The sequence below is a fragment of the Thermobia domestica genome, chromosome 14 (assembly GCF_964235325.1).
Source record: "Thermobia domestica chromosome 14, izTheDome1.hap1.1, whole genome shotgun sequence".
Lineage (NCBI taxonomy): Eukaryota > Metazoa > Arthropoda > Insecta > Zygentoma > Lepismatidae > Thermobia > Thermobia domestica.
Window position 1 is genome coordinate 89,000,047 of NC_137467.1, and position 72,089 is coordinate 89,072,135.

The 72,089-nt window shown below is 36.8% G+C and overlaps 1 protein-coding gene across 1 annotated transcript; it reads right to left on the reverse strand.

Annotated features, from left to right (window-relative positions):
• Nucleotides 1-40,780: 40,780 nt before the first annotated feature.
• LOC145669905 (ionotropic receptor 21a-like) lies at nt 40,781-51,727 on the reverse strand. Its single transcript, XM_081738253.1, has 2 exons — nt 49,970-51,727; nt 40,781-41,095 (listed from the first exon to the last, which is right to left on the reverse strand). The coding sequence occupies exons 1-2, from the start codon at nt 51,725-51,727 to the stop codon at nt 40,781-40,783; spliced, it is 2,073 nt and encodes a 690-aa protein (XP_081594379.1).
• Between the last annotated feature and the right edge of the window lie 20,362 nt (nt 51,728-72,089).

Here is a 72,089-nt window from a genome sequence, read left to right on the forward strand (position 1 = left end):
GTGAGACGGTTGTTGACCAAATTCGAAGAAACGGGAACTGTGGATAGACTCCGTAGTGGACGGCCAAGGACAGCCACGGACGAAGAAACAGCTACTGCCGTGCTGGCCTCCTTCTCGAAGTCGCCGCAGCGAAGCACACGTCGTTTAGCAATGCAGTGTGCGTGAGTCACAGTTCAGTGCACAGAGTGCTCCAAAGGTATAAGTGGCATCCATATAAAATGCAATTGCAGCAACATTTGTAGGAGGACGATCCCGATCGTCGCGTTCAGTTTTGCGAGTGGGCTATTGAGCAATTGAGGGTAAATCCGCAGTTCGCTATGCAGATACTTTTTTTCGGATGAAGCCCATTTCTACGTAAATGGTGAGGTCAATAGGCAAAACATGCGCTATTGGTCCCGTGACAACCCCGCTTGGACAGATCCCTCGAAAATGACCGGTGCAGGGAAAACTATGGTATGGGCAGGCATATGGGGAACAAAGATCGTCGGTCCGTTTTTCATTCCAGGAACGTTAAATGCAGACCGATACCTCGCGTTGTTGCAGGAAAACATAATGCCGGCTCTGATGTCCGAAGATGGTACCTTCCCCAGGTTCTTCCAACAAGATGGTACACCTCCCCATTATGGCATCCAGGTGCGTCAGTTCCTGAATGAACAATTCCCTGGGACGTGGATTGGTCGACATGGACCAGTGGAATGGCCTGCCCGATCACCCGACTTAACCCCCCTTGACTTCTACCTGTGGGGACCTGTGAAGGCTATGGTGTATGCTGTGAAAGTTCGTGATGTTCGCCATCTGGAACAACGTATCATGGCTGCCTGTGAACAAATATCCTCAGAAACCTTAATACGTGTCCATAGTAATTGGGAGAAGCGTCTGAACACGTGCGTTGCCCAGCACGGACAACATGTTGAGCACATTATGTAATACGAAAGTCACACTTGCAATTGTGGATAACTGTTTACCGCATAAAGATAAATGCATTTTGACTTCAGATTCGGTTTTCTTGTGAAATTCTAGCCTATGGTCATGTATCACATGACCCACGTAGCGTTTGTAACAAAAAAAAGTTAAATTCAAGATGGCGACCGTCCGCGTACCCTACGCCAGAAAGTGTCCCCCTAACCCTCAAGTTCACCTACCATATCAAATTTGCTGAAAGTACATCCATTCGGATTTTAATAGTTGTGGTAAGGGACTTTTGAGACACCCTATATATATATATATATATATATATATATATATATATATATGTGTGTGTGTGTGTGTGTGTGTGTGTGTGTGAGCTTTTGTGAATTTCTTCGCGTTTGTATGGTTAGCATATACGCCTTGAGCACGGGAGACCATGGTTCGATTTCCGCTGGGAGCTCATGTAGTTGTTATACCACTTTAAACTGTAGCGGAAACAAACGTAATAGTTTCGCAACTAAAGCTTATAATGTATTACTAAACACGTATTTACTTACTTTGTAGTTCCTTAATTAGCTACTATAATGAAAATTTTGCCTACCCATACTCCTTTATCGTGAAACTTCAGATTTTTGTGGCACTACAAAAACTTGCAAGTCACTGAAATCACAATGCCTACTGATTCTCAGCCCCCAAACTTTGTAGGATTACTTTCTAATATCAGCGCCTTTTCTTAATCGGAGTAAGTAATGTGCCCAGCACAACACTTGGCTGTTTATGCTTCATAGAGACGCTAGAGACTGGGGTGCCGGATTAGGTATAGGGGGCTGGTATTGGTAACTTTCCTCTCTCTCTCTACACACACACACACACACACACACACACACACACACACACACACACACACATATATATATATATATATATATATATATATATATATATATATATATATATATATATATATATATATATATATATTATTTCTCCAACATATTTAAATTAGAAAAATGTTTCAGAAACATTTCTGATAAAATTCATTTTAGATATAACAAGGAATATGTACTTTTATTGTAACAGAAGCATATATTATGAGAATAATGTAAAAGTATTTCTTTGATATATAATAAAATACTATTAGCTAAAAGCACAAACTATATTTCATAAACATCAAACTATATTCATTTTTAATAATCTGTTTTAACTTTTTTTAATTAAACATTAGATAAAATATTCTGAAAATAATTCTAAAATATTGTATGAAAATATTTTATTTAACCCTAGGAAGTCCAAGCTCGTTTGTATTTCTTGAAAAAATCCCGTCGTAAATCTTGATGAAAATATTGAGAATTTTATTTATTGTGTATTATTACTTCTTTGATAAATCCAATCCACATCATTAATGTGCATTTTTATTTAGTAACTTGTAAGTTAAAAATTATTTCAAAGTAGTGGGCTCATCGAACCCCCTCCTTGGACTTCCATGTGACATAATTTCTACAAGTATATTTCCTGAAAAACTCCGTCGTAAGTCTTGATTAAAATATTGAGAATTTTATTTGTTGTCTATTATTACTTCTTTGTTAAATCCACATCATTAATGTGCGGTATTATTTAGTAACTTGAAAATTAAAATTTTTTTTTTAAGTAGTGGGCTCATCGAACCCTCTCCTTGGACTTCCATGTGACATATTTTCTACAAGTATATTTCCTGAACTTAGATTTTTTCGTTTGTATTTAACAAGGATTGTGTTTTTATGTTGGGAAACAACATATCAGCCACGAGTAAGTTCTGAATGCTTATTCTATATTCATTTCTTGTTAGATGGCATTATGTGAGTTATAGTATATTATACTGTGGGTTCGAGGAGCCCCCCATCCCCCTTGGACCTACTTGAGACAAAAAAAAATTCTTGAACTTTCTAGGGTTAATTTACAGTAGAAGGTAACAAAAACATTTCCATACAAAATTAATAGGTGTTTTAAAAATATTTCTGGAAAATATTTCTCATATTACGAACGAATTTATTTTTAAAATATTCGAAACATTTTTAAAATTATATTTCGTACGTTTTCTCGTAACAACAGAAAAAATTGCGAGTAACACGTTGGAAAACATTGGTAAAATCTATGGAATATATTTCCTATTCTGTTTTTTATATCATGTATGTAAAACATTTTCAGTATTACTTTGAAAACATTTTCTCTCTCAACATTGAAAACATATTGCATTACATTCAACACAATAGTAGAATTTGTGAAAATTTTCCTTAGATTATTTTCCTTCTAACGTTCTAAAAATATACTTATTGTACTTCATAAAATGTTTTCCAAACATTTTCTAAAAATATTTCCGGTAAGTATTTGGGATATTTCTCAGATATAACAAGAAATATATTTTCTCCAGTAACGGAAGAGTATATTCTGAAAGCAATGTAAAAATATTTCTATAATATATCAGAAAATGTTGTTCACTAAAAACACAAAATATTTTCGAAAACATAACGGAAAACATTTTCTATTCATTTTTAATATGTTTACTTTTCCCTGTTTTAGAGTTTTATATTCAAAATCCGATAAAATATTCTGGAAATAAGACTAAAATATTGTACGAAAATATTCCATTTAAGTTATAACAGAAGGTTACCAAAATACTTTTGTTAAAATTAAGTAAACCTTTTTAAAACATTTCTGAAAAATATTTCTTATATTACGAAAGAATTTATTTTTAAAATATTCTAAACGTTTTAAAAAATATATATTCAATATGTTTTCTTGTAAAAATAGAAAATATTGCAAATAACCTATTAGAAAACATTTTTCAAATATATGGAATATATTTCCTTTCATTGTTTCCCATATCATATATTGAAAACATTTTTATTATCATTTCGAAAATATTTTCCTTCTCAATAGTGAAAACATATTAGATTACATCCAATAAAATATTTCTAATATATTTTGTGAATATTTTCCTGGATATACTTTCCGGCTAGCATTCTCAAAATGTACTTTCGGTAATTTCTAAAATGTTTTCTAAACATTTTTGGGAAAATATTTTCCTGAAATATTCGGAATACATTAGGGAAACCAGCATGGAAATCTCCAGAGAAGGAAAACCTTTTGGAAACCAAGGAAAATATTTTCTTTTGGTTGAGAAAATATTCCTTGCTGTGTGGGATGGGTAGCGTGAGATGTTGGAAATGTACCGTATTACTGACACTTTTGAAAATGTGACAAGTATTTGTTAAATGGTGCTGACTGGGTAGAATTGTACTAACTTTTTAACAAAAGGGGCTGAAAATGCCAGCGTGGTACCAACGGGCCGATGAATGACGAAAAGGGCTGAATTTGGTACGATTGTACCAAGTCTGGTAACACTGGTTCCTAGATTTATTCTTGAGTTGTCACTTGTTTGTCGTACATCATATAAGACAAGTAAATCTGGATTTATTTTTATACCATTTACGTTAACCATATTCACGCCGGATATAAGCAAATACAATTCCTTCTTCTTTTTTGTTGCAGAAGAAGCTATTTGTAAAAATTATTTTCAGAGGAAAGTAAATTCTATGATTATTTATGAATGAATTGGTGAAATAATTATAAACATTTTGATCACTTTGTACAAAGCAATATATTTTGTGAATGCAATTGATAACATAACGTAAAAATAACCATTCAACTTGAGGAATATTCTAAGGAAAATAAATACGCTGTTCTAGTGACATCTAGGTACAATTATAACTTACATTGTCATAATTTATTATCTTGCTGAATAAATTTGCCAGCAACAATGTACATTTGAGAAGCGAAGACAATTTTAATTTATTATTTTTAATTGTTTGCATCGCCTAATCTTTTACAAATTTGATATGTTTCATAAAAATTGGAGATTTTGTACAAAACTCTCGAGGAACATTTCTTTAATCGAGGGGGGTGCAGAGGTGTCACTTGAGAAACAGGGCGTAAATATCTCCCTCAGTCCGAGAAACTTATTGTAGAGAGCACGGTAGCTCAGTGGTGTAGCATTTACCTCTGGTGCGCGTGGAGTCCCGGGTTCGATCTACGACCAAGTAAGTTTGTGGTGGACAATATCGCGTCCGTGAGTTTCGTCGGGAAAATCCCATTTCCTCCCACTTTATCATTCCACCAATTCTTCCATCATCATTCATTTCCTAAATCATCGTCTCCCATAGTGAAAAGAGACATCCTTTTGAGGATAACTTTTTTCTTGTTTCACTTCAGTATTAAGGGTGAACTCTTTCTTATATAAAGTATATAAAAATGCTAAGCTTTATAAGTGAATTGAACTTGGAATGTTCTTCTACTGCTTTGTTTACCTTTGAAACCTCAAGTCCTAAGGATATTTTCCTATTAGATTACCTCCACGTCCTACGTAGGTAATACGTTCCCTTGTCATTTACGAAACTTAAACATCAAAATGAAATGAAATTTTTGAGTTTTACTTCCTACGGTTATGCCGGCTAGGCTAAAGGAGATGGTAATGATGACCAATGAATGAAATTGTGGATTAGAGACAGTGGGAGGAACCGGGAGAACCAAGAGGAAACCCACATACACGGTGGTTGTCCACCACAAAATTCACTTGGCGGCAGCAGGGTTTGAATCCGGGACTCCATGCACCAGAGGTGAACGCTCTACCACCTTTTATTCAAAAATACCAAGCGATCATACCTCAGCTTCCTGAGAAACCCGAGTTTCCTCGTACACAAAGTCTCTTTGACCTTTACCATACTCGACAGGGACACGAACACATACATATCCAGGTCAGTTAAAATTCCAAAGGCTCTCCCACCAGGAATTGATCCCGGAACCCCGTACACCAAAGGTGTACGTGCTAGCCACTAGACCAGCGGGGAGGGCATCACTGAGCCACCGCTCCCCAAACGAAACTTGAATTTTAAGTCCAATTTGTAGCTTGCTTAAGTTTAACTTAGTACCAAAAGCAATATTTATTGTGTATGTACTGTGTATACTAATGTGTCTTATTTATATAGTATTATTCAATACAGAAACATTCCACCAGTACATATAAAGCTCGATAAATGTGTAGGCTATACTATAAAGTTGTTATCGGTTTGATTAGAGTTTAGCGTCCGATGGGATTGTGATGTTGTCGGCAAATGGCTGAAGGTTGTTGAACAAACTGGTGGGCATTTGGGTTTTCATTACGTCATTTTGAAATTACTATAAATGTATTCTGAATTTTGAAGACCAAAGGTTCGATTTGTTTTAGATAACCTGAAATATAAATTATGTGAAATCATCGTTCTTCGCACATAGAGATGGGGTTATTTCGATGTATGGAAAATGTTCTACTTCACAAACTTAAAATTGAACATCTCAAAAATATTGGGACAAGTGTCCACTTAGTTTGAATGAGGAGTGTATATATCGAGGTCCCTGTTCCTAACTTGAGAAGCTCATGAAATACAATAAACGTAACCAAGAAAGTTCTGTCGCTTTTTCACTCAATACCTTCGAACACTGATAGGTTACCTAAGATGTACCTGGAAGATCAAAAATAGTCCCCATCAGCATTGACAACCTTCTGCCAACGTTCTGGAAGGCCATGGATTCCATCTCGGGAGAACTTGGTTGGCCGTTAAGCGAAGAAGGTATCAAGTGCATTTTTACTTCTACTAGGAATTTGAACTCCCGTCCGCTAAGGTCATTGTCCAAAGAATGCAACAGGTGATAATTGGACTCTGTTATGTCCGGGAAGTAAGGCAGATGCAATAGCGTTTCCCATCCAAGGCTTAAAATGGTGTCACGGGTCATCCTAGCCACGTGGGGTTTAGTATTGTCATGTAACAGGAGGACCCATTTGCGATTCTGATATACTGGCTCCACAGTTTTGAGTTTTTCTTGAACACAGCTCAACTATTGACAGTACACAATTGCATTGATTCTCTGACCAGGTGGTAGCAGTTCTCAATACACGATGCTGCGAGTAGTTCCCCAAATACAGAGGAGGATCTTCTTCTGGCGCAGTGCTAGTTTCGACTGTTTTGGAAGCGGTTCATGGAATGCTAAATAATGTTGACGGCGCCGTGGAGCTTTGTACAGGATCTACTTCTCATCACATGTCAACATCCTGTCCAGAAATGTCTCCTTCCTCAGATGAGACAACAAAGGTACACATGTGTCAGCTCGCGTTGTGTTCTGGCCCGGAGTCAAATCACGTGGGACCCATCCACCCAACTTATAGTGCTTCCCAAGTTGATGGAGGTGCTGCTGAATGTTTTCTCCACTCACATTGAATTGTAGTCTCATTTCCTCACATGTATGGCAACTGTTCGCCTCAATTGCTGCTTGAAGATAGTCATTTTGTATATGTGTTGGTCTTCTGGAACGTGGTGCGTCTTTGAGTATTTCGTCATCGTCCTTAAACTTGTTAAGCCACCACTGCACTGTCCCCTTAGTCACGGCACAATCACCGAAAGACCAGGTACATCTTAATTTTTTAAGCGATTTCCATGAGAGGGACACAAGATCACTTTTTAATAGCCAACTTGCAATTCCTATTCATAGATCAACTTATTCCTCCAAATCATATATAATTTCAACGTGTCGTGATTGGAATACTTTGCCAACCTCGGTGCGTGAGTCAAAATCTTTAGCATCTTTTAAAAGAGCAGTTTATAATTTATTGTTATCGAAGCTGGGTTGAATGGACAGCAGAGCCAGAAGAGCTAATAGAGAAGCTTGTCATAAAGATATGAAACTCAACACTTATTACATATTACAACATGTATGTACTTTCGTGTAGCACTATATTATATTTGTGTGTGTGTGAGTGTGTGTGTGAGTGTGTGTGTGTTCAAGTGACAGTCTGTTTCTTGTGTTTTTTTTTACTTTTTAACTTTTTTTTTTTTTTTGCTATTGTTAGCTATATTCTTTGATTTTTCAATTTTGTGTCATGTTTAGGTGGTAGATAAGGCTACATATAGCCTTAACCTCGACATGTAAAATAAGTCAAAATAAATAAATAAATAAATAAATAAATATATCTTTCGCCCCGCTTCAGCAGCATTTGATCCCAGTTTTAACTTGTACAACATAAACTCCCTTATGACGCTGTGTGGAGGTCCCATGTTTACTCTATTTTCACGCAAGTTTACGGTGTAAATGAACTGTCACAACCAGGTACTATGTTGGATATACCCAAACCAACAACTGGACTTCGCCTTATCTCCATTCGTATTCAACTGACGGTATGAGAGCCAATTGAACACAGACCTCTACAAAAAAGCAACAGAACTTTCTTGGTTACCTTTATATATTTTCTCACATACTTTGACCTCTTTAGGATACTCGAATCAAAGTAACAGAAAAAATCATAGCTCGAGGTGCATGATAATTATGTTCTAAAATTCATATCAAAATTTGCTGCCATGTAGGCTTCCAAAGTTTAAGTCGTACCCGTTAACTTATTAACGGATTGATTGTATTAACGAATTCAGTTAAGATAATTGGTCGGACTATGATACAATGCAAACCTACCTACGATGCAGAAACATTTTAAATACAGGGTGTTCATTTATTATGTATGCAAAATCCATTGGTGAAATATTCTCACCTAAACAAATAAAAAAAAAAGCCCATATGGACATAGGGCGAAAACGCGATGCCGGAAAGGCGATGAAAAACGCGCGCGTCGTTTCGAAGTTACGCGATGCCGGGAACAGGGAAAGTTTCTGCCCAGCTCGAAAACTATAAGACATATTAAAGGCATTTAAAGAAGTATCACAGGAACTAGTGCACTCTCTATCTAAATATCTATGTTTCAGAGTTGGTCGTACCGGTGCAACGAATTTTATAGAAGGAGCTGGAGTGTCGAAACCCTGATTTAAGCACGGATAGGAGAAAAGAAGATAGAAAATGACTAATTATCGGTTTATTAAGCTGTTATGTCATGTACGTGAGTATTATCTTTTGTATATTTCACAATCATTAATTTTAATATCTGCAAATATGCAACCACACATAACATATTTTAACATCAAAGAAAAGTTGCTGATAACACTTGCAAACCACGTTCTAACACTAAATATCATTTGATAACGGTAATCTAAGTAAGATAAATGTTATACAAACAAAAGATGGTAAACAAATAATTGGAGAGAAACAGAAATCGAAATGCTATGAAAACTAACATCAGGGCAAATGATTCGAAAAAAGTATTGAAGAGCGGGTGTAGCATAGTACATTCACTAAATTTCACTTTTTGTATTGAGACGATTCTGCGCTGGATCGCTGCAAATTAAAAAAAAAATTGGGTCGCCGAAAAAAAACTACTTTCTTTCTTATGCTACGATCATGGGCCAGTAAGCACAACGCTATTTATTTTCCAGATTCTTGCACACCAACGGTGTCATCGCTACCATGAAAAGGAAAGAAAAAAATCCATTGTCAAAATAACACCATATAATTTGCATATAATATTTATTTAACCTCTTTAGCGAACAGCAGATACTTGCAGGAATTATCAATGTTAGCGATTATAAAGTTCAGCTAGACTCAATAACCATAGTTTTAAAAAAAAATCATTAGACATATGTACTTCAGTCTCTCAAATTTTTAGAAACTTCTCACACCAACGCAATGGAATAGCCAGTAAGAACAGTGTTTTAGATGTTATCCTTGATAATACGTTAGACAGTGGTTTACATTTCTCGAACAAACATTTGAGGTAGAAAACTTTAGTAAGCTACATCATAATAAGTGGAAGAAGAATACAGAAGGTACATTACTGCTTACAAGAACATCTCATTACAGAGGGAGTAGTTATGCGGCTGAGTCGACCAATTCTCCTTCCCAAGAACATAACGTTTCCACTACCTTTCCGCAACCAACTGTATTAAGAGGGCGCCACACCTCGACCTGGCTTACAATTAAACACCGGCGGTAAAAATACATATAGCAGAAACATTCATAGGATGTACTAGACCAGCCAGCAACATAAACTCCACCCCTGACACAACCACATCTAGGCGTGAATACCAATAGCAATGTCCACCGTCTTCAATGCGTCCAACTAGACGGTTTAACGTAGCTTCTTAACTAAAGTTCGGACATATAAATACTTCAAGGATTAACGTGAATCTTTTTCTTTAATTACAGATCATAAACTATGGATTATAGCCCAACAATATGGATGGCCCACTAACGGGTCGACTGTCGCTAACTAGACCTTTCGACTTTACTAAGTTATCACAACTATAAAATGAGATAAACAATACGGAGTACCCACTAACGGGTCGAACATAAGCTAACTAAACCTTTAACTTTACCAAGTCATGACAACTATAAAATAAGCAATACGGAGTGCCCACTAACGAGTCGAACATGAGCTAGTTGTAAAGTAAATGATACATTTATACATCTGCTAGACTAAAGAAACTATTTTCGCTTAATGCAAGAGAGAAATGACATTGACATCGGACTATCCCGTCGGCGTATGAATCAACTTACTGGATGGAGAGCTCACCTTTAGTTTACTCAGTCATGTTACATACAGAACGCATGGTATGAGATAACATTTTAGACGTCGTAGAGGAATGAGAATTAAGTAAATACACGATATTGATAATACTTGACTGACTAATTTATGAACAGAGACAGTATCAATTTTTTTTACTAATTATTTGAAATAATGACGATATTTAACAGTTCCAATACGAAAGTTACTTCTTCGACCGGTTGCATCGAAATCTTAATAATATAAAGAGTTACCTGGAGACGGATGATCAAAGTCAGTCCAACAGCTACTCACAGTATTTCCACAGGTGGAATGAGATTAACACAGCAGGCCAATTTCAGGAGGCACGGTTACAGCAGCATACGTGAACGACAACCAATCTCCGGCAGTCTCTCCAGGCCACTCGACATGACGCGACAACAGACTCCAAGCCAGGGCGTAGAATTACTACGACGGCGACCATCAGAAAAAGTAGACGACGAACTGGATGCAGTATTTGTGCTCAGCTTCAAAAGCAACAGACATGAGTCGACCATAGGTACTAAGTCACTGTAGAGGATAGTCTACACCGACGACACCACAGATGAATAATTAAAAAAGCAGCGGAGCCAAACCAAACCCGAACATGGAGACAGTTTCTGATGTCATTGCAGAGAATGTTAACACCACAGACAGGATTACATTAAACCTCTACGGTTCCTCACATTCCAATGTTGAAAATCATTAAGCACTTAGTTGAAACCAGGCTGGTGAAATTACAGGCCAGCGAATCGGGAAATATAGCTTATAAGTTGAACAATTTATATTACTCCTACATTCTTCTTTTATAGAGTCACTTAATTGTAACTGATCACATTGTTTCGTTCAGTATATCATTTTTATCCTCGGTTAATGCAGAGGATACGCTATTAAGTTACCTTTGAATGGTCATGTTTCTTGAGGTACAGGGAGGCAGAACAAAGAAGTGCGCTCAAAAATCCTCCTCGCTCCCTGATTGGCTGCTCTTAATTGCGCAGCATAACACAAAGTAAATGAAAATTATAATATAAATTTTAATATGACGAGACGAAAATAAATTGAATATATTGACAGAAAAATTCTGACCAAAGCATATATTAACTAATAAATAATAGCTTTACAGTTTCGGCAAATTAACTTTGCCTTCATCAGACACATTATCAATTGATAATGTGTCTGATAATGTGTCTGATGAAGGCAAAGTTAATTTGCCGAAACTGTAAGACTATTATTTATTAGTTAATATATGCTTTGATCAGAATTGGTCTGTCAACTTATACAAGAAGTTCTAAAGCTAGAATGAGTGGTATTCAAATTGAATATATATTATTATTTAATGAATATACTCTCAAACAAATTACTCGATCTTAATAAAATACAAATACTCCAGTTTTTAAGCCACTAACGCCATCTCGCGGAATTGAGAAAATCCAACTCGATGCAGGCCATAGACTAACAAAGAAAGTAGCGTACTTCAGCTAAACAAACCAACCCAGTTGTCGACCATCTTGAATCCATCAAAAGGTCGAGAATGGGGAAAATAGAAAGAGAAAAGAAATAATACTTAACTAGGATCTAATAAAATGATTCTATGAATTAGTCTCTTTGAGAAAATGTAACGCTCAAAGAGGATCGTTACAGTATTGAACAGTAGATACGGTAGATATTGCGAGTAGATGATGACGAAAGAAATGATAGAATGAAAAGTTGGAGGAAACGAGAGATCTCGAGTAAACTCATTAATACGATATTATCCACCAAATTTACGTACTATGACGTATTAATAGAGTATACATCTTTTGTGTTCTGCGTACTACGCTGAACAAGAATTAAGATATCAATAATAATTATGACAGATGCTCGATGTGCCCTCCGTCAGCCTCAATACAGTACTGTGAACGAGTTGACAGTGATTCATACTCACGATTGAAACACATAGATGTATTACGAATCATTGCAAATCTATTACGAATTCTTTGATCCAATTTCGTTTATTTCGTTTATTTGTGTTATGTACAGTATACTTTTGAGCTGTTCACACAAACAAAAATCCATAGATGTAGGTCAGGGGAGCAAGGAGGCTACTGTACGGGTCATCCTAGCCCTATTCATATGTCTTGGAAATGCCGATCAAGAAATACAGGAATGTCTCGCATAACGTGTGGCGGAGCACCATCGATCTTACACCAAAGTTGAAACTTTCTCGAGAAAAGAACATTTTCCAACCGTTCCGGAAGATTTTGTTGAATGAATTGCAGGTATGTTTCCCTTGTGAGGCGTTTTGATAAAAGAAAAAAGGCCCTAGAAGTTCTATGTCCGCCCAAACATTAATCAAAAGTTGAAGTTGGTATCAGGTAGGTAAATTTGCGTTAGAAATTTCTTCTGACCATTGGTGTTCGTTCTGGATGTTGACCACACCATCTCGCGTCAACCCAACCTAATCAGTAAATATGATTAATGAAGGAAACAGAGGGTTTTCCACACACCCATTAAGGTAAAGCGTCTTCGCGGAAGATAATCTCTTTCTTCTATTCCTTGCACATGTTGCAAATGATAGGGATACAGTTGTTGTTCACGAAACACTTTCGGTCCCATGAGAAATACTTTCTAGCATTTCTAGCCTTTTTGTACTAATGCAAGCAGGGGCGGACTGGCCCACCCTGCTACCCTGCAAATGCAGGGTGGGCCCCCCAAACAGGTGGGCCCCCTCCACAATTTTAAAGAGATGTGCTCAATTAAACCTACCAGCATAAAAAATATGGCAGGGTAACTCCCGCAAACTTGTGTTTTGCATAAAAAAGACGTAAAGTTAAACTTTCATGAACATACCTTATTCTTCTTCACATTTATAGACTTGAAAAGGTTCCGTCTATGAGACAAACAGGCCCTAAAACATTGCGGGGTTTGTGATACAGCAGCTGTTAAAAACGAGCATGTTAACTACTACTTTTCTTTTTTTTTTTTTTTAATATAAGAAACACAGTAGATTTCAGGCTGTTATTGGATTTGGATACCATTGCCTACTCCGGTCCTTTTACAAGCCGGCGAGTGGCGATGTTTTAAAGAAACAATAGTTTCGTAGATATTCGGATCAGGCTTCGTTTTTTTTTTTTTTTTTTTTTTTTCAGTGCGTTAAAGCGAAAAGAAATGAGTCGCCACTATCAACGATTGTTTTATACAAACCTCAAACAATTACTATGAAGTTGTTGCCCTCGGCTCGTGTTTTATTTGTATATTACATCGAAGAGCAAATCCGATAGCAGCAATTCAATTATTGGAACACCAGTTACGTGTCGTTTGTCGTGGAAGACAGATGTGGTTGTGTCAATATGGATGGTAGGAGTGATTGTAAGATTACTGTAAAGAAGAAATATAAAAGTGGTGCTAAAAAGCGAGAACACAAACGAAGAAGTGATTTACAAAAAGCTGCATCTGACCCAAAACAACGTAGGCTATTTGAATCTGTGAAGCCCCAAGAAACAAATGAGCGTGATGTGACTCATTTGAGTACTGCAGGACAATTTCCATGTACTTTTTTTTGTTTGTTTGTTTTTCTGTCTAAGGTGTTTATAAATTATAATGTATACACCACGTCTTTGGGTGATTTCAGTCAATTGTAGCTTATCTTTTATGGCTATTTTTACTTGAAATTACAGAACTTTAACAGGCGAACACGAAATTAACTGAACTGTTTGCTACCGCGTAATGCTTTCAAACGGGTCAGATCAGGCTTTCATGGGTCAGGGGTCGAGTCAAGCCTGCTTGAGACACGGGTCGGGTCAGGTCACCTACACTAGGATCAGGGCTGCTCTAGCCACGGGTCGGCTCGGGTCAACTTTCTTATGCGCCGTTTCGGCTAAATTCTTCTCGGGTCGAGGTAAATGTTTTGCTTTTGTATGAATATATGGGATACTATTTATGGGTTCGAAGATGGACTTTTATATGTAATACATATGAAGAATGCCAAGTACATTTTTTTACATTTTTGTACAGTGGGCCCTCACTTCAGTTTAGCAGGGTGGGCCCTATGGTTGCCAGTCCGCCCCTGAATGCAAGGATCTTCTTTAATTATCTAGAAAAATCTCTCTTCTTGATCATGAGTCAAGACTGTCATAGCGCTCTCAACTGAATCATATGTAACACGCACATGCCGTATCGATAGCAGCAAAAGTACTACGGTTAGGAAGGACACGTCTTGAAAAATATTCATGATATAGTCATTGTACCTTATGTGGGTTCCCATAAGCACTGCCATACAAAAGATAGATATCTGCCATTTCATTAAATGCGTACGTCTACATTGATCCCATTCAAGTAATACCACCATGAGATGAACATAATATGCCAAAATATCTAACGCCACACACTGTACTATGTGTTATACTCAACTAAACTGCCTACGAGAATTATAGTAAAACTGAAAACACGCCTACTACAGGACGTCACCATATGAGTCTGTTCAGATGAAACAAGTGCAGGTGTGTACACCAAATACAAGAATACCAGGTTTGTTTACTATGGTTATGATCTCTGTACATAAATTGCTTAACTTTTGCTTCCATAACTTTTCCCCCTGTAATTCAGAATTCAATTAGATTTCGGAATCTGCAAGTCATTTTTTATTTGATCTTGAATGAAATAGTGTACAATCGAATGGTTTTAATGTGTTTGGAAATGTCTCCATTTAAAGAAACGAAACGTCAGAAGATGAAACAATGGGACTTTTCTCTAAAGATGTTAATTTGCAGTCAAACCTAACCTTACCCTCACAAAAATACCAATATCTCGTCTTCAGCTCGTTTCACTTACTCCCCTTCCTCTTATTTTCCTATTTCAGAGGTTTCCGTAACTCTTTTAAATTCTGTTTTTTTTTTTTTAAAGATACATTATAGACTTTCAGTCAAGTAACAATAGCTCATCCCCATTTATCGTACAACCATGGTTCATACTTCGTCTTTTTTTTTCTCAATAGATCAGCTTTTTAAATGGTACCATTCACATTTCCCTATCATGTTCCTAAGGAGGGAAATTTTTAGAGAAATCGGGATTTTTCTCTGATTTTTTTTTTTAATTTTTAACCTCCTGTTTTAATGCAGACATCCGAAAATCAACCAAAAAATACTAAGGCGTGTACTAAATATGTGTACAAAATTTCAAACTTCTATCTTGAATAGCAAGGGCGGAAAAATATTTACAAATGATCCCCACAATGGCCCAGATTACCGCAAAAGACCCTGATCTAAGGTTTAAAAAAATCCTGCGATATCCCTATTTATCCTAGAGTAATATTTTGTACCTCATTCTCTTTACAATAGAACAGACGTTCAAATGGTAGCATTCACCTGTCTTCATGATGTATCTGAGGTGTAAAGATCGCGAAAAAGTGCTTTTTGGTTAGAATATCCCTTTTTAATAATTTTGTCCCTCTGGAGATCTGAAAAAAAATCTGATAAATACTACTCGGTAGACTGAATGTTTGTGGAAAGCTTCAGTCTTCTAGGTTTAAAAGCAAGCCCGCAATAAAATAATAAATATAGGCCTAACCCCTCAAAAAATTTTTCAGGGTCTCAGGTAAAAATTTCCTGAGACATCCCAATTTATTTTAAGATCATGGTTCGTACTTCATTCTCTTCCTATAGAACATCCTTTCAAAGAGTATCATTCACATGTCTGCATCATGTATCTGAGGGGGGAAAATCGCGAAAAGAAAGTATATTGGTTAAAACAAAAGTCCCTTTTTAAAAACTTTTTGCCACTTTGTACACCCTGTGTTAACGCAGAGATGTGAAAGAAATCTGTTAACTACTACTCGTAGACTGAATGTTTGTGCAAAATTTCAATATTTTAGGTGCAAAAATAAGCCTGCCAAAAATAATAAAAATAGGCCTAACAATTTTTTTAAAGTTATGACGTCATCACCCCTATGTCTCCATGCAGAAACAACATACCTAACGTGTCCTACAATGCGTTTAGACTTGAAAAAAAAAAAGAATACTTGAAGTAGAAAGTTTTATTGCTTATTTCTAATCTAATAATGACATTACTCAAATACCTAAAAATATGTACTAGAATTCCAAAGGGATAGTCCTTCACTTTTAACATTCACTTAACTCCTGAACCTTAAGGGTAGAAACTCTGATATTATGTGTAAGCTTTCGTTTTTTTCCATTTACACCTGTCTGAAAACTTTGAACACAATTCATGAGTACAAATGGGTCATCCTTCAGGCCTATTATGAGTCATAAATTTGTCTGAAACGTCATTGTGGAATTGTTATTAAGTTCTTCTACTCTTACGAGAAATATTAATAATATTTTCGTTCGCCTTTTTCAACACGTTCCATATATTTGTTCAAGAAAAAATGGAAAACAAGAACTATTCTTTTTTATATATATTTGTTTGTATATTTTGTTAAAATATCAATATGGCACCTCCTTTTCCCCCCTCGTTTCTTTTCGAAGTATCTCTTCTAAGGCAATTCATCCTTGTGAAGGATCCAAATATACAGTAATAATAATAATAATAATAATAATAATAATAATAATAATAATAATAATAATAATAATAATATAGAAGAAAATTCTATATGAGGACACATTGCATTAAAATTTGTAAAATCCCTCGTAGCTTTAGCCAGAGGTTACACAATAGCCGGGATTGGAGAGAAGTGTCAGGACCATCAGGACATACCCTCTGCATACATCACTACAACGGAAAGTTTCGAGGTTTCATGTAGAAAGTAGGGATACAGAACCTATAAGAGCCGTAAGAAAATTTGTTTTTAAGTAATGGTTATGCCGGCTAAGCTACAGAAGACGTCGATGATGAGAATGAAAGAAATATTGGAATAAAGAAAGTGGGAGGATGCGGAACCCGCAGAAAACCTACACACAGGATGTTTGTTCAGCACAATGCCCACTAGGCGGGAGCTGGGTGGAACAGGGTGAATCATTAAATTAACAATATTTCAGTAATAATAATAATAATAATAATAATAATAATAATAATAATAATAATAATAATAATAATAAATAATGGTATTAAAAATTTTAAAGTTGCCTTAAAATTTGGCAAAACATACTTAAACGTAGGGATTTCGGAGAAGGGGTTCCGTACATTCAAGACTCACCTCTGCAACTACCCTCATTTTAAACAAAAGCTTTCCACTGAAGTTTCATGTAGTAAGTATTCTACTGTATGTTTTAAGGAAAATAACTATAATAAAAATAACTGAGAATCACTCAACAGTAAGGCATATAGTAAACTAATTTTTAGGATATGCAGGGGTAATTATAAAAGCTTTGCTACAAAAATACTTACACAGACCATAATTCAACGAGTTCTGAAATACAAAGTAACAAGAAGGCTATAATATTCAGTCCACAGACCAATTGTTACTTAAAGAATGGACATACACTATTTTGAGAATCGAGACAAGAAGAGAAATGTTTACGATACTTTTCTTCTCGTCTCGATTCATATGTCCAAAGCGAGACGATAATTTGAGTAAGTCTTGTCCCGTCTCCAATGTAAAATCTTAATTCTCATTCTTTATTTTGTTTGTTTTAGAAACGAAATGAAAAACTCCTCTTCTCGTGGGCAACATTAAACAAAACCTAAATAGCCTTGCCAAATGTCACGTTTCTGATTGTAATGGTGTGACCTGAGCGATAATTAGCTCCTAGCTTTTAATCTTCTACGAGATAATAATAATTATTATTAGTTTATTACTATTACTATTATTATTATTCATGTAGATTTGATAGTTCAAGTATTGAAACATCCGAGTATTCAAATATCTGAATATAATAAAATCTGAATATAATCTGTGTCATCGTCGATCAATAGCCATCAAATAAAAAAAAAATCCTGACGTGGATTCCAACTATGAATCTCCGGATTACTGGTTCAGCACCTTGACCACTGAACCACTTTTTTTATTATTTTCTTTTGATTACATTACAGGAACTTATAACAACTCAGTGCATATATTCATTACACAAGATTCGTAAGTAGTGAGCAAAATATTTGTTTTCGCACTGTACAGAAAATCTTTACAAGCATTTTTCAGAAAAATAATGTAATCAAACATATTGCCACACGGATACGTATTCATAATATATAAAAGTGATTGTCCAATTAGCCAGGTGACAGTATTGTGTTTTGTGAGCGGAAAGAAACGATATTCGGGAAGCAGTATATAATGAGGTTCAAACACAGTCGCATGTAAACGGCAGATGACATTTAACATTCGTGTTAACGTTCTCCAGATATCAGGTGATGGAGCACAGAATTGCAGTCTGTGTTCAATCGTATCAGGTTTAGCCCACTGTTGACACATATCCGTTTGTAGTACAGAAACATCTTTTAATTTAACATTAGTAGGAACAAGCTTATTTACAATCATATACCAGGTACTCCTTACCTGCGTTGACAGGGTGACATTGTGCATATTATGCCATATCATCTTCCAGCTTTTGGTTGAAAACTTTTGCTGAACGTGCGGAACTATTTTGTTGTACAGAGGTTCAAGTAAATACTGACCCAGAATTTTTACATTGAAATAATTGGTGGAATCCAAGAGAGGTAGATACGACCAACCTTGTACGCATTATTTAATATACATAGGGGCGTCTTTGAGGGATTCCATATTAGGGGGGCTGGGTGCTGGAAATGAGACCATCCAACACGAAAGCCACTGATGTGTAATACTGTCAGGAAATTGATATTGCTTATAATTATTGGTTAAGAAAAACGTCTTACGTATTGAAATGAGCTGTAAGCCCCCTTGTTTCCAAGGTTGAATAAGGGTATTACGTGTGACATGAAAATAAAGTTCTGCCCAAATAAACCAACCAATAACAGAATGAATTTTGCGAAGATATAGGTCCGATATCGGATATATGTGAGCGTAATACCATAATTTTGCACACAAATAACTATTTACATACCAAATACGTTGGATAAGGTATAATTTGCGTAATTTTTGTTGGAGACACAGCCCGCGCACAGTATTAGGTAATGGATCCCAAATTCTTTCATAATGGATACTGTCACTATTCGAAAATGTAACACCCAATATTTTAACTTGATCTACCACTTCAACAGTTGAGAAGGGCTCTGGAATGCCATCCATTTTCCAGTTACGAAATGTCAACACTTTTGTTTTACAGAAATTGATACGTTCACCACTAATATCACTGAATTGTCGTAATTGGGCAATAATATAGTGAAACTGTTGTAATGTCGTGCAACTAATATTCACATCATCAGCATAGGCCGTGACGGAGAGATTTTGCAGGTCGTGAAGCGGAGGTTGTATATACGCAGCCAACTTATATAAGAGAGGTTCAAGGAGCAAGCCCAAAAAGAAACATGGACATTGGACAACCTTGGCGAACTCCGCTGTTCAGTAAAATGGACTGAGTGAGAAAACCATTTGTCTGTAGTCGAGCTGTCGCCGTGCTATACAGTTGCTGGATAATGTGAAGGAAGCTAACCGGAAATTTATATGCACTGAGCACTGCAAAAAGATAATCATGTGATAAGCGATCAAAGGCATTTTAAAAGTCCACTGCCACAAGACAGGCCGGTTTCCTAGCAAAAAGAAAGTATCCTACTACATCTCGGATCTTCGTAAGTGCATAATACATATTCTTTTCTTTATTGAGCGCTGCTTGAAAAGGACTAATTTTATCAGCAAAGAGATTGCGCAGGCGCTGCACTAAAAGTTTGGCGAACAATTTTAAGTCGGTATTTAACAAAATTATGGGCCGATAGTGTGTTTCATCTGTGGCGTCTGCAGATTTTGGAAGAAATATCACGTGACCCTCATTTTGTAGAAAGTTCGGAGATCGTAATAGTTCATTATAGAGGGCAAGCATGTCCTTCCCGACTATATATCAATACTTTTGATAGAATGCATACGATAATCCATCTGCCCCAGGACTGGAATCACGATTACACTGAGCCAGCGTCCTACTTATTTCCTCTTCTGTGATGGGCGACATTAAGCACTGGCGCTCCCTGTCTGACAGGACGGGAAGGGAGAGATTCAGGTATTGCTGGTATCCATCTTGAGGTGCCTCATGTTTGGCGTACAAATTCCTATCGTGATCGAAAAATACCTGCTGGATCTCGGGGAGGGATGTGATCGTTCGATTATCATGCTGTATTACGCAAATAACCTTAGCAACCCGATGTTTATGTTGAGCCATGTAATGATACAGGGTAATATGCTCATCGGGAAGACAACCACCGGGAGCATATTTTCTGACCGAAGTAGCCTGGATTTGTTTGATCCAAGCCTTCGTTTTATTAATGGCTATCATATTTTGCTGTGAACTGGGGAGGAACCATAACTCCTGGAGAGCTCGATACAGATATGCGAGACTTTCTCGTTTTTCTCTTTGTACTTCAGCACCTTGCCATTTAAAAGAACTGTATGTTCGGCTTAACGTATTTAATCCACCATTCATTTAAAGTTGGATAGTAATGACGTTGTCGGAGCCAGTACTCCCATTTCAGACGAAAGATGCATTTCGTTTCAGCATGATTAAGTAATTGATTGTTTAATTTCCGCTCAGTCTTTCCGTAAGTAACCGAAACACCTAGGTTGTACTTGCATGCCCAAAGTATTGCTGCGTGATCACTGAATGGTATAATCCGTAAATGAATATCGGTGACAGAAGCGATTAAGTCAGGTGTTGTATGACATCGATCAATGCGACTAGACATATTTTGAGTCTTATAGGTAAACTGATGATCCTGGCGGTGTTGGACCCAAGCGTCCTTGAGTTTGAGGGAGGAAATTAATTTTTGGAGAGCAGGGGAAGGAATGAACTTCGAGGTAGTATCTATCCCACGATTAACAACATTAAAGTCCCCAGCCAATATTATTTTGTTGGGAATAGTGGCAAATAGGGGTAAAATGTCTTCATTGTAAAACTGTTCTCTTGCATTCCTATTATTTGAACCACTCGGGGCATAAATGTTAATCAGAGTAAGATCATCACAAGTTACGACGATATCCCTGCCAGATGGAAGATACACAACATTCCTAATCTCGACACCTCTTTTGCACAAGATGGCAGTATCTCGGTGCTGAGGGCCCACGTTCACAAAGGCTCGATACCTAGGGAGAAAGTCAAAATTCTGAAACGCTACTTCTTGCAGTAATATGAAGTCAGCCGATGTTTGCATGATAAAACTACGTAATAGATTACGATTACTATCACTAGAAATCCCTCGAATATTTAACGAGATATAGAATCGTGACGTGGAATTAGGAATTGCTTGCATAAACAATGTATAAACAATTAAAAAATAAATAAACAATACAGGGCAAACTCTTCCCTGCAAAACCTTGGACTTCCCGATACATTAATAAACACTATGGTTATGTTCATAGAATGTAAACACCAGCGATAGCGATGTATTGTGGATCGAAGGACAATAGGAGATTATTACCTCTCAAGTATAAACAAGGAACATTCCTGCCCTTGAAGAGGAAGGAAGCCTTTACATGGAACACTTGCTTTGACTGGCGCGTGAGACATTGGTGTTAATCGACAGGTATACACGGAGCAACGTGTTATTCATTTACTATTGCTATGTTGTCACGTGCCACTGCTGCTGGCAGCGATACAGTCTGAGAATTCCACACAGACAACTCACTTGTTTTCGATGCATTGTCTTCAACCTTTTTGTTTTCCTTTTTTTGAAAACTGGGTCACTCACTACAGCCACTGAAGGGAGAGAAGGAACTACCACAGTGGAGGGGAAAGGGGAAGGAGAGCTAACAGACTCTTCTTGTTTTTGTTGGCACTCAGACGAAGAAACAGTATGCACAGCGTGTTGTGGCTCTTGTAATTGTATAGGGTGCTCACAGGTGACACAACTATCGTGTTTCCTTTTTTCTGGTTCTGTTGTGGCAAGTGGTTTAGAGTGACTTGAAAGAGGGGGGAAGTCACATTCACATCCTCGGCAACTGAAGTGTTTTCCAATTCCATATTTGGACATTAGGCTCATTAGTCATGGTTTTTGCACTAAAAGATGGATAAAAGTTCGGAGTGGTGGGCATTTTTCCAGTAGAAAGTTCGGTCATCTTAAATCCAGTAACGGGAACTGAAGGCATCTGAGCTTTCGTTTTACGAGGGCAAGAACTTACTACGCGGATAAGAGCCAGACAAATGAAGCACGTGGGTGGTTGACCTTGATACATCACAGTAGCACGACAACCCCGTACCACAATTTTTGAGGGAATATGTTTTCCTAAACACATTTGCACAATATGATTGCCATTGTAAATGGGAAACTGGAGGGTATTCGACCACATTTCTTCATTTATGGACATGATCTTTCCAAAGGGGCAAAGCACAGCACTAAGTTCATCGTTACTAATTTCCATCGGGAGATCCAAAATGCGTACACGAGTGTACTGTATACTAGCATTTGAAAGTTTGACCTGACTTATTGTTCCATTTTCATGTCGAAAATCCAGTGATTCCGGGTGTCGTCGTAAAAATGTGTCAACATTCTCCTGCGATTTAAATTTTAAATATAAGCTATAATCATCATTGTGAAGTTGAATAACTTCAAGATCGTGTATTGATAACTGTAACTCGTTAATTAACCAAGTCTGGATGAGCGCAACCGAAGGCCGGATATTTCGTGTCGTCTTGTCAAATGCAAGCCGCACAGTATTTTTCCGAAGGTTATTCATGGCAAAAAAAAAACGGGGTTATATTCAATAAACTGCTTGTCACTGGTATGAACTGCTAGTTTTCACTGGTACACTGTATTTCCTACTACTGAGAACACACGACTGAGTACAGCAAACTAAACACTCAAACAATTTCAAACGAACGTAAGAAGCTCGTTGAGATCGGAGGCACACCACAGCGATGTTCACTACACCGCTCCTCACGGCAAACTGGAACCACGATTACTACGCGATAAAATATTCGTCTTTAGTCTAGTTACTGTAGGTTTCTTTGCCTCGGCTTGCAAAGTTGTATGTTATATTTCTTCGTTTCAGAACGTCGTTCGTATTCCTTTTATGATGATATTAGTGAATAATCTTTGTCAAAGTTTATATTAATAACTCAGTTGTTCTTAAACCTTTCGTTCACAAGTTTGTTTCTTGTCCACACAAAACCACAGATATGACTGATTTAATTGTCATATTCTGCATTTGTTTCAAAGCAGTCACCATTAACTGATCAATGATTTATGTCCGCCACGATACATGAATGAAGAGAAAAAGGAGAAACACACGTAGTTTATTCTTTGGTTTGGATGTGACGTACTGAACATAACAAATATAAAATACTAATGCGGAATTCTTTGGAATTGACGATTTATCACTTTTGTTTTCTACGAGTTGTCAACAAAGAGAGGTTCAGTGAAGCATTTAATTGGTACGCGACATTTCTTTATAAATGTAATGTAATGTGGTTTTACATGCCTGGAGATAATGAGGTAAATTGATTGAGAAATCCATTCCACAAACGAGATATTGGATTTCAAAATAATAATAATAATAATAATAATAATAATAATAATAATAATAATAATAATAATAATTTCTAATGTGAAATTTCGAAAACGAAAAAAATATGTATTTTTCTCTGTATTCAAATCGAAGACAGGAAAAAAATACAGGTCTTTCCAAAGCGAGCTCGAGTAAGTTTTATTTTTCTTTTTAATTTCGCACCATCGCAATGTAAGATGCTTCCTGCTTACCCCCAGAACAAAGATTAGCAGATATCCTAAAGGCCCCACTGCTGCGTTCAAGACATCAAGAAGAGTTGGGAGGGGAACTGCAGGCAAGCGACTTTTCATGTACCTCTGCTTTGCATCACAGAGCGCTGTTTGACAGCTCCGGAAGAACAAGAAAGCCAAAATGTAGAAATTGAGTCATACTCCAGCCTACTCTTAAGACTCCAGAGTCCTCAGGATAGCACTTTAATAAGTTTACACGTTAAAATCCGAGTTTGAGGTAAGTGATAACTCTGCTCCAAAAGTCATTTCAAAAGATTCAGCTGTTTTGCAGCTATTCGATCAGCATCAGCATCAGTTTGACATATTTTATACAGTAAAATAAATATAGCATATGTCGTTGGATGTTGCAATCAATGTCAAGGACGTTGACCTGTAATAATGATCATACGCTACTATGTAGCTTTCAGTCTTACTCAAGAATTGGTACGTATGTATTTTACAAATCTGGAGAAGCTAAATGCATGTTTAACTGTATCACCCATTGAATCATTCAGATAATCAAGAAGATAAGCCATAGATCTGGAGTTTATTAGGACTTTATGGTTTTTAGTCGTAAATAACCTATTAGCAATTCATTTGTTCTAGGAGAAACCAGGTTCTATAATATTTTACTTGTAAATTTGTGAAATAATTGGAAATATTGTCATTACTCTGTAAAAAGAAATATATTTTGTCAATACGATGAATAAGATAACATGAAATTAATCATTTAACATAGAAAAAACTAAATACGCTGTTGGGGCGACATCTCTTCTGAGTTACAACTTATATTATCTTTATTTATTTTTCGCTGAATAAATATGCCAGTACCGATGTTGTTCGTTAGAGAAATGTATTTTGTTTTTATTTATTAGACGTTTACATTGCCTTATATTTAACCAGTTTGTTATATTTCATAAACAATCGGACATTTTGTACAAAAGTCCAGGGTAACATTTTTTTAATCGAAAGAGAGCAGGGTGTCATTTGAGAAACAGGAGATAGATGCCTTTCTGGGGCGGAGGCAGTGTTGAATTCAGACATTTTCACCCGGGGAGGAATGAGAACTCCTCGAAGGGGAGAGGAGTTTGGGTGAAGTAATTTCTACATTTTGTGATTGAAATTTTGAGTTCTCCAGGGGGATGATTTTCTTCGGGGGGAATTTTTTCCCCGGGCTAACCCTTGAATTCATTCCTCTGCGTGGGGGAACCCGGGTTTGATTCCCACGAGAAGCTCATGTAGTTCGGATCCTATGTTAAGCTGTAGGTCCACTTCGCATATAGCCTCGGTGCAGGAAAACCATGCTAAACTTGTTGGTTTCTACCAATCATTTCTCCTTTTTTCTTATTTTTATTCTGCTATCTGTCGACAGATTATGGATAGATAGGGAGACGTCCTATATCTATAAAATGTAATTTGGAAGTCTAAAGGTTAATTCACACACAGGGCCGGACCATGAGGGGCGACGATCCCGGGCGCAGAAGTAAGGTGGGCGAAAAATTCGGGAGAAAAAAGCAAAAAAGTTGGAAAAATTGCTTGGAATATATGTATGGGGGCGCCGCCGTATACTCTCGCCCCGGGAGCTGATTTTCTACGGCACGGCCCTGTTCACACATAGTGTGACGTTTCCATCCCGTGCTTAATCCATATCATGGTCCACAAAGCTTCCTTTCAAGCTTATGCATTGAAAATTCACTGGGTTGTCTACTTTCTTAATCGACACACGATGTGAAGCGCCTGTGCCGTTCTCGTGCTATGCCTTATTAAGCCGCTTTGAAGATAAACGGCACAGGCTCGGCAGCGGCATCCTTCGACTTTCTACGACGAAGTGCCGAACTGACACGAAGTTCACGCAGGAAAAAGGGGTTCTCAAAAGATATGGGGACGCATGACGTCAATCCGTCTCTCTTGCATATCTTTGCCAATTGTAATTTTTTAGAAAGGGGGGGACGCTACAGATATTTCTTGCAAGTGGGGGGGACAACATTCCCCCATTTTCCCTCTCACTTTTACCTCTAATTTCAACAGAACCAAAGGAAATGGTGTAGAAAACAGCAGCGGCACGGCGTGATATATTTGAATGGTCGTACCCGTGGCACGGAAATGGCAGGGCATCAGCACACTATGTATGAATTAACCGTAATAAATCGTTCAGAAACTTCTCGGTTCACTGACTCAAGATGCGAATTACTGGGAGATTTGGGTAAATTCTCCCATAACCCTTCGCAATAAATAAGCACATTTCCCGGGGGATGCTTTTACCGGAAACCATATTTAATAGGAGAAAGGTACATTATATTCCTCCGGTGTAATATGTTATTGCATATTGGAATGGAAGTCGAAGTCGATCCGTAATCATGATTATAAGCGCAACTTCGTAGTTGTCAGATTTATTCCCGAAGTATGACTTAAATATCGTTAATCCAACTCGGGAGAAACTAGATTTACTTGTAACAAATATGTTTTAATTGAAATATTCTTTGTCGATCCATACCAAGTGACCCAGAGCAGGTTGCTCAACCATCTCCAAAAAAATATAAAAATTTGAATGTGACGAACCGTGTGTATGAGGAGGTCAATAACATCATTCACGTTATAGCATATACACTCATGTCCAAAATGATTGTCGCATATCTATAACTGTCTTTTTTGTAAGAATATAATTTAATAATGATTTTGCAAGGGACTTTTAATACTGATATTGTCAGGCCCGTAGTCAGCCTGATTGCTTAGGGCGGACAGTGATAAATACTGAGGGGGCAATGGCAGGGACCTCAAGGAACACAAAAACTCTTTCTCCCTCTAATATATATATATATATATATATATATATATATATATATATATATATATATATATATATATATATATATATATATATATATATATATATAGTTTTTGTTCCTTGAGGCACTTCTTGTAGTCAATGTCTATGTTCATTTATATATTTATTTATTATTTATGGAATCTATAAGAAAGTTGATACACTTTATTATACTGATGAATATTACAGTACCAAATCCACGACTATCAAATATCATCATTAACATTTTTTGTTAAAATGATGGTATATAATTCAATATATATTTTAATACACTAAGTAGTACTAAAAGTAAAACATAATAATTTATTTTAGGAACATTTATTAACTGTTATCTAAATTATAGTATTTTGGAACTACAATACTTTTATTACAAGTTGATTATGGAATATTTTTATGCATAAAAATTAAAAAACAACCCTGACATAAGTAAAATAAATATTTTTACAGTTCTTATGTAAGTAATGGGTTACGGACAAAATCTCGCGGCCGAAACATCGCCGCCCAAAATCTCGCCGGCCAAAACCTCGCGGGGCCAAAACCTAGCGGGACAAAATCTCGCCGGGCCAAAACCTCGCGGGCCAAAATCTCGCCGGGCTAAAACCTCGCCACCCAAAACATTGCGTGGCCAACACCTCGCCGGCAAAACCTCGTGGGTCCTGAGATCAAGCCAACGCTCAAGAATTATCCAAACTTCAACACTCCCTTACGAGGAGCATTTTGCAACATACCTACTTATGGTACAAGAAGAAGATTTGCACCAAAACGTAAAGGTTCTATGCTTAGTAGTTTTTTAGATCTGGAGAACGGCAAAATTCATTCAAGGCCTCCCATTCCATTCCTCCTTAGTGCATGCATTTCGCAAAATATTTGACTTATCTGGAGCTTGTGCCCTTGTGAAGCAAGAAGATTTATACAAAATGTCAAGTTTCAAAACCTAATAAGTTTTGTAAATCTGGCGATAGAACATTTTACATTGAAGAAATCGTCGTGAATAGGTTTTATCCTGACGACATTTCTTCCCAGGCGACACTACGTCTTGCATAATTTAGACCAGGCGAGATTCTGTGTAGCGAGATTATTACAACGAGGTGAGATTTTGGGTATGGCGATATTTTGGGGCGCGAGGTTTTAGCAAGGCGAGGTTTTGGCCGGCGAGGTTTTGGCCCCGCGAGGTTTTGGGCGGCGAGGTTTTGGCCAGGCGAGGTTTCGGCCCGGAGAGATTTTGGGCCGCGAGGTTTTGGTCCACGAGGTTGTCGCCGCGAGGTTCTGGTCGCGAGGTTTTGTACCTAAACCGTTCAGGTTGCTTGCTATGATGGGGTAAGCGGTGCAAACACCCACATCAGAGAACATCAGAGAACATCATCGGTAAGAACATCAGAGAAATTTCTCTCCGATTCTTTGAATCGAGGCATGGACAAAATGAGGGAGATTCAGTCCACAGTGCTTATAGTGCATCTATTAAGCACTGTGGCAGTAATTTTGTACCCTCGCAACTTGAACTGATTGTTAAACTGGCAAGGAAAAATAACCCATATACCGTTCATTGTGTTGACAGAAGCGATGTGTGAGACTAGATCTCTGTCCCTATGTCTTTGTATTCTGTCAGTTAGACGTGACGAAAATGGAGATCCAATCAATTGGACGGAAATGCGCGAAGTAAAATTGAACAAATACTATCCAAACTGCATTCAGTTTAAGACAAGTCATTATGAGGACACTTACATAACTATTTCCCTGAAAAGAACGCAGATTGAATCCACCAGATAGAAATTCCTACTTTGCAGACTTGTCAAAAATTATCGCTCCAGAGAAGTACGAGGACACATTTTGATTGATTGATTGATTGATTGATTTTTAACGTCCCTTTCAGCAGCGCGGCTATATGAGACGTGGACCTACTGATTAACGTGGAATCCGAACCACATTAGCTCACGCCGGGAATCGAACCCGGGTCTCCCACGCCTACGAGGACTCGTTATCATTGTGTCCGGTCCCAACTCCAATCATTCGAAACCCTGAACATGTTCAATTTTACAGAAACTTATCACATTAGCCATCCTTCTCAAGTGCAATATCAAAGCATTCAATTTGCAAATTACTTTGCAAGATTTTATATTCTGGCAATGACAACTTGATAGCATTATTTTATGTTATGGTTAGTATGCTCTTAATATTGTGTTTCTTGTGTGTTCTCAGGAATTTCGTTTTACCCTCAAGAATCTGAGGAAGCATTTGTTAAATTATTTTGTGTAATAAACACGAAGTGTTTGAATAAAAGTGCACTATATTCCGATTGTTCATCTATTAATGTAGTTCTCAGTATATATATATAAAAAATATGCGTCGTATCTTTCAAACAAAAGAGAATTACCATCGTCACAAACTGTCGTATCTTTTTCCCGCCAAATTTTCCACAAGCTTTTACAGGCAAATTCCATAAAACTTTCTACACTGATTTCTTATGATTTAAGTTATAACTTGGTAAAATTTCTCTCCTTTCGGTAAAACAGATTTTGAGTTATGGCTGTTCAAAGTTGTGTGAAAACCTAAAAATCGCTCTCGTGAAAAGTTTAGAAAACTGAGATACGACAGTTTGTGACGCTGTCGACGATTTGTTATATATTGGTTAAATTGCAAGCACGCCACTTGCAACGTCGTGATGTTCACATTTGGTTAGCAATACTGACAACCTAGAATGGTTGCGAAATGGTCACACTCAATGTCTTTTTTGCTATATGATGTGATATTTCGTATGATTGTGTGATGTTTCTACCAAGGTTGGTGTATAAATTTCTCATCATACGAACCTGTTTTACACCTTCTCACTTTTACAATTAGTTGGCAATACTGACAAACTGAAGTCCTTGAGAGAGGAATATGTCCACAATATATTTTCTCTAGTGACGAATGATGTTTATTCCATTGTATTTACATGGATATACGTCCAGTGGTAGAGAAACCATTTGGGCCACATTATATTTACATTTCGTTGGGCACACTGACCAAATAGGTACGTCTGGGTGCACAGTGATATTACCAAACCCTTGCCGAAGCCACGTTCTAGCAACGAGCCAAAAAGGAACATAATGGGCTCAGATGCTTACGTGTTACGGGTCGTAATATTCATTTTTATTTCTGTCGAATATGTCATACATAGGGTCACAAACACCAACAAACTAGCCCCTTGTAGGGTGAAGTTGTGGGTTTGCCCGTGATTCGAAAACGGTTTCGTACTTCTCATGGCAAGAGCTTTCAGACGATAAATAGGTTACCAATTTAAATTCATGATACTGCATAAATAGTACTTACTGAACCAGACACTCTATAATTCAACATGAGCAGAGCAGAGCAGAGCAGAGATTTCTTGGCGGTTTTTGTGGTTGATTTAAGTACCGGGCTTGGGCCCTTGCCTTCCATTTGTGTTGTTGACTGTCGTTTGTTTTGCGTGCGTATTTGTTGTGAGAGAGGACGCAACTGTCGCGCTCCTCTTTTGCTGTTCCTATGTCAGTTTAGTGGTTGTGCGTTTTAGGGGTGCGGCATCTTGTAAGTTCGTCTTCTTGGGTTGGCCGTTCCTATGGTGGCTATGTGTTGGTGTGGCGAGGCTCTGATTGTCCTCCAGAAGTTGGCTGATCTGTGAATTCTGTAGTCATGTAGAAATGGGAGTTCCAAATCTTCATGTATTTGCTCGAGGCGAGTGTCTCTCGAGTGTCCAGTGATAGCCCTGGCTACTCTGTTCTGGATGACTTGTAGTTGGCTGAGGTGCGTTTTTGCTGCGTGTTGCCATGCAGGGTGGGCATACATCAGGATGGGACGAAAGCTCATCTGATATATATGGCGTTTGGTTTTCAGGGTGAGGGATGGGGAGAGGAGTAGCGGTAGCAAGGCTTGATGGCGTTGACTGGCTTTCTTGGCGATGGAATGTATGTGGTGAGCAAATGTAAGTTTCCTGTCCAGTATTATTCCGAGGTATTTGGCATCATCTCGGTTCTGGAGGGGTGTTCCAGCCATGGTGATCCTGACGTGAACCTTTCTTCTGTTTCTTGTGAAGTTTACTACTGAGGTCTTCTGGTCGCTGACTTTGATCTTCCACTCTTCAGACCATCGGTGGAGAAGTTCGGCGTGTCGTCTGAGGTATAGTTCAGCGTATCTGTTGTTTCCATGGCTGGCAAAGATTGCCGTGTCGTCTGCGAATGTTGCTACCGCTGTGTTGGGGGTTGTGGGAATGTCCGCCGTGTACATGGCGTAGAGGGTTGGGGATAGGCAGGATCCTTGGGGGACTCCTGCTAGGATAGGTCTGGGGGGTGTTAGGTGTCCTGCATGGGCAACACGAAAGGTTCTTCCTTGAAGAAAGGATTTGATGATTCTCAGAAGGTAGTGCGGAGTGCCCTGGAGCATCATCTTGTGAAAGAGGCCTTCGTGCCACACCTTGTCGAATGCTTTTTCTATGTCGAGAAAAAGCCCCAAGGTGTGGCCTCCCTCGTTGAATCTGTCACATATCTTCTCTACCACCCGTACCAGCTGCTGATCCGCGCAGTGTCCTTTCCTGAAGCCGAACTGGTGGTCCGGGATGATGTCATGATCTTCTATGAATTGCTGAAGTCTGCTCTGCAGTACTCTTTCAAACACCTTGCTGGTATGCGAGAGCAGGCTGATAGGGCGGTAGTTGGCCGGGTTTGATCTTTTCTTTCCTGGTTTGGCCAGCATTATGACTTTTGCTTCTTTCCAGGCTTCTGGGTAGTGTCCGGTTCTCATAATGGCGTTGCACAACTTACAGAGTAGGACCAGGGCCTTTCTCGGGAGGTGCTTCAGTGCTTGCGGCGTCACTCGGTCTTGACCTGGAGCCCGGTGTGCATTGATCCTCTTGATGATTGCTTGTATCTCCCGCGGTGTTGTGAGGGCTCTGGAGGAGGTGGGTCTTCTATTCGGGAGAGGTGGTAGGATCTATGTACTGCTGCAGTGGTGGTTGCTGGCGTGTTGGTAGCGTTGATCTGGAAGGTGGTTTCCAGGGTCTGGGCGAAAAGCTCTGCCTGTTCTTCCGGTTCGTGTATTGTTCCTTGTGGAGTTTGAAGTGTGAGTGTTCTGGAGTTTGCTTCTGGTCTTGTGATGTTTTTCACTAACTTCCAGAATTGCCTGCTGGGTGCATCTAGCTCCTGGAGGTGGAGGTTCCAGTTTCTGATTTTGATTCGAAGGAGCCTTTTCCTGACTCTGGATACTAGGTGGTTCCAAAGTGTTTTGAACTGGGGAATTCTGGTACGTTGCCACTGCTTCCGGGCCCAACGCTTCAAGTGGATCAAGGCTGAAGTGCGTCGTTCTTCTGGAGTGGTCTGGTGTGATGGATGAGTCGTTGTTGAGGTGGTTGAGGCGATGGCTATGGCTGAGTTGATGGCTGCGGTCAGGGACGCAGTGGTGGCCTCTATGTCTTCCGTTGTTTCAATTATCCGGCGTGGATCTAACATGTCGCTGAGCAAGGATCTGTAGTGGTCCCAGTCTGTTGTGCGCAGAGTGGGAAGGGTTCGAGTTGTGAAGTGGTAGCTGATTGCGATCGTTTGTAGAACGGGTAGATGATCCGAGTCGAGGCCGTGGAGAACCTGAGGTACACCTAGGATTGCCAGGTTCGCTGTCAGTACCATGTCCAGTACATCAGGCATCCCGCCGTTTCTTGGATAATGCGTGGGTTCCGTTGGAGCCGTGGGAGTGAAGTCTATGGTGGTGAGAGCGTGGTGGAGGATCCTTCCGTTTGCGTTTGACACATTGGAGTTCCACGCCGGATGTTTACTGTTGAGGTCTCCCCCTAGTAGAATCCGGTGTCTTAGCTGTCGCAGAGCTTGCAGATCTGTTGCGTTGAGGTTGTTGTTGTGAGGCTTGTAGGCTGCTATTATTATTATCGGTCCATTAGCTGAGTGGAGGGTGATCCCTGTAGCTTCCAGGGATTGTAGAGGTGGTAGAGGGAGAGGGTCGTACGGGATACTGTCTTTGATTAGAATTGCTGTTCCTCCAAGAGGTCGGTCGGGACGGTCGGTACGGATGGTGGAGTAGTTGCGGATTTTTAGGGTAAGGTGTGGTTTTAGGTGGGTCTCTGACAATAGGGCTATGTCCACTTCTTCTCTGCGGAGAAAGTCCTCCAGGTTGTTCTTCTTCTTTTGGATTCCTTGTGCGTTCCAGTGCAGCACTTTGACTTGTCTGTTGATTCTTCTTTTAGTCGGTGCCATCGTCAAGGATGGACGCGACTACCTCAAACATGATGGTGATTTTGCTTAGTGGGTCTGTCGTTTCTTTCACCTTCCGGAGTCCTACTCGCAGCTTTTCTAGCATTGAACGGAGATTGAGGCCCGAGAAGAGTTCTCGGATCTCTTTGAATGTGTCTGCCAATGATGGTTCAGTGCGTTTGTCCTCGGTGTCTTCTTCTCTGGATTGAGAGTTGTCCTGGGTTGTTTGTTTTTGCTTTGTTTCTTGGTTGGGGGGCCTCCTGGTTTTCTGGTTGGTGTTGTTCTTGTCTTCCGGCGTGACTGCTCCTGTGTAGGATGTAGCGTTGTTTCTTCTGCGGCTGGTATCAGATTTTGAGGGAGGGTCCGACTTAGCTGGTGGTTGGGTTGGCTGTTTCCTCTTGGCTTTGGCCGCCTTGAGCGTGGGACAGCCCATGTAGTTGGCGGGGTGTTCGCCTCCGCAGTTACAACATTTTGCCGGAGTGTCCCTCGTTTTCTTCGGACATTCCGTGGAGAGATGGGATTCTTCGCATTTGATGCAGCGAGGGGTCGCCCTGCATGTTTGCGTGGTGTGCCCTACTCGTTGGCATCGGTAGCATTGGAGAATTGACTGACCCTTGTAGGGTTCCACTGCCACTCTGTAACTAAGAAGGTACTTGAGATCGTAAATCTTGTTGTTCGTTGGGTCCTTGGGTAAAGTAACAAGGAATAGCGGAAACAGGGGCCTGTTGCCAGACGGGTCACTGCGTCCCCTCATCTGGACCACATTGGTTGGGGTGAACCCCTGGTCCTTCAAGTCCTGTAGTGTGTCAGCCGTTGGAGTGTCGAGTGGCATCTTCCGGATGACTACTTTGATTGGGCGTGTTTGTTTCGGAAGTTCTGTGGCAAATGATTGTCCGGTCTGGATGCAGAAGGCTTCCATCATTTCAAAGTCGCGCCAGGTGGTGCAGTGGATTTTTATGTATGCACTCGGTTGCAGAATTTTGTAGGGATCCTTGCAGTTTGCGGTTAGCGTTTTTATGAAAGTATGTCTTTTCTCGACGTCATATCTTCCTGCTGCGGACGGTGTCCTCCGGATTTTCTTCTTCATATTCGGTGAGTGTTTGACCACCCCCAGCGTTGGATGGGTCGTTGGTGGTGTCCAGCGCCGAGAAAGAGTTCCTGAATTCAACAAGTGGCGTAATGCTACTTTCTGGTCTTCTTTTCGCTTTCTTCTTGGGGTGTTGGAACTCTCCTGCGCTATCGGTAGGGTCGTATTCTTCATCACTGGACCCTGCCATCTCGATGGACTGATCTTGGATCTGGGGGGCATCCGCGTGGACGGTTGCACTGTCAGCTGTTTCGTTCATGTGAGGGGTAGAAGTGGTTTGAGCCGTGAGGGCGTGGAGTTCCTCGAGACTCATAGGAACCAATTTAGCCTGACGGGTTGTTCTGCGGCGTTGAACAGAGCCTAAGTTACTAAAACTCATAGCTTTTAGTTGTTTCACTTTCAGATGAGCGATATAAATACAGGTATAATATAATATCCATTGAGAATTTTAAATAATTATTCTTTAGATAACGTTACTTTGTTCCAAATGAAGAACTTTCTACACTGATTCATTAACCTTTTGTGAGTAATATTTTCTTGAATTCAAAATGTTGAAATTTTTAAGATCTGTAATATCCGTACATTTTAATCCAAAGTTTAAATTGTTTGCGCCATCTAAGTCTCTTCAATGAAACTATTTTATAAGAACTATTTATAATGTTAATTACATTACATTTATGTAGGTACAAACATGGACCATGATTTTAAAATAAAGATAAATGTCACTAATATAAACATAAATCCAAGTATGATTTTAAGAGTGGTTGTGAAACGCTGTATTTTTTAGTACTATGATTGCTCTAGCCAAAAATATGTCCAGTATAAACTAATGAGATTCGAAAGCACAGCTAAACTAAAGCTAAATATACAATGATTTAATTTAGAATATTGTACTGTTCTGACGCATTATATCATAGAATTTATCCTAAAAGTATATGTTATTCAAATCGTGCCTAGTGTAAATATCAGTGGATAATGTTGAGATTAGGTTAAAAGTCCTTTTTATTTAGGTTTGGATTCTTTTGTGTCATCCGTTACTTCAGCCTTTGCCCTATTTGAACCCAAAAAATGACGGAAACTAGCATTAATCGATGAACGATATTTCTAAACTAAAAAACCTGATATAAAGCATGTCAAGGAATTTGTGTTGGACCTTTACTTGGGAAGCACGACTACATTTTGGAGGGCCCGGTGCCAGTGTAGTCCGCGTAGCTATGGGACAATCCCAGATATGGTGTATTGTAATGAAGATTATTTCTTTTAAAGTTTGGCTTCTTATAGATTTTCTGTTCAGCAACTACAGCATTATCCCTGTTTATCCTAGGATCATAGTTGGTACCTAATTCTCTTCAGAATGGCCTTTCGAACAGTACGATTTGCAACACGCATCTCTCTAGAAATGGATTTTTGATTTTTTTAAAAAATATCCCTGTTTCTTTACACGTTTTTGCGCCTCTAGATTATTCCCTAATCCTGTTGTGCCTGCGATTTTAACGCAGAGATCTGAAACAAATTTTAAAAATACGAAGGGGTCCACTGAACGTGTGCCCAAAATTTCAATCTTCTAAGTGCAAAAGTAAGCCCACTAACAGATAATAAAAATAGACCTAATAAAAAATCCTTTTTTACAAGTTATGACGTCATCGCATCCTACGTCTCAACGCAGAAAGACGTGAAACCATACATAACGTGTTCTACAATGTCTCCAGGCTTGAAAAAACAAAAACGACCCGACGTAAAAGGCTTTATTAGTACTTTTTAATCGAATAATGAAGATAGTACTCTATTGTATAAAAATATACGATATTATTTAAAAAGGCTAATCAATATTAAAATGTTAATTTTTGGTATACCAAAAAAATTGCTTTCCCAAAATTTTTGCAACCCGCTTGGGAAGTACGTTTTCGGGCGCGCTACCCTAGCTAGTTGTTTTAAGTTGGTCACAAAATTTATATCATGGGGTCAAGTTTTTACAAAACGAGCCCTGCGAGGCTTCTAACCCGTTCCTATTACTACTTCTACTGCTACTCCTACTTCTATTACTCTTACTAGTACTACTACTACTACTATTATTATTACTACTTATCTGCACAAAACTAAGTAAATCATTTTTTAAGTATTACTTTCATCTTATTTTAATGAAAAGAAGTATTATGAAAATATAAAAAATAATAAAAAGCTTTCCTTGTGCCGGGTTTGAACCGATTCCAAAAGCCATTTCCGTTATTTTCCCGTAGCACTAGCACGCTCGGCCACGAGGACTGACCCCATAAAGCCTTTGATTTCTGCTATATATGTGCTACATATCAAGAAACGGATATCGCCAACCAATCAGAAATGTACATTTAGTTCCTACTTCCGGGAGCATTACTCTCGCGAGTTAGTCCTAAATGTTTTTTCCCCTTCAAAAATAATAATAATAATAATAATAATAATAATAATAATAATAATAATAATAATAATAATAATAATAATAATAATAAGCTGGCTCCGTCACTGCCTGAAAGTGAATTTTGTTGGTGGCTGATGAACTAAAGGAGAGAGTATTGTGGCTGAATATTTATTATTTAACGTCTGAAAATAGAATTTATATACTTCTAAAAATTAAGTTACCAGAAGATTAAGTGACTTCCAGATGAAATATGTGGGTTCAAGTAAGCCGAAATCTAATAAAATATGTTGAAACTCGTGTTTTGGAACACCTTGTTATTATCATTATTTTTTCGTAATGAAAAATAGTCACAAAAGGATACAGTACAAAAAACATTGTATTTCGTCGTCTGTCCGATTTGGGTGAGTTTTGGATGTGTTGTAGCTGAGGACCCCCTGGTCAATTGTTTATGTGGGGCCAGCTTCATATGACCAATCCTGTGACCTCCAAGGTCACAAAAGGTCACACAACAGGTTTTATCAGAACTGTCGCAAACTCGGCATACAAAATGTAGTAGTGATGTAATGAAAGGTCACAAGTCAAAACGTCCTGTGGAAGATGTCAGCCGGCAGATTAGTCGTTGCCGGAGCAGGGAACTTGAACCCCTCTCCCCACGCTGCTCCAGTACTTTCCACACACCCGGCCTCCGAGCTAGCAGATGACTTTCTTTTTCTCATACGTTTGTGAAGGAAAGATGACAGTTCCCTCGGCACATTTGTTAACCAGGGCAGCCAGTTGCCCCGCCTTGCTACATGATTTTATGCCTTGATGATGGTGTGCAACTAGTCGTCAGGTTCAAACGCTATACCTTCAAAACCGGAACTTTCAAACTAGCCTCCTTTATAAATAACGGGCATGGCACGTTCTTCAGCTTCAAGGAACGTAGACAGAAGTCTGTTGATGGGATAGCGAATACTTGATACATGTCTAGCGTAACCGAAGTACCAAAGCAAACTAGCAATGTGTACGCAGCAACCAATAGTTCTGGCTCCGCTTTTGCACGTACAGTACCAACTTAATATTGGATCTTCGAATAATTCCTCAGTGTCGTCTTTGGATGCATGTAGCTTGGTTCTTTGAATGGAGTCCAAAGTTGATGTTTGACGGAATCTGAGAACCGGGAGAACATTCATGCAAGCAGAATACCAGCCTCCTCTAATTGAACCTCAAACGTATATTGCTCGTCACGTTGTACCTTGTCTTCAAGTGCAACCGGTCTCATGCCTTTGGAGACCTCTGGAGATCAAACGGTTTGTTACGTGGACAATCCTCATTTGCCATAGCCCAGTATAACACAAATATTTCCTTGGCATGCCAAATTTGAACCAGTTCTGCCAACTCTCGTTGTGTGACCTTTGGTGACCTCTGGAGGTCACAAAATTAGTCATAGGGTGTTGGCCTCATACAAACAATTGCCTGGGGGATCCTCAGCTATAATATATCCAAAAAGCACCCAAAATCGGACAAATGAGGAAATGCAATGTTTTCTGTACGGTGTCCTTTAAACAAAAAAAAAAAATTTTTTCCTCATTTGATCAGAATTTTCAGATGCAAAACAAAGAAGCACTCGTCATCAAAATTATGAGAACTTATAAAATTCAGATTTTCTTTTCCAGAACAAAATATGCGAAGATCATGAAAGAAGAATCAACAACAAAATACAATAAATAGTGATGTCATGTAATGAGCTATGGAGCAGATTAGGAATAGGGCCGCATTACAAACTGTGCAAGTTTTAGTCCAAAATGTACTATATCCACTTTGTTTCTTGTCATAGATGCTATATCTACTTTCGACCGAAAGGGTACCGTACTATAAACATTATTTTTCAAATTTATAATTTTATATTAAAAATGTACATTAAGAAAGTATATTAATGAAATAAACGTAAACAATATTTTTTTCTAAATAAAGTTGAATTAACTTTTGATCATCAAAAATTATTACTTTTTTTCGTTTTTCCTATTTTCTGAAACTTTTTGTAAAATAGATATAAATTCTTTCGAAAACAAGCCCTTCAAATATCTCCAGGTGGGAAAGGCTTAAACCTTTAAGGGCTAGTGGTTATATTTCTTACCACCTACTCTTTCATAAGTTCTCGCTGCATGAATGAATGAATTAGTGGTTACATAAATAACCACCGATTGTTTTCTACAGTGTACATAATACTTATTGTCCAGGCAAGGTACCAAGTTAATAAATTATGGCATGACACTAAGAAAGTAAATACAACGAGATAATTTTTGTTGGGACTTACACAAAATTTTGCCATTTAGAGGGTACAAATATATTTCTATCCGTGTTCCCTGAGAATGAAAAGCAGTTTGTAGAGTTTTGTTTCCATGAAAAACTAAGCAGTAGCGGATCTAGAAGGTAACAACTGGGGGGAGGCTCAACCAGAACCCACACTATGATATATATCATGACTTTAAAATAAACTTCAAAAAATATATAAATAATAGCTTATTATACACTCAAAAAACTGACGTGCCTAGGCCCTTCCAGCCCCAGATTAGATTCGTCACTGAAACTAAGTTTCAATAATTTATGTGTAAGTTTGTGAAATAACAGTAAACAGTTTTGTTAATTTGATATAAAGCAACAAAAAATTTAATAAAGCTGGTAAAAAAAATATGAAAGTAGTCATTTGACTTGAGGATTATAAAAGTAAAATTTCATGCGTTCCTGGCTTCCCATCTGTGGTTTCATTTTGTTAAAATTGTTTAATTTTGTTAAAATATGGTTTAAATTGAACCATATTTTTGCTGTTCATTAAAAAGACCATTGTGCAACAATTGATGAAATTCAGTGACGCCTGGTCTTTCTCGTTAGCTGGTCACACCTGAACGTTATGCGAAAGATTATGTCTTGTAAACCAGATCTTGAATTGTCATGTAAACAAGATCATTGATAGGAAGGTCCCATAAAGGAGATCAGTAGAAAGCATTTGTTTGTCTTGTGAAACACTAATATTTTAATTAAAAAATAATAACTTATTTTTTACAATGACACATTCCTTCATTAAGGCGTCATTTTAGTATTGGAAGAAATGGGAACATGCCGCGACAAACTATTCAGATTTGGGTGAAGGATTTTCAAGCCACTGTTTCAATCAAGGTAAAGAAATCACCAAGTGCCCTTAGTGATGACCAAGTCCCCTTCAGTCATATGTAGAAAGGGTGCAAGAAGCAATGGTACATGTCACTAGACATGTCAGGTAGAAGTGTGCGATAGATATTACACCAGGACTTACACATTCATTCATACAAACTTTAATTGGTTTACAAGTTACATCCTCTAGACTGTAATGCACTTATTCAATTTTGCCTGAGATTTAATGGAACTAATGAAAGAGGACCCAAACTTTCTCTTTGAATTAATCATGTCTGACGAGGCACACTCCCACATCACTGGGTGAGTCAATACCCACAATTGTCGTTATTGGACACCCAAGAACCAACGATTGATCATGAGGTGCCCCTTCCTAGCCCAAAAGTAATCTGCTTTATAGGAGCAACTTTGGTTCTTTTAGCAATCAAGTATACTTGCACATTTTCTGATGTTCCTGTACAACGTACATATGCTATTGCAGCGTACGTATCTGAGAATCCAATGAGATCATATTTCACAACTTTCAGACGAAATAGACCTATTGATCGTAATTTGTCTTAACAATGGCAATTCTAAACAATATACTTCTCACCAGATAGCAATGACATTTGGAAGTACAATATCCCATTCAATTTTTAATTTTCATAATGATTGTAGCAACAATTTTGCAAAAATGGATACTGGAGATAATCAACCAAGCGGATCAACAATTTTGGGACATCAGGTAGTAACATTCGTTTTGTCATTACCGACTTATGAGTCGAAACTACAATAGAAAATGAAAATGAATCACTTGACGGATTCCATAGTATGCCTAAAGCTTTTACACTCTCATCTTCATTAAAACAAATTAACGACTGAGTTTCTAGCAAGTGAGAAGGTATACTATTTAACATACTCATGTCGTTGGTAAACCATTTTCTTATTCGCAAAAGCCATTGTGTAATATAGCTGTTAATTCTGAGTACAGTACCATTACCTTATTACTATCAGCTGAATCTGAAACTAAATTGTCAACAGAGAATTCATGCATGACTAATTTTGCGGTTTTAGGATACCAATGACCTCCATTTACAACTAACTGTTGCAAACATTTTACACCACGATATGTAGCCGAACTCGTTCCAAAAGGAACAGTTAACAATCTAAAATCACTAGTAGGTTGGCCAACTATTTCTCTCCACACTATTCTCTGGTAATCAGAATCACTTTCATCTACCTTAACTTGTCTGTACATCTGTTCCATAAAAAATGAACCCACTCTTTATTGCTGTTTTGAGGCAAAAATTTTATAACTCGAACTTCGGTTGTTTTTGGAAAAAGGTAAACCAGGTTCGAATCTACAAGCCAACCTTTGCAATCGGGAAAAAGTGTCAAATGTTATTCTTCTTTTAAATATAATATGACTTGTTACCAAGTGTAAAACAAAAGCAACATAAATTGAAATACTTAATGATACAATATTTCGAAACCTTGTATAATGTCAGCACATACTTGTTTGTCATTCAACTTTCCATACGTAAAAGAACATTTACATATGTAAAGGAACCCTTCTATATGTAAAAGAAGACTGAAAGCAAAGACATCGAACATAATTCTCGCCTGGGTAGTAAAATAAAAGACAAAGTAGAACAAAAACAGCGTTTGCAATGGATATGAATGTAATTGTCTTGAAACCCCAGTTATATTTTGTTAGAAGGAGGTAGGCTGGAATGTTTGTGTTAGCTCAGTGGTAAGCCGCTAGAGTTCAAATCTCACGGTCGTGAGTTAGATTGCCATCTGGGTATATTCTTTTTTGTATAAAATTCTATTTTACGCCATGAATGAAAAAATACATAAAATAATTACATTAAAATACATCATTTGCATATATATCCATATAATAATTGCAGAATTATTATGTTCAAAATGTAATTATTATGTAATTATTATGTTCAAAATGTAACATCGGAGGTAGGTGTTCACAGCACGTCTGTATAATATAAGTGAATATTAAATAGAAGTTAAAACAATTGTGTAATAGTTATAAAAATGTTAAGTAGTATATTTATTTGCAACTCTTTGTCATATAGAATTTACTTCTCATTATTCTCATTACAGAATGTTCATGAAATATATTCCTAGACGTAAAGAAATGTATGCCAACACAGAATGCCCAAGGTCTGAACGTGGTTACAGGCTCAGCAACTCAATAGCCAAAAAAAGTTGACAAGAAATTTCTGAACCGCAAAGGTCAAGTGAAAGTATTTAAATTGTCTTTAGAACGGAATGTCTTTACATAGGGACTCAGTTCAATACTGTGATATAATTTTGTAAAATGGAAGTGACATATTTTGTAACATGGCGATGCTTTGGTCGCTATCGTATATGTATATAAACCATATTTAGCTAAAACTTGGAAGAGATAATTGTGATTAATTCTGTCAAAAGCCTTGGAATAATCAGTTTATAAAATTGTTACCGAAGAAGGATCGGTAGGTTCATAAAAGAAAATAAAATCTCTGAGATTTGGTAAGGCCTTATAAATAGGGATGTTGTGTCAAAGGCCTAATTAGCAAGTACGTGACAGCTTCTCAAAGTATGTTTTCATTCTGATCTTCAGACAACGAGTTAATATTCTTAGATCTGTGCACAACAGATGTATTGGCCTGAAATTTGTAACACTAGTTTCTGATGAATATTTGGGAACTAAAACAGTAATGCCTGTTCCGAGAGATTGGACTAAAACAAGATATGTGCGGTATTCATTTAAAAGGTCGGCGAGAAAGGGAGCTAAAATATGCATAAATGTAACATGAAATTTTAATAAATGTAACATAAAACAGATGGAATACACTCCAGTATAGAAAAATCAGTACAACAAAGTAGGAGGTTGAGTAGATAATTTTTTATAATAATCAAAAAGCAAGCCATGATATTTTCTTCCTCATACACAAAGCCATCTTCACCCTTAATTTTAGAGATCAATCTTTGTCTGCCCCATGTTTCTTCTTGCGTGTTTGGAGGATACTAGCCTGTTCAGTGCCATCATATCGACGTGTTTCGCTACGAATAATAAAAACTTGCATATGTCGTTTATGCATCGTTAATAAATGGGCTTAGATCTGCTGAATTTGAGGTCGTACTTGTCCACGGCGTTGTTCTTCTATCATATAATTCCTCAATAGACCAGTGTAGTACTGATATTGCAGATGATGATCGACGTTTCCAATTCGACAGTATCGACTAGTCACAAAGCAGAATTTGTTTAACATTGTTTTCCCAAACCTGAATGAGAGAACCATTGTAGTGTTGGTTCATATGAAAGAGGCCTTCCCATTCAGCATGCATTACAGCTTCATATTCAGGTTGACGTAAAATTGTCATTGAGGTATTCGATTAAGTTGTCATTGAGATATATTCCATTGTTAGTTTTAGTACTACCATCAAATACAACACGCATTTTAATGGTTGAGTTACATTCGTTCAGGACAGAATGATGCGGTAGATAATAAGATTCAGATACAATCTTATCAAGTTCTGGATCTGGAATTGTTTCATATGACCCAGGCTTAAGTACTCTTTCATGAAATCATAACATTGCTTACACAAATCAGTATATTTTTTTGGCTTACGTTCCGTCTGACATAATCACTTCACTACTCTGTCCCGTGATACACCCAGAGGCTCAACATTTTCTTTAAAAGGCCATTTTACAATATATTTACCATCATAATCACGTTTGTGAATTACAGCGAAACGCTTCTCATTTTTGCTCTTCAAGGAATAAATGTTGTAAAGTTGGCAACTCCTTTACTTCCAAAAGTGTTTGCAGTGTTTTGTTGAGATCAACAGACACAAAATATAACTAACACTTCATGTATTATTTATTACAGTAATATGACCACACAATACTTATGGCAAAGGGAGTTCCATTCATACCTATGTGTTTGCTACTGTACAAGAACAAAGGAGAAACATCAGCATCTAACAACACATAAAAAGGTCCGCTTTTGTTAAACTGTGAATCTGCTAAATTTGCTTGTTTCGCAATTTCCTAATTTATTATATTTTGAATAGTCACTCGAGGTAAGTTATTTGTAATTTTAGAGATCACTATTGCTTTAGTATGAACATCATTATTAGTGTACAATGATTGAAAACAAAAATCAACTACTGCATGAGAATTTCCAACATTGGAACCAGAAACAGCTGATATGTACATGTTTATTTTCTCTTTCTTTATACCTAATTTCTTTATACCAATGTTGAGATAGAAACGATAATTCACTGCCACAATCGAGAAGGGCACTAAACTGTATAAACTTGGGTTACGTTTATTTCACTTTTAAAGTCTTAGTTAGTTTCTCTAGATATTTCTTCATTTTTATGCTTAACACTATGAAATATTTTCATAATATACTTCTAAGAATAATTAAATCCGAAATTTCCCCACACGTTACTTCAGATTTTAAAGTTAAATTTCGTTCTGCGATTTCAATAATTATAAAAAAAATTGAAAATGAAATTAAAAATTATAGTTTTCACATATGTTCAGCACAAACATCTTTTAATTAACCAATCCTTATTGCATCTTAAAACTTATATGTGCCTTAGTTTTTTTTAATTATAAAACTCTACGATCCATTTATTGTACGATGCACTCCTCACCTTTTTATGTTAGCTATGTACTACCATGAGCAAAATAAATGACGCGTCTCTTTATTTTGAAGTTTTTTGAAAATATCTCCGTTTTCTTTATATGTTCGAAATCTCGGAAGGTTTCCCCAGCAGGACAGGTTAATAACAAACCCGTTTTTAATATTTGTGTTAGATATTAGCTTAAAATAAAGAAATTAGAAGCAAAAAACATTAAATCGACAGAAATCTCGAGAATTACCAACTCTGCTAAAGTGGGAAATTTTCAAGAACGCGAGGGAATTCTGCAGTTCAACACGAAGCAGCGACATCTATGTCAGTGAGAGAAGCGTGGATTAGATCTACAAACGAAAATTTTAACAAAATATTTCTAGTATGTCTTATTATATGCATTATCAGCGAACTCCAAATATATGAATCTATGCTAAGTATTAACGTATAGATAGTGCAAATAGTGGAAATTACCTATGGAAAAAGACGAATTGTTAGCCCAATCGTAATGAAAAATCGTCTTTACTGTAGAACAGATTCAGCTTACGTAAGAAAGCAAATAGCTCAGTTAGATAAAGCAACGAGGTTGTATACCGAAGGTAGACGGTTCGAATCCCGTGAAGGACTGTTGTCATTTTTATCAGTAAGGTTATTTTATTTATTTTTTATTTGGGAAAGAATCAAATTGTAACATATGTGTAAAACTCATGACGATACCAAAAAAAAAAAAAAAAAAGAGAAAATATCGTCGCATTTGCATTAGTGTCTCTAATTTTTGTTTGCAAACAGATTCGTAATTATTTCCCCTGTGCTCACTGATGCATAACGAATGTTTTCCAGTAAATGTTAATTCTAATTTGGAGAATTTTATAGTTTCACAATTTCTCACTACATAGTCTTCTATCTACGTGTTTGGATATTTTGATAACAGATTTCCCTATTAAATGTTTAATTTTCTCTATAAATATTTGTCTTAAATTGAAATTGTTTTGAATTTACTACATAAGCAAAGTTGCCCGAAGGAGGAGAGCTCAAGTAACAGATATTCTACGTAAAAGCAACCTATTGTAGAATGATGATGCTTCTTACCTTCAGCACATAATCTTAACGTTAGAGTGTCAGAGAGAGAAAAATCCTGTTTTTCCTCCCCTATGACCACTCATCTTAAAGCTCTACCTATAATGATTCGTGTCACATACTTTCGGCTCTCCAAAGACATTCATATTTATTATTATTATTATTATTATTCCTGTGACTTTTTGGCGCCCTTCCCCTAGTAGTAGCCTATATTTTACATTTTATCATAGTGTTTTTAATAGTTTAAACCAGGAGCGTCATTTCAGATTTTGCTTTGGGGGGGGGGGGCAAGACCTCTTGATATAAGTAAAATTTCGCGTTTTTCACTGATTTACTACTATTCTAATGATAAACTCTATATACATCTCAAACTCAGGGGGGGCAAATGCCCCTCCCTGCCCTCCCTAAATGACGCCCCTGTTTTAAACCCATTTTCAAAAAGAAATCCTTACCTAGGAAAACTTCACAAAGAATATGGCCCGCTATAAACAATACCAACTCCACCCCCCTGGTCTAGTGGCTAGCACGCCTGCCTTCTGTGGTACCGGGTCCAATTCCCGGTGGATTACTGTTGAACGATAAAAGTGGTTCGGATTCCACTATAATTAGTATCCACATCTCCCTTGCCCATTAAGGCATAACCGTGGAACGCTAAACTCAAGCAAACAAACAAACAATACTTAATTCCCGGCACTCTTTATTCTACATGCCATCTCTCAATTTTTCGATACAGCCCCCTTTGTACTATGAAACTCTCTTCTTCCATAGTGAAATGGAAAAAGATCATATAATTGCCACTACTTTACAAGAATATAAACCAAAAACGTCAGTAGAAAGCACATTATAAAATTTACTTTTTGAGGCTCGTTTTGGTGCCTCTCTTTCTCTGGCGCCCCGGGCAGTCGCCCGGCCCTTAGTCCGCCCTTGAAAGTACGGACGCATAACTAAGGACTGCGGAGGAGAGGTTAACCTTCATGTTATGCCACTGGTTTGACGTGTTTGAAATGTTCAGTAAGTGATCGGTTAGTGAAATAATTTCGACAGTTACTGATGTTTAAAGTTTAGCTAAGACAAAGCTACCTAATCAAATACATTTGATATCGGGATGTAACAGAGACGGAACTGAATTACCAGTCGATTGACCTTGAGGGCAAATCACCAAAGCGTAAAGACGTAAGTTCAGCATGCATTTCTCTGGAGTTGTGTTCAGTATTCCTATCTGCCAGTCATGCTTGTTCGTAGGAGTAATATGTTACAAACCTGACCTTTCGATACAGCACAATAGCAAAAGAATAAAAGGGAAGGAATTCTTGCCCTTGTGAACGTTGGATACCACCATGTGCAATAAAACTGTCGCGTCTCCTTGAAGTGACATTTTATCGAAAATAACTCGTTTTCCTTTATATAGTCTATCCGAAGTTTTTGAGGGTTTCAAAATGAGGAAATGTTACTGACAAACAAGGACGCATTCAGGGGTGGGTCCAGGGGGTCCGGACCCCCTCTGAAACCCCAACTTTTCTGTAAATTTAGCCTAATTTTGGGGATTATCTTTTAAAATTTTATTATAATTTATCCTAATATTGAAGTCGGACCCCTCCCGAAATAAATTACTGCATACGTGTCTCTTCACAATTTTCAATATATTCGTTAAATAATAAAGTAAAATAACTAAATTAGGAGCAAAAAGCTTTAATAATAATAATAATAATAATAATAATAATAATAATAATAATAATAATAATAATAATAATAATAATAATAATAATTGAAGCGAGCTTAACGAGTTTCAACCGTACGACTCAACCAACGTTTGGGTGCCTGTTCGTTCGTCTGCTCCTCTCATAAAAGACATTTCATTTTAATGAAACTAGTAAGTGCCTTCTTTTAGCTCTGCGGAGTAACTATTGCTTGGAATATGAATCTGCAAAACATAAGAGGTAAAATTAACCAAATGGTGCAAGTTTCCACTTATATATATAAAACAATTTTGCAATATCAACTACGTGAATCTTGTCCCATAAAGAAGCCGAAACCCCTACACCGAAGAGCCCTCCGAGATTTGATCATTGTCCACACGGACTGAAATTGTCATTTGAAGCCAAGACTTTAATATGAAGCCAATAATTTCTTTAAAATAGACGGAAAATTCGGAAGTTATAAGCATTTTCATATTTTTGCCTTTTCCCATAAGGGAGCCGTAGCCCCCTATACTGAAGAGCCCCCCCCCCGGAGATTTGATCATTGTCCACTCGGACTGAATTTGTCATTTGGAACCAACACTTTAATACGAAGCAAAATATTTCTTTAAAATAGACGAAAAATTCGAAAGTTATAAACATGTTAACAATTTTGCCTTTTCTCATAAGGGGGCCGTATTAGCCTACACTGAAGAGCCCCACGAGATTTGATCATTGACCACTTGGACTGAAACTCTCATTTGAAACCAAAACTTTAATATGAAGCCAAAAATTAAACTTTTACATCAATTTAAACTGACTGGGTTCCGGTTCCCCCCACTATTGTTTAGTTTAGTTAAGTGGTAATTTGTGACAGCTTCACATCATCAAAAGAATGTTTCACTTCCCCTCCCCTCCCCCAGGAGTTCGTGCTGGATCCACCACTGGAATCAATAGACACTCTTCCTATTCTTTTTGTCACCCTTGATTGTGTAGGGGCTCCTTCGTACAAATAAAGAAGCGGTAATATTACAATCACGGGGCGCTATATATTAGGTATTCTTTTAGTTACCTACCTCTAACCGCACAGGGCCATCTTTCGTAGAATAAAAAATATTACGTGATATTCTAATCATGAAAGGGGAGAGGATGCTGTAAATATATTTCTTATTCATTTTGTCTGTCCTGCTTATCAAAAATTACTTTCTGTTGGAAGGGTACTGAAATGAGAGGGGCAAAATAAAAAGTCGTACCCCCTCCTACATGGTTGCTCAAATAAGTACTAAAGAAAGCATTTTGAACTAAGATATTTAAGATTTAAACTAGGAAACTAAGATATCCTTACATTATGTAAGGATGGCATATTCAGGATTATTATTATTATTATTATTATTATTATTATTATTATTATTATTATTATTATTATTATTATTATTATTATTATTATTATTATTTGAATGTTTTTGGAGCACCGAAATTTTGTGAGACGAACAACGATATGTAGAGGTTTAAGATGGGTGGTCATAGAGGAGGAAAAACAGGATTTTTCTCTGTCTGACTCTCTAACGTAAAGATTATGTGCTGAAGGTAAGAAGCATCATCATTCTACAATAGGTTGCTTTTACGTAGAATATCAATTACTTGAGTTCTCCTCCTTGGGTCTACTTACCTTATGTAGTAAATTCAAAACAATTTCAATTCAATACAAATACATTGTAAAACTTTTCCGTAATTAAACATCTAGGGAAAATTAAACATTTAATAGGGACATCTGTTATCAAAATATCCAAACACGTAGATAGAAGACTATCTAGTGAGAAATATTGTGAAACTTTATAAAATTCTCCAAATTAGAATTAACATTTACTGGGAAACATTCGTTATGCGCCAGCGAGCATATGGTGAGCAGTGAGCACAGGGGAAATAATTACGAAACTGTTTGCAAACAAAATTAGGGACGCTAGTGCAAGTGCGACAACGGCATTTTTTCTTTTTTTGGTATCGTCATGAGTTTTACACATACGTTACAATTTGATTCTTTCCCACATAAAAAAATAAATAAAATAACCATAGTGTAGTGATAAAAATGACAACGGCATTTCCAGGGGATCGAACCCGCTACCTTCAGCATACAGACTCGTTGCTTTAACTAACTGAGCTACTTGCTTTTTACGTGAACTGAGCCTGTTCCGGTAAAGACGATATTTCATTACGATCGTCCTACCAATTCGTCCTTTTCCATAGATAATTTCCACTATTTGCTCTATCTTTATGTTAATACTTAGCATATATTCATATATTTGGAGTTTGCAGATAATGCATATAATAAGACATACTAGAAATATTCGTTAAAAGTTTAGTTTGTAGATTTAATCCACATTTCTCTCAATGACATAGATGTCGCTGCTTCGTGTTGAAATGCAGAATTCCCTCGTGTTCTTGAAAATTTCCCACTTTAGCAGAGTTGGTAATTCTCGAGATTTCTGTCGATTTAATGTTTTTTGCTTCTAATTTCTTTATTTTAAGCTAATATCTAACACAAATATTAAAAACGGGTTTGTTATTAACCTGTCCTGCTGGGGAAACCTTCCGAAATTTCGAACATATAAAGAAAACGGAGATATTTTCAAAAAACTTCAAAATAAAGAGACGCGTCATTTATTTTGCTCATGGTAGTACATTCTTCTAATTTTCTCAATTTTCTGTATATGGCAACAGTATTCAATTACAAACATAATGAAACTTATCATTAACCCGAATGCTAGCAAAAGGAACGCTCCAAACAACTCGGAAATGCCGAATGGCCTTCGAGTGCCTTCTACACCTCTCGTAGTTACAAGTAGAGACTGCTCAAACAACACATCATTATGCCATTTATCCAAAAGACCAGCAAAATCAAAGCTTTTGATGATTTCATTGAACGCTTCTACGAAGGGAGATCCTCTTTTGAAGGTATGGAAACCAGGAATCACCTTAACCTCTTCTGAAACTATATGCAGCAAAGGTCGTCCTTCAGAATCAGTAAAAGATTGGTTGTACCTCAAGTATTCTGAGTAACTTTTTATCCAAAAGAATGCGTAGTTTCTTGTTTCGATTACTTTCTCGTATCCCTCAATGACGGAAGACACTGCAACATAGTTATCATATATTGCTCTCAGTACAGGAGATGAGGAATTAAAAAGAGTTTTAAGTCCGCGCAAGCTTCCAACCATAATTTCAGATTCCACCATTTCTTGCAAAGTATGGATGGGATAATACTTCTTTGGAACAGTGATAAAACAAAACAACTTTGCGCTGTAACACGTACTGAGAACAAATGCAGGAAATACCCACAACATGAACATCATTCTCATTATTGAGATGTTCTCAGGTGGCTTTGTGGACATTCCTAACAGAATAGATAGATTATTAAGAAATGACAGCTGAAATGGTGTAATTCTTTTTAAGATTTTTCTCTTCATCGTGGCCGTAGACACAGAGGTAATTACGTAAGTAGCAGATGCTAATACCCATAAATTATTGTGAAATGGGAAATATAAATTCATCCATTGAGGATATTTGCCAGGTGTAGGAATAGTGAAAACAACGTGAATTATTCTTCTGGAATATAGACATTCTAAGAACAAACACATCGGTTCGGTAACACCCCAAAATGCCATTTCTGCCTCGTACAATCCAGACTTGATTTTTCCTAGAACTCCTGTTACAGTGCCATTTGAGAATACTTGTCCATGTTTATTTGTTTCATAGGGATGCAAGCGCATTGAAAAGTTCATCTTTTGTGATATACTATCAATTAAACTCCAACCCCTTCCTCTGAAAATAAATTTACCCTTCGAATCTTGTTTAGATATAAGACCAGGTGGATTATTTACACAGGCAATTGACAATGGGCATTGGTTTAAGTTTCTCAGCTTTGATGGGAAGAGGTCTACATTTCGTTCTAGCATATTAACCTGACACACATCTAGGAGAGTCTCCTTCAGCTGGGAACCACAGGCATCAATGAAAGGGAAATATGTGTATATGTATAAAGAGTTAATTTCTTTTCCAGGAACAAGAAGTATAATATTAAATATGTCTTTCTCAAATGAATGTTTGAACAGTTTACGAATGTCGTCTGAAGTGTAATGCTGAGACATTAAAATAGCAATGAATTTTGATCGTGGATTCCAAAAGGACAGATCTTTCGAATGATCAATCATGTTCTCAATTACATAGACGTTCTCCAATATAATTACGAAACAAACGGAGTTTCTTTCGTTTCTTAGCACATAAGACGTGTTAATTGGTTCTTTTGGTTGTCTATTACTTGTGAGTATTACCACGGCTTTGTCGTAATTTCCAATAAATATGTCTGTGAGATACAAATTCTTCTCTTGAATCACAACTAAAGTCCTTCTGTCATAGGTTTCTTTCTGTAAGATTCTCAGTATGCAAAGATTGACAATTTTGTTTAGATCAATATGCATAATTTTCTTCTTCATAGTATCATTCGTGCTTACGTTTATGGTTGGAATTAACAGCAAAACTATTGAGATAATTCTCAATCTCATCGCACGATAAGGAGGACGTCTGTAAAGAAAGAAAATAATCGTTGTTCTTTAACATCTTCATGTTCACAGCTTAAATTAAAATTTAAATAAAGTACATTATTTTGGTATGCTAATGTAGACCTGGATATAATACTGGTATAACTAACATCCCATGAATTTAGAGATTGTCACAGGTGGTAAGCCTCAAAATATCCTGGTATTTTGCGTACTAATGCTTATTTTGAAATTTAAAAAGATAGTGATGCAAAGAGATGAAATTCTGTTGGATATAAATACAGTTTCTCTTTGTACAGTATTGGCCTATCTGCAACTAAGCGCTGCACTCTACGTAACAAGCATAAAATAATCACTCAGAAACTACTGGATATTTTCCTTTCCCCACGTGAATCAAACATGTAATGAATAATATTATAAACCTGGCAATTTGCACCCTTTTTATGACCCTGTAGATTTATCTCCACGTTAAAGGGAGTGTCCCGAATGCCTGACTGATCAGAACGCAGGCGAAACTTCTGGCGTTGGGAACTTGTACTTTGGCCGATGCAAAGATTTGCGATGTAAGGTAGCACGAAGGAATATTTCGTGAAATTCGTTTTGGAGAAGTAAAATAGGGATAGCAATTATTATAACAAAATGGCCATGTCTAGTACCCGTTAAGGTTACACACATGGAATTTGGTATTTCTACTTTTCGCTTAAAATATTTCGAAACATGTTTCAGAGTTTTTTTTTTACTTGATTTAGAAGGAAAGAAAATTGTTGGGTATTTGAAAAGGATGTTCATACAACATGTTCGAATTCCGTGAAATACTTCGAATTCAGACCAATTTCAGTACAAACAGAATTCTTGCCGTCTTGCAAATGATATAAGAGTTCAAGTGGATATCGGTAAACGAAACCTCATATAACAAATATACAGAAAGAGTTTAGCCACTACAGTGGAGCAAATAATCAAAAAAGAAAAACATATCTGAGCTATGAATGGGAGTGTTTCAAGCGGGTAGGGTTCAGGTACATGTATTCCGCCGTGAGATATCTTCAAGGATTTTAATACGAATACTTACTTATTTTAATAAAATAATTTAATATCAATACTTTAATAATGAAATTTTGATGGCTCCGCACCCGATCTTCTCTTCAAGTATTTGCATGCATGACAATATGTATAACTCCATAACCTGTTTAATTTTTAAATTGCTGATTACATTATAATAGTTTTTTATTTGACAAAACCATCTTATTTTAATATTGCCAAGACAAACAAAGAACAAAATATAATATCAAAACACAGTACTAAATAAACAGAAAACTAGCATCTGGGACGAAGTTATATTGCAACATAAATTTTAGTGTCCATTGTACTACTTGTCAAGTACGAGCTCTGTACATACTTCTACCTACAGATACATACTTCTAGAAAATGAAAACCTTTAAGCCTGATTTTTCCCTGCACAAACTGTTACTAACACCCGTATTGTTGCCAGGTCCACAAATGTTACTTCATTACCGACATCAAACGTTACTCACATTAATTTCTTTCTTTAGTTCATATTCATGCTATCACATCATAGTCTGAGTTTCTTGATCAAAATTTGAGACTGTTATACATTGTCCTAGCAGTTGAAGAATAAAGGATAAACTTAACATTTTGATTAACATAATAATAATAGGAATAATACTGCTAAATCGGTTATATACAATCTACGGATTAATTATTGATCGGTTATAGTGTTTGTGAACACGTCAACAACAGTGATAGCTGTCTCAGCCACTAAAAGAGGAGAAATAACATTCTAAGATGAAAGCAATTACTAAATATAAAAAGTTCTTGAAATAATAATCATGATAACTGCTCAATTAATCACAAATAAGTAGCGCGAAAAAGTATAAGAACTAAATTAGAGGTTACGAAATCATGAAAAATTTAAATAAAAAGTAAATGTTAATTAAAAGCTAATTAAAGATAGGAATTCTGGAAAAACTGCGGTAAGTAAAAAAATCATTTTTCCTGCGAAAAATACAATAATATAGATTATAACCCAAAACTGACTATTATTACTAGAAAATATTATATGGTATGTCCAGTATGGATATTCAGCATATTCCACACCTGAACATGATTAATTATGTGGAGACATTTCGCTACACAGCAAATAGGAACGTGTGAGATCAAAGAGTTCGACGATTTTTTCTACGAAACAATTTCTTCCTTTTCCAGCTTATCAGTACTCAACTCCTTGTTGAATGCTTTTCTCTGGATACAGTTTTCAGTTGAATATCTATGTTGACCAGCAGAAGATTTTCTGAGATATTGTCCGCCCGGAAAGGGTCTTCACATTCCTGAAGCTAATCCGCTACCTGTCCTGAATCATAGCATAGTCTATTCAATATCTGTATCCGTATACTGACAATTTCCATGTAATCTTCTTCTCAGCTCAGAACCAAGTGTTCTCAATTAGCAGTGAATTCTGTGTACACTATTTAACCAGTCCGTCTCGCGTTTCATTTGTTTCGCCTACACTATATTCGTCTACTACACCACCTCCATGCTCTTGTCTCACAATTAGTTATAAACCTTCATTACAGTTAGCTACACACTCCTCTTCCCCTGTTTACAATCTCTCCTTTTTTCATACTTTTCCTTTACTTATTCAGTTCTAGGCAACTTGATCGGTTGAATATCTCTGTCACCACTGAATCCTTCTTTTTTACTTTAAGTCTTAAGATCGTAACGTTTTCATAAACGAACTGTAGTTCGACTAACTTCTCTTTCAAACACTCACCAAGAATTATTCCCACACCACTATTACTATCCTTTTCATTATCTGAGTAAAAAATCTATATCCTTTGGTTCCAACTTTCTATCATCTTTTCGTCTAATTTCACAAACACCTACCAAGTCTAGATTGTATTGTTTTATTTTCTCTTTACAATATTCTAACTTCCCTACCGTAACATGATACGTACGTTTCATGTGTCTATTCTAATATTTTGCTTCTGAGTGTCTTTTTCTCTCTCTCTTCTCCACATTGTTACTGTCTCGTTGAATAGCCATTTCCAAGACGTCTGTAGAATAATATATACTGGTTTCTAAATTTCAATCAAATAGAAATTGTTGGCACTCTGTTGTATATTATGAGCGTGAAGAAAGCCAAAAGTATGTTGGAAGTGTAGTGAAGGGCAGTGTCCAAGGTGATGATTGCCAACAAAATTCATAGCCAAACCACATCGCGAAAACGAACGGTAGTCGGAAGAACATCTTCAGGCTCAGTTCTTGCTGAATATTAAACCCTTCAGCCTTGGCGCAATTGTGATGTGAGACAGAGGAACTCAAGAAGCAATTTCCATATTCTGTATCGACAATCACTATTCGCTGCGAGGCTCATTACACTGGACTACAAAGTCGGTTCGAAAGGGAAAATTTCTGATACGAGACCACTGTGCTTTAACACCACGCCTAGTGATGGCTAAAAACGTGTACTATGGTTCGATGAACCTCTGTCACACTATTTGAAACCAGGGATTGTATTTATGTGTGCCCTACGCCCAAAGAAGCTAGTGATGCATAATATCTCCGCCCAACAATGAACATGTCCGCACATTTCTGTTTCTGTGTGTCATAATATTACGATTTTCTTGCATACTGGTCATGCCACTGTTTGAGATTGTATATCTATTTCCAGACTCCTGTGCATTTCGTTGTCTAGATGTTGTTTCCGGAAATGATGCTATGTTCAAAGATGGCAACGATCCGTTTACGCAGTTCGAGCTGTTGTGAAGTGGTTGGAGAGATCTAGGAATGCACTTAAACACCTCCGTGCCGCCCAATCATCAGCGCTGAACCTAGTTGAATATATATACTCCAGTTTGGAAATGTGACAAGTTGTCTAGGTACAAAATGTGAAAGGAAATGACCAATGTCTGCATTTCTTTCTACGTATGGGAGTTCTTTTAAAAATACTTTTTGTAAACGTAAATTAGTAGACTATACACTATATAATTATGGTTTTGGTTGCAATCCTAATAGAAATACGATTTTTTCATGATGTATTAAACTTTATATTTCTCTTCTATTAAATTTCAATTTTGGATTTAAAATATTTGGTATCCAAACACACACATATCTTGGTATCCAAACACTTGATGTCCTGCAACCGAAAAACATATAACTTATGGAAAATAGTCGAAGATTTCTTAAATTGTGATAACAAAATTGTAGAATCCAGAAATTTAATTATAATTCTAAGCACAGCAGATTTGAACCAAAAAAATAACGGTTAAAATATTATTGTGTTAGACTGTATCCTACTCTACCTCAGAATTGTATATATTAATTTTATATATTGGAATTGAGATCTTGGATACGGATTTTACACAAATTCGTGTATATATCTTGTTAAACTCTGTAGAAGCTACTAGTTTTATAATGCACGAAATGTTCTTGTCCCCTACAAGAAGCGAAATAAATTTCGCGGAATCGTATTCTAAATAATAATTTGGTGATATCAGGTTCAATCATAATTTTTAACTGGATGGCCGCGGTGGTTCAGTGATAGAGCGTTTACCACAGATGTGTGCGGTGGTTCGATCCATGTTTACACCAAGTTAAATTTGTAATGGACAAAAACCGTGTGCGTGAGTTTTCTCGGGGATCTTCCGTTTTTACAAACATTCTTCATTTTACAATTTCATTCATTTTTAGTCATCAACATCGTATTTTTTACCTTACACTCTATAACTATGGGATGTAAACCTGGAAGATTTTGTTTTATTTCGTTTTCATTTTCCTTATATTTAACTACATTACAAGTAATACTTCCTTCATAAATCATGAATGGTAACTGAACACAAAAGGAATATATCGAATAACTGGTAAGTGAATACTAAAAATGGATTAAATAACTAATAAGCACTTTAACCATATTCAACAGTTAGAACACGTTTTCATTATAGATGATCGAACATTCAACCAAAAGTGAGGAATATAACGCCTAGTACCGAAACAAAGAGAAATGGTTCGAATGCCTTGTTCTTCGCAACACACCGTGCTTAAAGGTGTAGACAAAAATAAAAAAATCCAAGAAACATTCATAAGTTCAAAATTGTAGTTGTGATATATACCTTTTGATATATAAAATTATACTTATTGTTCCTGAGTGTTATAGAAAAGTCAGTGAGCTCCTTTGCCTGAGACTTAATCTCTACTGTATCATAGTTTTATATATAATTTCTACTTAAACATAGATTTCATAATACAAAAAGAAGTTGTTTCCTGTTGTAATACTATTTGTACCTGTAAGAATAACATCACGATAATACTAAGAAAGTTTCTTAATACTTAATGAGCCTTCATACGTGTATATTACATGTTTGTTTTACGTCCTATTATTGTGATTTATGGTAACTAATATACGTCTCGTTGCTACTTCGTTATATTTACTGTAGATACATATCGGTGATTTTCTTTCTTGATTATGTGATTTATCTTACAAAGACCATATATCAGTATTAATTACTTAATAGATGTTAAATAGTCATACAAATTACATTTAGCATTTGTTCATTAGCGGGTAAATTATATGAAGGACGATTCACAATGTAAAATATGACTTTGTTTCTGTGATATAGCAGAAAATATTTTCTAAAATTTTCAAATCACATTCTACCACAAATATGCGAATCCTCTACCATTTATACAGAAAAAATCCAGTTTACTTATGGAAACATTTTTGAGGTCAGAATCACTGAATAAATTGATAAGTGTTTTCGTAGTAAGTTATCCACATCTCAGCGACAATGATTGCTTTCCTATGATCGCTGACTGTGCCTATTACTAATTAATGAGACAACTTGTAACTTGAACTTAAAACCAGCTCTTAGCCCATAATTTGAAATAAGTAAATTGTCGTGATTGGGGAAGGGTGTCACTAGTTTGTGAATTTAAATCTCTTGTAATTTTGATATAATTTTATGATAAATCGGATAAGATATGAAAATTGAAATAAATGAACTTTTAGAACATTCTGATTTCAGATGCTTGTTATAGGATTTACTAATTCATATCGGACTTCCGAAGAGAAACATCAAAGCAATTTAATGACCGTGTCTGTAGAGGCAAATTCCAGTCACGACCCCTCTTCAGTTTTATTAGAAATAGGAAAAGAAAGAGTGAGAAAGGGGAAGAACAAGGTAGGAGAGAAGAAGGAGAAAAGGAGAGAAGAAGAAGGGTGGAGGAATTTAGAGAAAAAGGAATTACTGGATACATACGAAAATATGATGAAAGAATTCTAATAACTGTTGAAAGGCAATTCATATCCAGACGCTATTATTTGATGATCAATGCTGAAGTGATCAGGAAAAGACACATGTTCACTCATATGACCCTGACCCGGATCCAGGCAACTACGCAAGTGAGAGTTGCCCGACCCAGCTCGGGTAACAAGAAAGTTTAATTTAATTAGTCTATCTCTCATTTTGAAATGTAAAAAAAATCCGTATCCAGTATCGGAATTCCCAAAGTGAAGATCAACTACACATTTGAATCGGGCAGGAAAGAAAAAAAAAATAGTCATGTATATATCTTCACAAGTATAAGTTTTGAGATTTATGAAAAGACTCTCGTTATTCTGCCTCATCCTTTCATTTTGAATTTTCTCACAGAGCCGATTTTGAGTACTTTTGAATTAGTCATTCATTCATGACCTCTATCATGAATTAATACATATAACATATTATTACACATAAAGTACATATACTATTATCCTAAATCAATAGTAATACTACCACTTAAAAACTAAGTTCATCATTCATTCACGCACACTCACATACATACAGGACAGCGTATCGACATGGAGGAAAATAATGAAAAAGAAACTATCTAACTACAATTTGGTGAACATCTATTGCATCTATTTTAAAATTAGACACAGATTATTATGAACATGCACTCAACATAGATATGAATATATCGATCTATATATGAATTTGAACAACAGCGCTTTGATGACATATATATGTTATCAGAAAGATTAAAAGATCATTTTATATTTGGATCTATATATATAAATTAAATTAATTTTTTGAAATATATGATAGAAAGAAAAAATATTTATATTTTACAAGATCGTAGCCGAATAAAGGAAAGTAAGAAAAAAAGAAAAAATATCTGAAGATTTGAATGTCTTTTCTCATATATGAAGATTTTAAGTAAATTTACGAGTCTTGTCTGGTAGTTAGCGATTAGCATTAATATCCCATTAAATATCAAAGCATCTCTTTTCTGGTGTCCAAACATTTCACTTAACTTTACTTTTCACATACACACATGAAATTAGGTTACTACTTGTAACCGATACACATCATGTTTGTAGATATACTTAGGAGTGCATTTCTCCCACTTTTAGATAAAAAGGGCAAAGTTTCGCCACTACCATCACTGCGACTAATATACCTCTTTGCTCATTTCGATTGATTTACTAGTTTCTTGACTAGGTTTGAATCACTATCGCCTTATATCATTAAATAAGCACATTTATTGATAAAATTTTCACTCAATCAAAAACTCAATCAAAAAAAAAAAATAATAGAAACGAGAATTTATCAAGTACAGACTGATCTTCGTCGGTGAGAACACGTTTATGGAGGTGAAAACACTGGTTGAGAGAATAGATTTAGTAATAAATTAGTTATGCTTACCTGCCTTAAACCCATGCTGCATGCGGTTATTGTAGTACTAATAATGTTAGTTCTTACATATGTTATTAAAGAATATCACATAGTTTGAAAAGGATATAGAACATGCAGCGGTATTTTTAACATTTACGCTTTATATTTATCGGACATTCTGTGACCGTGGAAACCAAGAACCGTTCAGGGTAAGGTACCAAGACCCTTTACACACATATTCATTTACTCAATTCAATATTTTTCATTTTACTTAAATATTATATTCATATTCAACACATATTCATATCTCAACATATATCTATATTCATTAATTATTCAATGTTTCAAACTATTAGCCCTGACAAATTGAATTTTGCACTTGCAACACTGTACATATATATTCAACGAATTTCCCGCGCATAAAGATAAAATTCATATTTTCAAATATGTTATTTAAATAGTATACATTAAATGTGCAAGTCAGGGACGTAAACGCAAAATATATAGATATTGATGAAGCTAAAACTCTCGATAATACTCTTGGGCCAAAATAACTACAACGACCCTCACTTTCAGAGGTACCAGTGGAAACAAACGTAGAAATAGCTAATAGCTTGACCAAAGGTTCTAAGCGGATAATGATACAAGGAAACGAAAGTAAAATTTAATCGTAAGCCGGACAGTTGCTCGCTATTGCGGTTTGTCAATATGGTGGAGAAAATCCACTTCATATCAATGAATACATCTACGAATCGTGTCTTGCGACGTCTGAGCTGGTAATTCAGTTTTAAATGCTATATATTAAATCGTCGATATTTTGAAAGTTCAAAACTTTGGAAAAAGGTTAAAATTAAAAAAAAAACTTGAAGAAGAGAGAAGCGAAATAGACAAGAAAGAGAGAGAAAAAAGTGGCGCAAAAGGAATAAGCTAAGACACTAAAGCTACAAAGATAAGTGGTCGGATTTCAACCTACAACAATATACTTTTATATGTTGAAAATGATTGGCCGACTAAAATGCGTAGCCTAAAGTAAGTATCACCAAAGCAACACCAGTTCCGTGCCCACAAGGGAATTCTCAAAAAGGCAAAAGCTTTAGGTAAATTCCCCTCCTCGCTGTAATCCGGCTGAGACCTTGGAGACTCCGGCACTTCCGGGAAGTCAGTGTGATTTTCTAATTTAAAATTTCTACAAAAAAATTATCCGACCGCTCAGAAACTGAGAACAGTTCCGAGGAAAGTATGGGAAATTAGAGTAAACTGATAAACTAGAAGAAATCCTAACAGTGACTTCCCAAATAAAACAATAAAATAAAATTTAGATTTTGTACTAGTAAGTTGTCCACCAAATCTTACTAGTAGCTACCAGTCCGCAAGGTTACCAACCTTGAGGCGTCAACTAATTTCAAACACTATATACTAACAATAAAAGAAGTAAAAATTCATGATCGTTGGGAGTTTAGAGGCCCTGGCACGGTATTACAAGAGTCTACTGTAATAGTTTTACTAGATTATTTGATCCTGTCCGCTTTGTCACCTCTACACACAATAATAAATTAGCTTGGTCGGGTGACGTGAAAATAATTTCAAGTTGCTGGGTATTATTATAAATATGTCAAACGCATATATCTAAACTGCATTAATTCTACAAACAGCTATTCTGTCATGTAATTAACTGTGAGGTATCTGTAATCATTTGCCATATGGCCATTATTTGTATTGCCAGGCTGGTTGATCAAGTAACTGGTTTATTTACTGTGGAAAACTCGAGCCACTAAGTGAAAAATACCATCCTTCGCTTTCTACATATCACACTACTCTCATATAGAAATCCTAACGTGATAATTAATGCATTACGGAATTTAATACAAATATATATATACATATATATATATATATATATATATATATATATATATATATATATATATATATATATATATATATATATATATATATATATATATATGATCAATACATCGTAGCAAACTCTACCACTGAGCACATATATACATGGGCGTCTTGCAATTTTATCACATTCTTTACTATACACATATATATACTAATATCATCATTTATTTATTTATTTATTTATGGACACCCTATACTTTCTCGATAAGTTCAAGACTGTTCAAGCAGTCTAATTAATTTTATTAAAATCAGCAATTACCATGATCCATTAATTAACACGTGTGATCCTATATGCACTGAAGATGAATTTCTTTCGTAACAAAGTACGGTATAATTCACTACACTGCTTCGAACTTTATTTTGTATGCAATGAAAGTTCAATGTTGTAAGTTGCATGCAAGTATATGTCAGAAAATATCAACAACTCAATTGCTGACTGCAAGCAACGGATAAAGAGGATTCGAAAATGCAGCCTGGCAACAAAAAGGAATATCATATGGAGAAAACTTCGAGTTAAGTCCAAACGCAAAGATTATTATTATTAATATTTTGATTACGAAGTTTGATAAATGATCGTGCTTTTCCAGAGAGATAGCTTGCGATGTGAGTTATCTAGAAATCAATTCTTATGGGCCTAAGCTAATATTTACTTATTATTTATAGCGAGAAATGGGTCATTTTCGTATTGACCAGATCACTAAGTATTTGAGTAACAGGACATTAGCAACAAACAATACTACATTCAGATCGATGGTGCTAGTAATATGAAAACAACCCGTGCACAACTAAATAATATTTGCACTGTTAACCCTTTTGGGATCTTGTGTTTTTGGGCTATTTTTTAGACTTTCAGTCAAGCAGCTACTGCATCGTCACTATTTACGCTAGGACCATGGTTCATACCTCATTCTCTTCAGAATAGAAGTGGCTTTCAAATGGTACCACTTGCATGCTCATACCATATACCAGAAGCGGGAAAAAATGTCAAAGTGAAAATTTTGGAGGGAACATTTTTTTCTCGAACTTTGGCCCCCCTGCCTCCCCCCCTGTTTGAACGTAGCCATCTTTAAAAAACTCTGAGAAATAGTACTTGGTACACAGAATGCGTGTGCCAAATTTCAAGTTTCTATCTTGAATAGTAAGAGCGGGAGAAATTTTATCAAAAATTCCCACAATGCCCAAAATTACCACAAAACACTATGATCTCAGGGAAAAAAATTCCTGAGACATCCCTAATTACCTTAGGGTCATGTGTCGCCCGTATTATCTTCTGAATAGAACTGTCTTTCAGGCGGTACCATTCACATGTTTCCATCATGCATCTAAGGCGGGAAATTCCAGAAAAAAGGGATTTTTTGGGTCTAAATTTCCCTTTTTTCAACTTTTAGCCCCTCTGGACCCCCTGTTTTAACGCAGAAATCTGAAAAAAATCTGTTAAATACTACTCGGTGGACTGAATGTTTCTGCACATCTTCAATCTTCTAGGTGCAAAAATAAGCCCGCCAGAAAAAAAATCAGAAATTTCACCATGTTACCCTATACAGAAGTATATTTTGAAAACAATTCACTGAAACGTCCCTAATTACCCTAGAATAATAATTCGACGGTCATTCTCTTCAGAATGGAACTGCCTTTCAGACGGTATGACTCGCGTGTCTTCATCATGTATGTGAGGCGGGAAAATCGTGAAAAAACGGGATTTTTTGGTCTAAAAATCCCTTTTTTCAATTTTTCCCCCTCTGGTCCTCCTTGTTTTAATGCAGAGATCTGAAAAAAATCTGATAAATACTACTAGGTAGGTTGAATGTTTGTGCACGATTTCAATCTTCTGGGTGAAAAAGTAAGCCCGCAAAAAAATATACCGACCACGTCCCATTTTTCTCTATATAGAAGTATATTTTTCAAAAAATCCCTGAGACGTCCCTAATTACCCTAGGATAATGATTTGACTCTCATTCTCTTCAAAATGGAACTTTCTTTCAGACGGTATGACTCACGTGTCCTCATTATGTATGTGAGGCGGGAAAATCCTGAAAAACTGGATTTTTGGGTAAAAATATCCTTTTTTTTTTTTACCTTTTGCCCATCTGGTTCCCCGCCTGTTTTAAGACTGACATCGGAACAAAAAATCTGATAAATACTACTTGGTGGACTGAATGTTTGTGCAAAATTTCAATCTTCTACGTGAAAAAATAAGCCGCCAAAAATAATGAACATAGGCTTCATAAGGGAAAATTTCTATTTCAAACAATGAGAAAAATTTACGGGTAAAAAGTACGTAAATTCAAGTGATTTTTAGGACCTTTCGTAAGAATGACTTTCCAACATTACTGAGAATGTTAATTGTTCTTGTCCGTTCTACGTATGTTTTCTCCTTACTTTTCCAGATAAAAATGATGACGTCAGAACTTATGAAAGATATGACGTCATAGTTAATAACAGTAATAATGGAGCGACATCATTACCGGTCATGTTAAAACTCAAGTGGAATGGAAAAATCACAAAACAGGAATGTTATATTTCTAGCTGTTGCTAGACATTTTCCGAGGCAAACATGAAAAAATCACATGAAGGAATGGTAGAAACTCCGTCTTTGACTGCATTTAAATCTGTATGTGGAGACTTACGCACTGTATGTTCTAGTTAAATCTGCATGCACTACTGTGAAAATGCCATGACGAAAGGATACGAATACATGCATATACTTTCTTACCACGGCATAATGAAATGCTTGTAACAGTCAGGGACGAAATTAACTTAATCGAGCAATGTGTTTTCCGCAAGCATCGAAATAAAGCTTGCAGTAAATAGTGCACGCAAACACTAATAGAATGTAGACTCTACTACATAGGATCGGAACACGCTCCTTCGGAATATACAAATTATAAGCACCCACCATTTTTTTTTGTCCGTCATCCCAGTTAAAGGGTTGTGCCCTTTCTTCGGGTAAGCATCCACCACCTGTCTTCCAAGCATATCAGAAATAACTTTTGTACTTGCTATGAAAATTAGCATGATTTTATTGTTTGAAATAATCAAAGGTTTACGCAGTATCTTTGGCATTTATACCAAGTAACAAATAATGTTATATGTTTTCTACATGCCCATCTGTCTCAATAATAGTTTTGTGAACGTGTGAATTTTTGGATAAAAGTTACAAGTCAATAGTGCTGCCATCTGTTTGCCATATCTGTTATTCTTGTGTCCTAGCACAAAAACATCCCGGTTTTTTCATATAGTGTGGAATTGTGGGTGATGGAAATTTTGCATTTCTTTTTCCCCACCTATTATAACTGGAGTAATGCGTTACTGTCTGTATGGTAATATTAAAGTAACATGACAATACAGACTTTAATACCAAACAACTGTATGATTACACAGAGTTTCAGGACTTTTTTCCATTACTTACTGTAAATTACTCGTTCTAAATGTAGTTTTATCCATTTTCTGGGATATATAACATTATAATGACTTTCTATCATACCTTTACGTACTTTATTTGTCGCACTTTCCGAGTGAAAGGTCAGTTGTACGTAGCAATTGTACGTAATCATGTTTTCCTTAGACTGTCTTTTAAAAGTAATGATAAAACATTTCGTCTCCTTGCATAATGTCTGTAAAGTACGGATTTGTTTGATCTTTGCAGTGTAGAATGGGTAGGTCTCATTATCATGACAAAATTTCATTACTGACGTGAAGTTTGCACTTTACTACGAACATTTTCACATTACTGAGTTTCTTTTAACATTATAATGTAAAAAATGCATTACAAAGACTATTTGTTCTTCTTCTTGCGATATTTTCCTTACTCATGTCAAAAAACACGTACTGGATAGGATAACCTGTAATATTTTCATTCCTGAAATTCATTTATCTCTCGTGGATTACGTCACATTTTCTGTCCAGTCTGGAATGTATTCTTAACATTACAGAACTGAAAACCTTTCTGTCGTTACGTACATTTATTACGTACTACAGATTTTTCATAAAAGACAAAATGCAGCATGTTGTATTTCCATTTCACCACATGATAAATTAACATTATAATGGTTTCAAGTCCAAATGTACGTAATTTAAGTACGGAATTACGAAAAAATCAACTTTACATGTCTTTACTGTCAAATTTTCTATGAAAATTTTTCTCAGTGAAATTATGACGTCATCACCTCCTATGTCTGGACGCAGGACGGTCTGAAACCATACGTAATGTCTTCTACAATGTCTCTGGACTTGAAGAAAAAAAAAAGAAAGAAAAAAACGGACGAAAAAGCTCAAATAGAAGAGAAATGACGCAATGTACCATGAAAAACGCGTATGGTACAAAATATACCATAAGATCTCCAATGTTTTGCACTATTATTGTTTAATATAAGTCATGTATTAGGTAGTTATGGTACGAACTATTACGAAATTCTTTACTATAGAGTAACGTGCTTCTTATGACGGACCAAAAAGATAAATAAACCATTGACAATAGACTGTCCATCGATGAATGTTTCATATCTTCACTCGAACCTTACTTCTTAAATCTACACCACTCACTTAAACACATGCACATTACGTTCCAGATTCCCAAGAAAGTATATACTGATACATATATCACTATGCATGCTAATACATATATTCTCACACCACTCCACTATATATATAAACCAAATAAGGTTGTCTAAATTCACGAATCGGCTCTACGAACTGGAAAAGGAAAGACGAAATGATCAGTGCCATGTAGCCCTTCTGCAAACTAAATCATGTTTTACACGGTACTGTTAATATCACTGACAAGACATATCAACACTGCAAATTGTGAGGGTCCCTTTTCTGAAGGGAAAAGAACCCTAATTAAAAAAAAAAAAACCGTTTAACCCATTTTGGTTAGAAGCTTGATCACCTTAGGAGTAAATGAGAGCCCCTCTTTTGTTTACACTACCGTAACGATAATTACCCTAACTATCTCGAAATCGTATACCGCCATGTTAGTAATAATAAAAAATAATCACAGTTACTATATACACAAATATAAGCTATACTAGGAAAGGCCTAACGTAATCTTAAACTGAATTCTTGGAAGAGGTAAAAAGGAGATCTTAAACGTTGAGTTCACTAAATCTTCATTTGAAAATGACCATGCGTCCTGCCCATTACTATTCATATGCAGCAACATGGCGTTCCTGAATTGGATTCTATATCTTACAGTTTTCAGCCTGTTTCACTGTTGAATTTTATTGTTTCGAGCTCCCTTTTGCTTTCAACAGGTTTATTTGTAAAATGAAACTGATTTTACCTTAATAATGCCGCTTTTTGGTCCAAAGTCCACTTTTGGCAAGAGCCGAAGTAGTCTGCTGTTGCGTGGTTCATTTCTGGTTCTAGAATGAGCTTTGTCGCGCATTGATGTGAGAGCGTCAGAAAATAGTTCAATCAGAAAAGAGTGTTTTGGCAGCGGAAGATTATAAAGCGAATGAAAAATAGCAAAATCTTTATAAAACCGGATCTTGGTAGGATATGGGCATCTCAGAGGAACTAAGGGGTCTAAATTATTCTGCCAAAAAATTAGATTGGTGGATAATTTCAAAAAATTTCTGTCCAATAGCGGGACTATGGTTTCGTATCCATTAAGATGATCATTTCGATACTTATTCATTTGAAATATCCATATACGGGACTCATAATAAAATAGTGTATAAATAAAGATATTATTCCCAAAAATATGGTTCCTACTAAATTATTCTATTAATTAATTTTGGTTTGGATGAAGAACGAGCGAATACACTACACGGACCGAGGTTATAGTTTGAAAAATCACGTAGTACAGTGCGTTCAAAAATTATTGAACCCCTCCAAAAAAAAATTACATTACCTGTAATGGTACATTACAAATTCAAGATGTCGAAAAGGTTCTTCCAGCCGACCATTTCCCGTACATACTGCTGTAGGCTTATCTGAGCAAACAGTTGTCGACGCTGCCCAAGGATCCAGTCCCTAATTTAAAGTAAATGATCAACAACTCAAATTTGTAGGATTTATCCCTACACCTTTGAAGGTATCTTACCTCGTGAGCATGGGCGGCGATTAGGGGGGGCAAGAGGGGGCAGTTGCCCCCCCCCACTTTTTTGAAGTGACCATACTTAACTCTTTTAAATTATATCATCTATTTTTCGGTGATAGGCTAGAATCTTCATTATTCGATTTAAAAAAGTACCAAAAAAGATTTTTACTTCTGTTTTCTTTTTCAAGCCTGGAGGCATTGTTGAACACGTTACATATGCTTTCACGCCTTTCTGCATCGAGACGTACAGTGTGATGACGTCATAAATAAAAATATTTTTGTTATGACTTTTTTATTACTTTTGCACCTAGAAGATTGAAATTTTGCACACACATTCAGTGCACCTCTTAATATTTTCCAGACTCTTTTCAGATTTCAGATAAAAACAAGGGGTCCAGAGGAGCAAAAAGGTTAAAAAAAATCTTTTTAACAAAGTTCCTTTTTTTTTCGCGATTTTCCCTCCTCAGATACATGATGGAGACATGTGAATGGTACCGTTTGAAAGGCTGTTCTGTTCTAAAAAGAATGCTGTACGAATCATGATCCTAGTATAAATAGAGATGTCTCAAGGAATTTTTACCTAAGATCTTATTTTATACGGGAATCTGAAGTATTGTAGAAATATTATTTTTAGCGGGCTTACTTTTGCACCTAGAAGATTGAAATTTTGCACACATATTTAGTACATTCTTTAGTATTTTTCAGATTTGTTTCAGATTTCTGCGTTGAAACAGGGGGGTACAGAGGGGCAAAAAAGTACAAAGAAGGAATATTTTTTAAACAAATAATCCATTTTTTCATGATTTTCCCATCTTATGATGGGACATGATGGAGACATGTGAGTAGTACCGTTTGAAAGTATGTTCTATTCTGAAGGGAATGATGTACGAACAATGATCCTAGGATAAAAAGGAATGTCTCAGGAAAATTTTATATTACATCCGGGTCATCTGGGGCATTATGGGAATGTTCTTAGCTCATTGGTAAACATTTTCCCGCACTTAGTTTTCAAGATAGGAGCTTGACATTTTTTATACATATTTAGTACACCCCTTCGTATTTTTCAGTTAATTTTGAGATCTGTGCTTTAACAAAGGGGGGTCCAGAGGAGATCAAAGTTTGAAAAAAATCAGAAAAAAATCCAGATTTCCCTCAAAATTTCCCGCCTTAGGGACATGATAGGAAAACGTAAAAGGTTTTCTAAGGTTGTTCTATTCTAAAGAGAATGAGGTACTAACCATGATCCTAGGATAAATAGAGATGATGCTGTAGTTGATTGACTGAAATTCAATAGTTTACCTTTAAAAAGCCATAATTTAAAATAGTTAATGTATATAGTTTCATCTGGAAATGCAAAGTTTTTGCATATATTACTGGTTCATAGAAAAAAATGGCACCATATAATATTTGTCGTTGCCTAAATGTGTATTGGTTAGTTGTCTTCCCGTGGAGTTACGACAGCTACAGGAATTGCGTTTTAATTGCAATTCAAAGGAATTAATATTACAATTGCGTCGTAGCATATGCTTGTGGTATTTACTGTCTTTCATTTTCTAAGAGGAATAACATACAATTAATGGCAAGTGTGGAATTAATAATGTAAGTTGTTCATTAATCCCCAGTTTCAATATAACTTCTGCAAAACAAACGTCATTATTTATTAGTATGATTAATGCTAATATTCCTATCCTTTCTATTTATTTGTTTTACAAATATGTTATTAAATAATCTCATCACATAATTTTCCAGGCAGAATTTTAAGATGTTCATGAGCAAGGAATCAAGGGTTAGTACCTATGTGCGTTGCTCTTGTCAATTTACTTAATTAAATATGAAACACGATATACTGTATTTTAACCGAAAAAGGCAGTATCCTATTAGTCAAACAAAGTGTTAGAAACAACCAGGAACATTAACATTGATATACACATATTCAGATCATATCTTGCCCCCCCACTTTTAACGTCCAATCGCCGCCACTGCTCGTGAGCATGCTCTTGGCACGTTGCTCGGAATCAAATTGGTTACAATCTTCAACACTGTTTCTTATGGCCGTAGATAAACATATCATCAAATGTTAGAAGCGACAGCGTTTGAGAAAATCTCGCAAAGTCTTGGGTAGTTAACAACTTTTAATATCGCACCTATTTAATTACATCTAATAGAAGTTAACGACGAATTGAGACTATGGTCCTTCCAATTTTGAAAAATTATAAAGTTGTAACAAGAGACATAAACCCATTGCTTTTGGAGGTTGTATAGGTAACATTTTGATCGCATGCAAGGTGTCACGTGTTGTATTTAATGTCACATTTCTTTCTCAAAGCATGTGTAAGTATTTATTTTCATATTTTGTATTCGCTACTTTTTCATATCTAAGAAATTCAAGAATTCTTTTCCATCTTGAGCATCTTGTTGTTATATCGTTCAATATAGAAATGGCGCAGGACACATTCAATTTGCAATTTCTCGTTTTCTAATTGCAGATTCAGTGAGATCTTTATGCATAAAAGTCGTTTCAAGCTGTATGACTTCATTTCCTGTGCTTCCTATTTATTTACCTATCAACAGATCACAGATTGATTACGGACTTCAAAGATTTAAAAGATTTTGGATGTCGTATTTCCAAGCTCGCTCTGGATTCCAATCCCTGAAGACAATTATAGCGGTTTAATATGATATAGAATATAGCGTTTCTTAAGGAATAGATTGTCAGTGACGTAAACTATATATGTAGACTTGCGAAGAAGCGTACATTCAGCTTTATATATATATATATATATAGTGGGGATCATTAAGATTAAGTCAACATTGTGATTGTTATTATTTGGGAATCTAACACCAACTTCTATTTGATTCAATTCGGCATATAGACTAGGCATCGGGGTTTAAAAATTGAATTCTAAGGGCAAATCATGTAACAATTTGGCATCCGATATTTTTTGAATATATACCGTACTCATTACTGATCACAAAACTACCGGATGCCAGAAAAAAACACCTCACGGGTTGGGAGAGGGAAGGGCAGAAAGCCGACATTTTAGCCGTTTTATTATTCACTATATCTCCATAACCGTGGTTGACCTTGAAGCGAATAATGTATCAAATTAATTTTGCACCTCTACCAAGAATTTGAACTGGTGTTCTCTAAAGTGATTGTCCAAGGAATGTAACAGATGATAATCAGACGATGCAATGTTCTTTGAGTATGGTGGATGCAATAGTGTTTCTCATTCGAAGCCTAGAATTGTGTCCCGGGTCATCCTTGCCACGTAGTGCTTAGCATTGTCCTGTAACAGGAGGACCACTTCGCTGGTTTCGAATCTTTTGGAATCAGTTCATGGGACTGCGCAGTGGAGTTTTGTACAACACCCACTTCTCATCACATGTTAATTTCCTTTCCGGATATGGCTCCTTCCTCAGACGAGACAGCAAAGAAACACAAGTGTCTGTTCTCGTTGCTTTCTGGCCCGGAGCAGAGATGTTCACCCTCGCGAGGGTGGCCCTCTCGAGGGCATCCTCACCCTCAAGTTCCCTCGTCCACAATGACGCGAGGGCGAGGGAGCGCGAGGGCGAGGACAAGTTTTGGCCGCGAGGGCGAGGACAAGCTTCGATAGCGAGGGTGAGGGTGCGCGAGGGCGAGAAAAAAGCTTCGACGAAGAGGGTGAGGGTGCGCGAGGGCGAGGACAAGCTTCGATGGCGAGGGTGAGGGTGCGCGAGGGCGAGGAAAAGCTTCGATGAAGAGGGTGAGGGTGCGCGAGGGCGAGGACAAGTTTCGGCAGCGAGGGTGAGGATGCGCGAGGGCAAGGACAAGCTTCGATGGCGGGGGTGAGGGTGCGCGAGGGGGAGGAAAAGCTTCGATGAAGAGGGCGAGGGTGAACGAGGGTGAGGGCCAAGTGTTACTGCGGGAGCGAGGGTGCACGATGGCTAGAGACAACTTCCTTCAGGAGAACGAGGGCACACGAGGGAGGAGGACAAGCTTCCTTAAAAGCAACTGTTTTGGAGTTTGCTGTTTGACCTCTTTTGGAGAGAGGCAAAATTTAAAATATCATCTGCCATGTCCCCTAGATGAAAAGTTAGTGTCATAGCAAGGTTATACATTAATCGTATTTTTCCTTTCAATTAATTGCAGTAGACAATTTCTCGTGTTTACGTACATAATTATTAAAAATAATAATGCAAATAAGAATAATATTTGACTTTTCCCATGAAAGTTTCCGGGTCAAAATAGCGCTACATTAAGAAGTAAGTGTGCCTCATTGTTGCCCTCCCTGTGCTGGAGACGTTTTAGATAAGAAGTGTCTACTACACTGTCATGTTTAAAGAGTGTTGGTAGACTGACAGACAGTCACTCACGTCATTCAGCTGTAAATGACAAGAGCGCTAATATCTGAGCAAACACAATCAATGAGAGAACCATCAGAATGCAGTAGATCAGATGGAAAAAGACTTGATGGAGTGACTTTGGTTCATAGATGGCCATTTTGCTCTGGACTCTCTCGGACTCGGGCTCATTTTTTTCAACTGGGCTCTCGCTCATTTATTCCTTTGGGAATCGTGCTCGGGCTCATTTCCCTCAGTTGGACTCGCGCTGACTTATTTCTTTGGCGCTTGGAGTAGCGCTTAATTATTGAACCCGAGAACGGTCGAGCGCGAATGCAGAGCTAGCGAGCGTTGG

Coding starts and splice junctions, on each gene's coding strand:
- LOC145669905 (XM_081738253.1), bottom strand. CDS start 51,727: ATGAAGAAGAAAATTATGCATATTGATCTAAACAAAATTGTCAATCTT. Junction 41,096..49,969: donor TGATAAGTTTCATTATGTTT/GTAATTGAATAC, acceptor TTTATGGAACAG/ATGTACAGACAAGTTAAGGT.